Source organism: Hyaena hyaena, unplaced genomic scaffold (genome assembly GCF_003009895.1).
Source record: "Hyaena hyaena isolate Hyena2069 unplaced genomic scaffold, ASM300989v1 scaffold_709, whole genome shotgun sequence".
NCBI classification, from domain to species: Eukaryota; Metazoa; Chordata; class Mammalia; order Carnivora; family Hyaenidae; genus Hyaena; species Hyaena hyaena.
The window spans coordinates 98,879-170,967 of NW_024081343.1; positions in this window are offsets into that span (position 1 = coordinate 98,879).

The following is a 72,089-nucleotide window of genomic DNA, read 5'->3' on the forward strand; positions in this document are numbered from 1 at the left end:
ATAGGCAAAATATATCATATTCATAAGAACAAATGACCATGAAAAATGAAAAGCTGTTCTTAGGAAACTTCCACAAGGTAGCTCTTGGATAAAAGGGTCTGTACCTCTAAGAAAGGATAGTTCTATTAAAGATTCCTATGAATTACCTGAGCCACTGAGCCATTTTTGCAAAGGATGAACAAAAAGACATTGATGATGTGAACTTACTGCCATGTTACCATTCTGAAGCTGGGTGGGCCTTCCTCCCCATTCTAAAATTTGGTCCCAGTGTCAAAACTGCTGCCACTACACATATCACAAAGTATTAAAAGGATTATTACTTGGGGCACCTGGGAGGGCTCAGTTGGTTAAGTTAATTCAAGACTCTTGAATGCAGCTCAGGTCATGATCTTGCAGTTCTTGAGTTTGAGCCTCTCATCAGGCCCTGTGCTAGCAGTGTGGAGCCTGCTTGGGATTCTGTCTGTTTCTCTCCCTCTCTTCCCTCCTCACCCACTTGCATGTGCCCTCTCTTTGTCTCTCTCTCTCTATTAAAAAAAAAGTGTATTACTTAATGAGGCTTTCTGAAGAGGGTAGGGCAGGTTTCCCAAATAGGTCCAAAATAGGTTTGAGAGAGCAGGGAATGGAGACTGGCCTGGGGATTTTATGGCAGTTAGGCAGTGGGGATGAGGTGAGAACTTCCTGACGGTGCTAAAAGGAAAAAGGAAGGAGTGGGTTTGAAATCGGTCAATAGTCAAACATGAAAAATGGAGTAAGTGTCATGATTGCAGTTATCAGAACAAGTGGGATTAAGTCACTCTGCTGTACTCTTGGAGATGTTTGGATGGCTCTGCTGGCTTTTGGTTGCCAGCCTTTCAGGGTACCATTCCCACAGACTACAGCATGAGTGGACATCCTAGAGTTGCAGCATAGAACCCTAGTGTGCACTTCTCTCATTTCTTCTTCTACCTCTGGCATAGGGATGATCCTTATTTTTAATCAAAGCTAGTAGTGTCTTATTATGTTTGTTTTCTATTTTATGCATCACTGATATATATCAGAAGTGTACCTGCAAAATGGTTTTTAGTTGTAGTACAAAATATAGTACTAAATATAAAATTTAGTACAAAATAGAAAATGAGAGCGTCTGGTGGCTCAGTTGGTTAAGTGTCCAGCTCTTAACGTTTGCTCAGGTCATGATCTCATGGTCCGTTGTGAGATCAAGTCCTGTGTTGCATTGAGCTCTGTGCTGATAGTGTGGACCCTGCTTAAGATTCTCTTTCTCTATCTCTATCTGCCCTTCCTCTTCATGTTCTCTCTTTCTCTCTCTCTAAAAAACAAAATAAAATAAGGATACTTGGCATTTATCAAATGTGCATGGTATGCCAGGCACTGTTGGGAGCACTTCCCAAGTATTACCACAATTAATCTTCCCAGCTTCTGTGAAGTTTATACTGTAATCACTCCCATTTTATAGATGAAGCAAGTGAGATGCTTACAGGTTATGTAGATCCTTGAAGGTTACCAGATAGTAGTGGGATTTGAACACAGGTCATATGACTTCTGAATTTGTATTCTTAACCAGTGGGGAAGATGGGGATGGAAGCTGTTCATTTATATTTCAGTGCAACATACTATTTGGACAAGCATTATGCATAGGAAGGAATCTCCAGTTTAGAGCTGGAGATAGGTTTTTTAACTTACCATGTGATTGTGGACACTTTAAATCATTCTGAAGTTCAATGTCTTCACTTATTAAGATTGGCTCATATGATTGCTTCTTGGCGATGTTTTAACAATCTTTGTTGTGTTCTCTACTTGAGCCTTCAGGAGCTAGGAACAGAGTTAAGTGCTCATTAATGGAATTATGAATGAAGATATTCTTGGTGCCTGGCTCTACACTTGCTAATTATTTTTTGTCTGCCCATTTTTAAATTTGTCCTTTAAAATTTAAAATCCTTATATATCATCTGTTTCTCCTAAAGTATTTCAAGGAAACCTTTTGATTACTTTGGTATCAGAATCCAGCAATCTTTCCAATAGAGAAAACATCCTCGATGGCCCAGGGTCTAGTCCTTTGTCGACTTTAGCCAATGAGTTCTTTTGAATTATTTTCTTTCTGTAGTAGCTCAACAGACTCATTGGACTCTGTCTGTTTTCTGCTTTTAAAGATTTGAAAAGGTCTATCATTGAACCAGTGTGATCTAGCTTAATCTTATTTCTAAGATAGAAATGTTGAATCAAGACTAATCTTCATAATTCATACCCTTAAAACTCTTAAAACTTGCAATCCCTTGGGGGCATTTATTCATCTTCTTCTAAAGCTCTAGCAATATCCTTTCACTTTCTGTCCCCAGTCTTAGCATGAAGTGATTGGGTCTTAGGAGTATTAGGAAGAGGGTGTTAGCTATAAGTATGCTTTTTTGAACATTTATCTTGAATGTGAAATTGAAAAAAAATGGAGTTTGAACAGTAAAGATTCAGAGAGCTTAAAAAAAAAACACTTTTGGCTAGATAAGAGCACATCAAGCAGACTACAGAAAGACAAATTCACTTTAAGAGAAAAAGCTTTATTATTAAATAAGTTGTCAGTTTTTATGTGTCTTTCAATCCCAGAAAATAGGTACTATGAGATTTGATCTCCCTACTAACTTTGCAAAGTGAACTCTATTGAGTTTTATGGATTTCAAGGGATGTTGGATCCAGAAGAAACCTAGGATTTGGATTGTATTAGGTGCTTTAAAAAAAAATTTTTTTTCAGAAATAGAATGTAGTGATTTATCACTTGTGATGAGCACTGGGTGTTATACATAAGTATCTTCCTTAATGCCCATCATTCCTTTAGCCTTCCACCCCCCCGCCCCCGCCCCCCGGCACCCAGCACTCAGTCAGCAGCCCTCAGTGTGTTCTCTGTATTTAAGAGTTTCTTATGCTTTATTTTTATATTATTTTTTGCTCCCCTTTCCTTATGTTCATCTATTTTATATCTTAAATTCCACAAATGACTGAAATCATATATTTGTCTTTCTCTAACTCATTTCGCTTAGCATAATACACTCTAGTTTCATCCACATTGCTGTAAATGGCAAGATTTCATTCCTTTTGATTACAAAGTAATATTCCATTGTATATATGTACCAAATCTTAATCCATTCATCAATCAATGAACATTTGGACTCTTTCTGTAATTTGGCTATTGTTGGTAGTGCTGCTGTAAACACTGGGGTGCATGTGTCTTTTCAAAACAGCCCACCTGTATCCCATGCAAAAATACCTAGTAGTGCAATTTCTGGGTCGTAGGGTAGTTCTATTTTTCATTTTTTGAGGAACCTCCATCCTGTTTTCCAGAAAGGCTGTACCAGTTTGCATTCCTACCAGCAGTGCAAAAGGGCTACCCTTTCTTCATATCTGTGTGGATTGTATGAGATATTTTACAGCTATCTTCTACTGTGATAACATTATCCTAAAGTTTATATCAAGTTATTATAAATGTCATATAAGGCAAATTTCCAGATCCAGTATTTATTCTTGGATAGTTTGCAGTCCTTTAGAAGTAATTCTGGTGCAGAATGAGAAAAGGCATACAGGTAGAGAAGCAGGAAGATGGCTGCTGGGTGGATTATAGACCTCCAGTAGGTCAGAAGTTCTGCTGATGTGTGTGTATGTGTGTATAATGGAATTAACAATTAACACTTTAGGATGATCATTATGCTAAACATAAATATTTTATTGTTCATAATCTAGGAAGTAGGTTGTGTTATCTCCATTAAATACCTTGCCTAGATGCATGCACACCATTTTTGATAGAGCATGGATATAAATATATTTATTTGACTCCAGAACCTATGCTCTTAGCCGCTCTTCAAAGAAAAGTGTTTACTCTTTATTCTCTTTAAAGGAAAGTGTTTCTCAATAGGGTTGAGGGTTTTCTGGAGGCTGGGGGCAGGGGGGGGGCGCGTATCTAGGATTCTTTAATAGTCTAAAATAGCATTCTGCAAATCAAATGTTCCCTTTAGTTTCTTATAGCCTCAAAATCATGATATTTCATAGGCATTATTTTTGTGTACAACCAAGGATCATAATCTACAAAGTTTTATAATTGGATATTTATAAAATATGTATGTTTTTATAAATCTATGGCAATTGCATTAAAAAGAAAGACTGCTCAGATGTACATAGTTGGGGTAGGATTAAAATTTCAACCAAGGGGCTTGGCTTCTGAGCATCTCCTGTTAATCATCTTGCTACATGTCTGGAGTGTGCACTGCTAGTCCACTGGACCCTTTCAGTGTACTCTTACTTGACCTCATTTGGTGAGTCTTTGTTCCTTGGAACCGAGGCATTCTTGTTTAGAGCTGACATGCTGCCCTAACTGACTCAGGAAGACTTGGGTATGATGGAGGCTTTCCTAAACCAGATTTCAGAAGGAGGAGAGGCAAAGGAAAGTTTAGAATAAAAAACCTCATCTATTTGGACACTTCTTAGAAGTCTCAAATTTTTATAAGTGAATTAAAAAAATAATTTGCCACCTTGACATTTTATCATTCAAAAAACAGGGGAATTAATTTTGGGAATGGAGAGTCTGAAATTAATTCTGACCATAAAAGGCAAATAGTAATGCAAAAGTGAGGAGAGGCATGGGACAAAGTGAGCAAGTCATCTTAATTAGTTTCATGACAGTAAAGGAAAAATAAGTACCAAGTGTAGAGTATAGTTACCACATTTATTCTTATCAGTACCAAATGAGATTGCAAAATCATAATTAAAACAAATCAAAGTTTGTTTTGTATGCATTCACAGTAATTTCATAAATTGATTTTATTTAAGAGATATATAGTTATTGAAAAAATAATTTTGAGCATACAAATAAGCCCACAGAGGAAGGAAATAATAAATAAATCATTGAAATAAATAAGTATTGGATATTTTCTTTATAAAACAACGGTGAGGTCAGAATTGTTATGTATGTTACAAGGTTCTTTTATAGTTCAGAAGCTGGTAGGCTAAATAGATCCTTATTGTCAGCTTGGGAATATAACTTCCCTGTCATAGAATTAAACTCAGAATGTATCTCCTTTTAACCAAAAAAGGTAAATTGAAAAAATAAACTTCATTGGTAAAATGCAGTCTTAAACTGAATAGATTTAAAGGCAATTAAACCACAGTAGCTGTAGGTGTTCTGTTGGGCTTGCCCTTAGAGTATAAAAATAGAGATATTTCCAAATAAAGTTGAAAAAATATTTTACTACTTATATGTATAGTATACATACATAATGTACAGTATACATAGCCAATGTAATCGGCCAGAAGGTGCAGGTGAAACCTAGCTTAATTCATTTATTCATTCAGTTATCATGTATTGAATGCCTACTATATGCCAGGCACTGTTTCAGGCACTAGGAATTATTGTGGGAAATAATAAAATGAGGTCCCTAATCTCATGAGGTTTGCATAGTTTGATAAAACACAATTAACCCATAAACCCAAATATATCAGATAATTATAAGAGCCGTTAATAAAAAATGGATGATGTGCTAAGAGAGTGTCTTGGGCAGCTACTCTGAATTGCAGGCTAGTAGAAGACATATAGAAGAAATATTGGCAGAGCCAAGGCAGCCAAGTGAAGCTTTGGAAGCACAGAATTTCAGACTCAAAGGATGGTCAGTAAAGTGACCTAATTTGCAAATGAGCTGCATGTTCCAGGACCACTAAGGCTGAGGTATAATGGGCAAAAGGGAAGGAGGAAGTCAGTGATATTGGAGACCTATGTAGAATACTCTTTTTTTTTTTTTTTAATTTTTATTTATTTCTAGGAGAGAGAGAGATAGACAGCGTGAACAGGGGAGGGTCAGAGAGAGAGGGAGACACAGACTCTGAAACAGCTCCAGGCTCTGAGCTGGCAGTCAGCACAGAGCCCGATGCGGGGCTCGAACCCACGATCCACGAGATCATGACCTAAGCGAAAGTCGGACGCTTAACCGACTAAGCCACCCAGGCGCCCCTAGAATACTCTTCTTAATAGAAATTATATCTCCAAGGCCAGGAAAGGTAGTTTGAATGTAATTCTAAGTGCCTGTGCAAAACCACTGGAGTAATTCAATCTGGGAAAGGCCATGTTCTAATTTATGCTCTGAGAAGATCAGTCTGGCTGTTATATGGAGAACATATCAGGAAGGGTGGTGCGGAATGGAAGCAATGATTATAGGTATTTAGTCAGGGAGCAGTAAAAAGAAATCCGTGTCTAAAAAGGATAGACACGGGTTTCATTTCTTTATTCTAGATGATCAGGGAGAGCGCTGTATAAGAGATAGAAATTCAGATGTCTATTTGTTAATAAAGTTTTATGTGCTATCTGTGCACTGACAGTACTGGGGAACTCATTGTGCTTTTGCCCTCAAGAAATGCATAGGACAGCAGGAGACCAGTATCATTTGACAAGTCATTCTATTATGGAAAAATGTGAAGTAGAAGAGAATTTCTCCTCAGATACACAACCCAAGGAATGACTTTGCTGTTGCTTAAATGATGGAAGAAAAAGAGTTTGTGGGCGAGACAGTACTTGCCTCAGAGAAGAACATAGATCCTTAGTGGGCCTTGATGACACGATCTGGTGGCTGTAAGACATGGGGAAGGAGGCTGGAGGCACAGCCTCTTGATGTGGCATTTTCACCCAGAGGTGGGATCTGACATAGATTAGTACATGAAGAGCATGGTCAGGCATTGCCATTTTAAAAGTGCATTCTGCCCCAGGAACTGAACAGAGAAGGGATTATCTGTAGTGAGGGTCTGTCAAGGGGAAGTTCACCAAGTTTACCAGATCAGTCCACTCAGCTGCCAGTTACTGATTGCTTATTGGCTAATGGTCCTATGTTTTCTCAATTCTTAAGTTTTATTAAAATTTAGGGGCACCTGGGTGGCTTAGTTCATTGAGCATCCGACTTTGGCTCAGGTCATGACCTCATGGTTTGTGGGTTTGAGCCCCTCGTCGGGCTCAGAGCCTGGAGCCTGTCTTTGGATTCTGTGTCTCCCTCTTTCTCTGACCCTCCCCTGCTCACCCCCCCTCTCAAAAATAAATAAAACATTAAAATTTTTTTTATAAAGTTTGTGAAAATAAATTTCACAATTTAATCATCTATAATCTGTACTTTTTAGAGGGGGAAAAACCATGAATGAACTGTTAAAAACCATCACAATTTTTAGGTATTGGAAGGTGGCTTTGAGGTGGCTTAGAAATGTGTAATCCTTTTAAACATTTTCAGGGCACTCAGAGGAGTTGTCATCTCAAAATAATCCATGAGGAAGGTAGAAAATCACCCCTATTCTAGAACTGAGAATGAGCTCCAGAAAGTGTTTCTTCCAACAAATTGGTGGTTGACAGAATAGATGTTAGACTCTGGCTCTATTTCCAAAATATGTTACAGTTGCTTATAAATGCTATTACAAATTGTGGACAATATATCCCATGGTCTCCTGAAATGTGGTAAATCATATTTGTGCTTTTCACTATTATGACATCTGGGCAACCCACAAAGCTTTTAAGGGTATTTGAGAAATTTTTCTGCCTTAGCTATCTTATACTGAACTATAATTTATAAATTTTAGCATTTGCCAGTAATTTTTGCTTTACTCTATAGTTGAAATCAGTTCTGTTTCTTCCACCTTTTATCGCTTTTTATAAAAAGCAAGATTGAATCAAGCCCTTTGGAGAGGGCTGACATAAGATTGTGTTTTAAGTGTTAAAGCCTCTATGGTCGCATTATCTTCAGCTCTGGCCTCCCTAAGAAAATAGAAAGCATTAGGATCTAAACCTTTATGTACTTTTTAAGGCATAACTCTTGTTGGATATTTTATACTTTGGAAATGATAAATTGCTTTCAGTTAAGCCTACTGGGTAAGAGAAATCTGTAACAATTTCTAACCCAAATATCCTCTAATTTCTAAGCCTCATAATCTAAATTTCATTTTGTCTGATATCTTTAAGGCTTCCTGTGCTTGTGTATGTATCAGAACTTCAAAGACATACTCTTTCAGAATAGTTTTATTGTCCATATTTTTAGTCTGTTTTTCCCTGACTATAATAGAGCATGGTTCTAGATGACAATGGTAAAAACAGTTGTTGTTTCCTTTGAGTGTATATTTGAAATGTAGCTCATATCATCATGAATTCAGTATGTTTTGGAGAATGATTTACTTCAAGCTAACAAAGTTACCATTGCATTCCAGAAAAATAGAATTAGCAGTACAGTGGCACAGAGGAATAAAAGAGCCAGGAGTGTTCGATGAAATTCTATGTGACAACCACAACGTTCATTACTGTGGGTTCTTCTAGACGGGGTCCATGACCTATTTATCTTTAATGCTCCAAAATCTTAAACAAAAATTGGTAAATCATAGGTATTTTAAATTTCAAGTTAAAAAAGAAGGAATTAATGTGTCTTACCTATTAAAAGATAATAAAAGGGAAGGATTTACCTGATACTGTTTGCTGAAGGTCAAAGTTACTAACACAAGAAATTTGACCCATGTAGATGAGATCTATAATACATTTTCTTAGCTAAAATGATTTATTCATTCAACAAATATTTATGACATACTGTCTATGTAGTAGGGTCTGTGACAAATATGATTCTTGTTCTCATTGAGGTTCTATTTAAATAGGGCAGATGATACACAACTACTACACACATTTATGAAGAAAATAAAGGGGTTTTTAGAAGAGTGTAACTGAAGCCAGATGCTCTAACTTGGTGGCCTTAACATTTGAGTCCTAAAGGAAGTGAAGAAACTAATTAAACAAAGACACAGAAGGAGAACATTCCAGTCTGGGAATGTGTTGTTTTGGTTAGATTTTGTAGTTAATAAGAAACAGGAAAGAGCTTATTGATATTTTGCCTTCTCCTTCCTTATTTGATTTGCAACTTCTAATATTTTAAAATTCAAAATGCAGGACTAAATCCACTAAATCCCCTTTAAAATGTTCTTTAAGAACAAGTAAACAATGCACAGATGCTCTCTGGGATTAGTGGAACAGTGAGTGAAGATTATACTTCCAAGTCCAAGTTGCCTACCTACCTAGGGAACAGGTAGTCTTTGGACTAAGCTGGATTTGGTCTAACTTGGGGAATTGCATTTGCTTTGGGTTTTTTATGATACAGGGCAGAAATCTGTGTTTATTTGATGGTATAATAGATTGGCAGTGAGGCACAGTTCTGCCTCCTAAGCAGTAGTGTGAAAGGCTTGCCCCAGACTGATTTCCCATATGATCTGATCCAGTTTACATTTCCCAGTATGCTGCTTATTGAAGTTTTGCTCCTCTCTTTACAGTGTGGCTCCTCCTGAGACATGTAAATTCCCTCCTCTCTTCCTTTCTGGCCCTACTGCTATGAAGCCATCTTACCCTGCCCTCACTCACTTGGTTTTCAGGCCTTGTACCTCCAGAGAGCAGCTCTCCTGTGGGCTTTCACAGCGCGAGATGCTGTTGGAAGCAACAGGCTTCTGCATCCCACAGAAACCCGGTGGAACATGTGCTCACCCTAGGCATCTATGTGAGGGGATGAAGCCATGCTGCTGCTCTGTTCTGCTTTCATAATAAAGTGGCTTAAAACCATCACAGCCATAAAGAAGACAAACTCAAGAGGCTCACCTCGACTTTATAAATGTGGATATGCAGAAGTGAAAAGAGAAGGTGCTAGTGGGGTCTCTTTAAAACCATGCTGTCTCTGCTGAAATAGATAGCAGGAGTATGGGAACATATTAAAATCACTTAAGTTTTGTCCCCTATTTATTGCTGTTCTCTTCATAAACGGTTTTCTTGCTTAATTGTGTCCTGAGAAGATACTGCATGGGGCAGTAATTTTTTCCATTATCAACTATAGGGGAAAGACCATCGAGGTACAAGGACCACACCAGGAGAAATCTGCTGGACCTACTGTGTGTGGACTTTTTGAAGTAACAACAGGATTTCCTTCCTGCCCAAATGCGCTTCTGTGCCCTTCCTCCTAATCAGTTGTGTTGTCAAGCATTGGGAAAGACAAAGCTTTGCTGGCATTTTATAAAGGCATCCCCCTATATGCAGATTTTATGCTCCTTCTCTGGAGAGGATCCCAGCAGGAGTTGCGAGTAGTACACACAGCTGATGTGACCGGGTGATTGAAATAATAGCCAGTGGGTTCCATACAGAAGAATGGGTGCTTCTGGTATTTAATGTGCTACGGATCAGTGCCCAAATGCTAGGATTCGACTACTTTAGGGTATAGGACACCTGAATCACTCTCGGAGACTCTGAAATTTTCTTTGTTTTGGGAACAGCTGAGACTTGCTGCAGGCTCGATCCTGGATAACTCCCCACATGCATTTGCAAGACTGCCATGCCTTCGCAATGAGTCAGTTTCCATAGACTGTTTCATTTCTTACATATGGAGGACATTAGCTTGTCGTCTTTTTTGCATGGTACAGTTTTTGTTTGAAAAGTGGATATTTTAGATGATCTGCTAGCAATTAGGGATTTTGATTTCTTACTGGGGTGGTAGTTGTTGCTGCTGGTTTTTTGTTTGCTGATTTACGTAATGAATTGATCAGACAAATTCTCCAGAGGAGGCCTCCTATGAAGTGTACAGCCACTGATGTTTCTGTTCCTCCTTCTTATTCTAGCCTGGCTTCTTAGGTGTTGCTTCCTTCCTGGGTTATATGGGTAGGTCAGCCAATGATTGATTAGAGGTTGTGCTTAGACATTTTCAGCTAATGGACTTCCAACTGTTGCTCAGAGGATCTACGTTTGCTTTGGGACATACATTCCAAGTTCAGGCGGTTTACAGGTCCTCCTCAGCTTTTACTTTCTGCTTGTGTAGGGTCCCAGATTAAGCTAGGGATGAGCATGTAACAGGTTCCCTCCAATCTCTCCTGAAGCTACATGCAAGTTTTTCAAACCACTTCTCCCAGAGTATCTGGGAGCTTACCAGAACCCATTATGGCTACCTCATTTCCTAGTTCTTGCTATTAATTTTTTGGCTGAGTATTCTCAGGCAGTAGTAATATTGGCCTTTCTTGATTGTTTGCCTCTGAGATTGAGACTGCTATTATATTCAACAAAGCTCCCAGGCATGAGGCTTTTATGTAGAGCTCCAAATCAGTTCATTCCAATAAATAGCTGGGGAAGAACTTCTGACATAGAGTAAGAACCTCTAAAAAGTCTTCTCATCTGTAAAATAAGAACATTAATAAAAATTTATCAAAGTCAGAACTCTGAAAATTAACATAAGGCTGAAACCAGTCTGAGGAGTATTTATTCAAGAGAAAGGTTTGGGATGCCAGTTTCAGATAATGTGATTTTGAAAATATGGGAGATACTTAGAAAAAAAGTAGTTAAATTTGCCACTATTATCCAGTTAAGTCTAAGCCAAGAATCAATGAAGTTATAGGACAGTTGATTCATATTAGAAATCAATATAGGGTGACTGGCTGGCTCAGTTGGTACAGCATGTGATCTTGGGTTCATGAATTTGAGTCCCATGTTGCATGTGGAGCCTACTTTTTAAAAATGAATAAAAAATAGTAGAAGTCAGTAGAAGTTACATTATTTTATATTCAGATTGCTAGCTGTAAATCTGTGGTTATTAAAGTTATTTTAGTCATAGACAACTTTGAAATTGTTAAGAACTATTGAACTATTCCTTAGAAAAATATAAAATGTGTAACATTTTGATGTATAATTTTCCTATAAAGTCTATCAGTGGCCCCCCAAGTGCTTAAGAAACTGGTTGTAGATGGTAAAGCTCATAATGCTTTCTATTCTTTTAAAGTCCTGGAATTAAACAGATAGATGCTTAATAATTAAAGTATTTAAGTATTTTCTTTAATCATCTTCAATGTAGGCATCGGAATGTTTGCAGTTGAATATTTACTCAACTAGACGGGATAAAAATGATCTTAATTCTAGTTAATTTTCTGATACTTACTTGCTGTGTGACCAAGAAAATCTCTTAATCCTGTTTCCTTAGTTCCCTCATTTTTGTCTACCTCCCATAGTCATTGTCATGATCAGATGAAATGATTATCTGAAGGAATTCTGAAAACTATACATTTATATACATTGTAATCATTATTTCTTGCTTAATTAGGTTTCCTAGATTGTGAGAGATGTATTGAAGACTTTCTTTGCTTTAAACCTGAAATAATCCTATCAATCCTGGCTACACAAGTTAAGAAAATCATAGGATTTTTGAGCATCTACTTGCCTTTGAATTTTTCCATCCAACTCCTCAATTTTAAGTAGTTAGATAAGGTGGAAAAATGTTGGTATAATTAACTTGCACGGCTTGGAAAGTTTTCTACCATTAGCTAGACAGCAAATATTTGAATGCCTGTGATAATTTCAAGGAGATGTTAGAGAAGAGGAACGTGTAACAGGGGAAGCTGAACATTAAAGACAAAGAGGAGGAAAAGAAACAGGATGTGGAGGAGGTGAGGGATGGATACACGTGTTCAGAAAGCATGAGGACAGTGACAGCTCAGGCAGACCAGGACTAAATTCCTTTTGGAGATCTACGTTATACTTTATCTTTAAGGAAGGATATGTTGAACTAAGAGCTAGTGTGCGAAGCAAAATGAATACAAGTTTTTGAGCCAGTTAGATATCAGTTTGAATACATGTTCAGCAACATACCACTGCATGAACTTGGGTAGGTTATTTGACCCTCTGAATTGCAGTTTCCTTGTGTATAAACTTCCCATCATGCTGGACTTCTGTGGGAAAGAATAGTGCACTGGAATGGCTCTGGACCCAAGGTTAGTATTCCACAAGTATAAGCTATTTTGTGCCAAAGTTTGTTTAGGGATGCAATTAGTAGATAAAGAGATGTTTAACTATGGGAAACGGGCAAGCAAGGTCTTAGAGGGATATGTGTGGTATATGTAATTGAGAGTGCACTTGTCAATAAAGAATAAGAATAATTTCTGGTAAGAGTTGGATATATCAGAAGTTAATGACACGAATAACCATGATCAGTCTTTTTCCATCAACTTTGAAAATATGCATTCTTTGCATCACTGTAATTACTTTGAAGCTTGTAGTCAGTTGCCCAAGAATAAACTGGAGCAAAGGCATACAACTATCTATTTGATATCTCAGAGAATCTTGGTATGGTCTTTATACAAGAGATGGCACTGGGCTAAAACTGGTGTCGTGGTGAAAATTTTCATAGAGGGAGAAAGACCTATATTATGAATCAATTGGGTAGTTGAACAAAGGTAACTGCATAGCTACCCTTTAAATACTGCAGAAAAGGATTTATTGGAACACCAAGACTCCAAGATTAGGGTGAATGTTCAGGAAAATGACTATTGGAGAGGTTAGGGCTATATATTATGGGGATTGTAAGCTGATTTTTAAGTAGATGTTAGAAAACACACACACACACACACACACACACACACACACACGCACACTTTCCTAGGCTTTACAGACTTGACGTGTGCTCAGGAAAGCAACTTTGACTCTGGCTTGCTCAGGGATATTCTTACAGCTTTGCTTTCCTACTGGATGCAGACTAGCCTGGATCTCTGTCAAGTCCCTTCTCCTGTTGCTTTCCAACATTGATGGTCTTGTCCACATTTTGGTTTTATGTTCCTTAAACAAGCTTTTCCTTTCCTCACTTGTGCCCTTTTTGCTACAGAGACCACAAAGCAGTGCTGTTTTTGGACTTGTAGTGACTTAAGATCCAGCTCTTTATTTTTTCTGTTTCATTTCTTTGGCTTTTGGCACAAATTTCCAGCAAAAATATTGAGAGCAGAGAACATGCGCAGCACAATGTTATCACCCAAAACAACCCTACCCTTGGATATGGACTAATTCTTAGCCCTGACTTGGACTTTTCCTCTCACTGCTGTTTTGGTTCTCTCTTAAAGAAGAACTAAACAAAAAAAATCCTTGTTGAAGATTCTCCTCCATAAAACCTGGTAGACAGTTAAATTCTAAGATAATCAAATATTGGGCAATCTCCATTATGTGGTATTTCACAGTTTTATGTTAAAATAGATCTTTGCCTAATGACACATTTGAACAGTAATTTTTACATCAAATAAAGGTTTGATAAAGCTCTTTGCCAAAAATAAGCTATTCTTTGTTTTAGCAAATATTTTCAACATTGAGAAAGATACTTAAGTGATGTCTAATGGAACCTGGGGATAAGGCAAAGAGGAGGATGTTTCTGAAGGTGCAGAAAGTAAACTAAATCTGCAAATTACAAGCACAGTGGAAGAATGGCATGTTTATAAAAGTTCTACGTGTAATCAGCCAAATGTTAGCTGGGGGATGAAGTTTGCCTTTCAAATCGCTTACCTCCAAACAGCAATTTCTGCGTTGTGTTTTGGAAAGCTCTGGTTTCCTGTTAGCCACTTCATTAATAAATGCAATTCAATTTTCCTTTCAGTGAGAGAGCAAGGCATTAGACGTCTGTGGCATGCAGAGCAATGAACAACATGTCTCCAAATTTTAATGGGAACAATGCCATTTTTACTAGAATCATTAATTCCTTATCTTGCGGATGCATGCCTGCTAAGTAGCCCTTTGTATTTACTTCAAATTCATCAGTTTGAGATGCTGCTGTATTCCATTCTTACAGATGAAAAAGGGCTTTTTACTGAGAGAAAAACACAACTTTTTAGTTTCAGACCATGCCACATCCTTCTTAAGGTTTTACGTTTGGTGCTTTAACTTTCTTAAGGTGAATGAACGATAGGAAGCTTACTCAGAAATCATTGCGATGATTATGAACCCATAACCAGCAGTGGGTTTGTTTGTTTGTTTTCTAAACACGGACCTTTCACATTAAAGCTTGGCTATTGTGGGTGGCATACTTTTCACAGCATCCCCAATTTGTCTCCCTGATGGATTGGGCCAGAGGGCCCTCCTGTACCAGATTTCCTTACCTCTTTAGAAATATGCTAGTTAGTAAAAATTAATGAGAGGAGCATTCAATTTTGTTTGCCTTTCCTTGAGATAATTGTCTGAGAGTCAGTGGTGATTTCTTACGCTGGTTTCTTAAGTACATTTAGAGCAAAAAAAATGTATTTTTCCTCTCCCCTCTTTACTTGTCACCCACCCCTAACATCTTATTTACAAAGCAAGGAATGGAGGCTCAGACTTGGCCAGAATCACATGACTATACCATGTCCCAGCCAGGCCTACAACCAAATTTTCTGGCTCCCACTCAAGAGCAGTTTTATCAAGAGTTCTGAAAGAACTGGTTTAATATGGCCCCATGGTAGATTACATAATAGTTAAAACCACTTTACATAAAATTACACAAGAATACTTACCAGTAATGTGAACTAAGATAAATAATACAGTGGTAACAAAGGGCCTAACCTCTATATGGATAAGGATGTGGAATAAATTAACCAGTATTTCCAATTAGGAATATTTAGACCAATGCCATATATTTACATAAGCAGCAGTTCCCAAAAATATTCATGGACACAAAATAATACCGTTAGACAGCTGAAGTAATTGATTTTGATTGGTCCAAGTCTAGATTTACATATCAAAGTTGTAATACCTAGTGGGTATTATTGGGCATGGCTTTGCCCTAATGCAGCCAGGTAAGAGTTGAAGACTTCAAGTGGTAAATCATAGTCCATTTTCCTCCCTCCTTCCCTTCCCTCCCTCCCTTCTGTCCTTCCTTTTCTCCCTCCCTCCCTTCCTTCCTTTCTTTTCCTCCCTCTCATCCTATAATCCTGAAGTCCACCACTCAACTCAAAACTCCTTCTTACGTAGATATTTTGTGAGCTCCTATCATCTCTGACCCTGCCATCCCCATGTGTCTTTGGGAGAGTCAACATAAAAGAAAATCTTTGTAAATGAAGCATACTTCAGTATCCTTGGTCCACTATCCACTTTACAGACCTAATATGTCATTTGAGCTGCATCTCAAGTGATGCTGATGTCTTAGTTATTTCTTCATGGCCTGTCATAGCTGTAAGGTTTTTCCCCCTACTCAGCCACCTGTGATCTGCTCCTTCAGCACTTGGCAGGAAACAATGAAACCACCTAAAGAATGGCCACACTTTGGTTCTCTTGCTTCCTACCCAAGGGCAATGTGTCATTTGAAAAAAGGTGGGTTGATGAGTCAGCTTTAATAGTCAAAACCAAACTATTTCCTAGTAATTTATTTTATGCTTTGGTCAAATTTCCATTTTTTTGATCATATTTTCTATGTATTGATTTTTCATTCAATATTCATGCTTAAGTCCATTTGTATACATTTTATTGACATATAATTGACATACAACATGTTAGTTTCAGGTGAACAACATAGTGATTTGACAATTACATACAGTATGAAATGTTCATCTTAAATATAAATATTGTTTATATTTTGATTGAGATGGGAGGGGTCAAGTCTGCCTTAGCCAGTAGTATTCATTTCAGGGTATGCAATTCTTACTATCCATCAGGCTGAGGCTAAAATTACTAACCTTTTCTAGTTTTCTGACTTGCTTAATATGCAACTGATACAATGTTGGTAAAATAAGGTAAATAATACTATGTACTTACATGATATATGGTACATGGTATATATGAATATATATGGTATATATATGAATGATACCTACTTATATGAATGCATATAAAATGTTTACTGTAGTGCCTGGCACACAGAAAAAGCCTTCAATGCATATTAATTCTTATAATATTATGATATAGTAGATATATATATTACATTATATATTATATAATGTAATATATATATTTACAATATATAATTACTATATTATATATAGTGGTATAATAATGTGTTTTGCAGTTTGAAGAGGATTGAGGTAGTTAAGTTTATCACTAAGCAAATCTGTGTGTGACTGGGAAGTAAGAATTAATTTCTAGAGACTATCTTTAATGCTGCTCTTTTTTCTTTATTATTTTAAATGCTTTTTCTGATGTATATGTGCTAATACCACTCCTGTTGTGATAAAGGATTTAAGGAGAATTGGAATAAAAGCAAAATATTTTATATACAATAGGAAATCAAGACCAAGAAATAGAAAAGGACAGTATACCCAGCATGGAGTACTTTGTTTCAGATTGGTTCAGAACTTGATGTAGCTAAGAGAAAAGGGACGTTTAGCTCGGGGCCTATGTCCATGAAAGGCCTTGAGCTTAGGCTTTTCATGTTATCTACTAATAGGGTATTTCTGAGGTTTTATATGTACCTTACTAGGTTTACATCTTTAGCTCTGTGTCTTTTTGAACCCCACTTTCTTTCATGTTATAATTTATTGCAGGATTTATAAAAATTAAGTAGTTTGGAAGAGCATAATTAAAATTTATTGTTTTTGGGTATGTGTGCCAAAGACAAATCATTAATTTAAAAATACAAGCATTTAGGGGGCACCTGGGTGGCTCAATTGGTTAAGTGTCCAGCTTCGGCTCAGGTCATGATCTTGCAGTTTGTGGGTTTGAGCCCCGCGTTGGGCTCTGTGCTGACAGCTAGCTCAGAGCTTGGAGCCTGTCTTTGGATTCTGTGTCTCCCTTTATTTCTGTCCCTCCTGCTCATGCTGTCTTTCTCTCAAAAATTAATAAAACATTAAAAAATTTTTAAACAAAATATAAGCATTTAGATATAACAGCATTCTTATAATTCTGTTTTATTATTTCTTCTTTAAAAATATATGCATGGGGCCTTCAAAAATGGAAATGTATCAGGCTTCATCTGACCTTTGTGACTACCTAGCAAGGGATCCAAATGTTGTTGAGCTCAACAAGAGGGAAGAGAGGGAGAGAAACCAGGGAAATTTTTAGGCAGCTATAGAGGTCCATTAACCATTGATGCAGAAATTACAGTGGTTAGTTTTACTCTGGATGAAGATGTAGTTAGAAAGTTTCCTATAGAATGTAGCAGTAAATACCAAATCCCTTACCTAAAATTACTGAAGTCCCTTTCCCTGGAGTTGAGACATTAAGCAGACATTTAGCCTTGTCTCATTGGGCCTAGTAGAGATACATGGCTAAGGCACAAATACATAAGAGAAAAATATAAAAGTATCAGAGTGATAGATTTGCAGTTGAGATGTATGAATAACTTGAGTTATTTCTATTTGGAACATAGACAAACAGCCCATTACCTGCCTTGAATATGACCAGATAGGATGCATAAATAGCAGCAAAATTTATGTTAATTTTAGAATATGTAAATTCTCTTTATGAATACATTGCACTGAATGTGAAATGTGTGCTCAACCACTACAGACCTTTAATAAAATAAGAGCAACAGAAAACCCATCTTTTATATGATGGACATAAAAATACAAATTAAAAATCAAACAGTAAGGGAAACATAAAATTGTTAGATGTTGAAAATGAATATATTTATTCAAATATATTTGTCCTTTAGCACTGGTAAATTTTGTATATGCATCAAAGAACAGAAAATATTTTTATTATTTTGCTTTGGGTTAATACAGTCATATGCAGGGCTTGCACAAATAGATTTATTCCTAGAAATTACATTCAACTTTGAATCCAGTCTATTGATACAAAGTTACAAAATAGATATTACCTAAAACTTGGATTTAAGACTGCATTGTTGTCCTCATGTATGTGAGTTCATTGTAGTCATCTAGAAGAAAATCTCTAATTTATAAAGACTTAGTTCTAACAAGGGCTCATTGTAAGCACTTTTCGAGTTTAAAATGGAAGGCCATTAACGTATGGATCAGTTGGCATATTTTCACTTAAACACAGGTGATATGTCCAATCAGATGTCTTATAAGATGTGGAGGCAGAGACCTCCATTATTTTCTTATAATGAATGCTCAATAAATAGTCCTTGAATGCATGCATGAAGCAAATGCTTAGAAAAACGAAGAGGTAAAGTAGTGGTCTGCATATGTATTGATAAAGTACTTTATGTAAAAGGACTATTTGAGTAAGAAAAAAATCAAAGAAGTGGTTGTCCAGGTTATAAGGAACCTGTGGATTCTGCTTCACTACTAGTATAAAAGTAACATGAAGACAAAACACTGTAATAATGCTTGATTTCAACACTCTAAATGACGGCAAGAATTTTATTTTTTCTAAAATCATTACACTGGATAAAGTTGTGATGTGTTTCTAGAGTAGTTTCATTGCTGAAAAAGAAGGCAATCAAATCTAAGAAAACACATAGACTAGATTTAAATCTATTCCATTATTTAGAATCGTGTGAATTCTGGTTTCAGATCCCTCATTTTTAAAGGAATAAAAAGCACCTATTCTGGATGGATTTTTAAGCACCCATTCCGGATGGGTTTTACATCAATGAAACAAAACAATGCTCCATCACACCTGCCTTAAGCACATACATTGATGTGTAATATTGAAATAAATGTCAACTGTTATTCTTCTGAAATCAGAACAAGAAACCCAGTGATTAGGAATAATAGAAAACTTGGGAGAAATAAAGTTGTGTGACAAAATATCATTTGAGGTTCTGTTACGGATATGTTTACGTAGGTACCATAGATTTTAGGAGATCAATAACAATATGCAAAAGTCAGTATGGTTTATGCAAAAGTCAGTATGGTTTCATGGCAAGTGTCACTAAAATAATTGTTTGTCATCTTTGCTCTCTTGTATCTTGACAGATGGGCCTACTCATTGCACACCTGTTTGCCTAGCTTAGAGCCAGTTTTGTCTCTGTATCTGAGTCATTGGATTCCTTGGTGGCTTTGCATTTTTCTGCTTCCTCCTCAAAGTGACTATCCTTTGGCCTTTCTGAATCCTAGTGACTGAGTTTTCCAAAATCACTTTTCAGACTTGAGGTTACCGAACATCAGTTCACCTGGTCTCTACCAATTTTCAGATATTGAGGCAGTCTTTCCATCACCTCTGATAAGGATTTCTGGTGCTTGATCAGCTGAGTTGATTCCCTCACAGTTTTCTTTACTTTTGTCCGCAGAATAAAGGAGCCTTGAGCCCTTTGCCGAATCTTCTTGTCATGATTTGGATTTGCCTGGACTTTATGTCTCAGGCTTTGTAACCCGATGTTAACATTGTTTCCTGAATCCAGTTATTTCAGAAAGCTGAGACATAGAAGCTGTCAGACTTAAAACCAACGACCTGAGTGTAAAGGAACCAGTCTATCATATTTTTATTTTTATTTATTTTTTAAAAATGTTTTTTATTTATTTCTGAGAGAAAGAAAGACATTGTGAGCAGGGGAGGTTCAGAGAGAGAGGGAGACACAGAATCTGAAACAGGCTCCAGGCTCTGAGCTAGCTGTCAGCACAGAGCCCGATGTGGGGCTCAAACCCATGAACTGTGAGATCATGACCTGAGCCGAAGTCAGATGCTTAACCAACTGGAGCCACTCTGGTGCCGCCTATCATATTTTTAGAAAGAGATCTATGGTCAATTTTATATTGTGTACATCTTTACTTTCTTCAGCTGCTTTGCCAGAGGTAGGACCTTGGCTTTGGTGACTTTACTGTATTATTCTAAGAATTTCCTTCCTATTACTTTCAGTGTTTTGTTTACTATCAAGAAAGTTCTGGGGCACATGGATCCCTCAGTTAAGTATTGAACTTTGACTCGGGTCATGATCTCACAGTTTGTGGACATCAGGCTCTTTACTGTCAGTTCAGGGCCTGCTTCATATCCTCTGTCACCATCTCTCTTCCCCTCCCCTTCTCATGTCTCTCTTTCTCAAAAATAGATAAGCATTAAAAAAAAGTACTTCCTTCACTCTGGACTTTCATCTACGAATTTGAGAATAAAAAAACCTATTCTTTAAAATTAAAACGCTACTATGTCATGGATTACAGAAGAATTAAACAATATTACCTTGTAACACTTAGGACTCTGTCTTATAATGACAGAAAATGTAAGCCCCAATTCAAAGTAATAAAAGAGTAAAGAGAAATTATTGATTCTTTAGACACATCAAAGTTTGGATTATATGTTCTTTTCTAACGTTGTTTAACAAATTATTCCAAAATTTAGCAGACTGAGACAATAAACATTAATTTTTTTCAGTTTCTGAAGGCCAGTGATTAAGGAATGATTTTGCTGGGTGGTCCCAGTTAAAACTTTCTCATGAGGATGCAGGCAAGATATTAGCTAGTGTTGCAGTTAACTCGCGCCCGGGGTTGGAGAATCTGTTTCCAGGGTTGCTCACTCATATTATGGTTGTTAGCAGACCTCAGTTCCTTCCTTGCTTTGAGCAAGTGGCCTGGGTTCCATACTATGTGAAGCTTTCTACAGGCCAGCTTGAGTGTCTTCACAGCATGGAATATGTGTTCTCCAAGACTATAGGAGGAGAAGAATGAGGGGGGTGGAGAAAGAAAGCTAAGACATTACGTTTAGTCTTAATGGACCTAAATGGAGAATCTAAGGAGGATTGAGCCCTGGTAAAGATGAATCAAAAATTTTGTGGTTATATTTTAAATCCTCTATATTTGTCTTCAGGGTTGTTTGGATTAAGCATGTTGATGATGTTACTTTAGACCAATTTCTGCCTTTTGCAGCATAAGCATTATCCTAAGGCTGGTTCCTTACATAGTATTAAAATTACTACTACCCTTATAGCTTTAATACCTGCACATAACACTTTACACAAAGAGAATGTGCCGGTACTTTTTCTAATAGAGTAGGACACCATCTTTTGCAAAGGCTAGTTGCATGCCACACTGTTTCTCATTAGCTTCAACTTGGGTACATGTTCTGTGATTAATCAGCTCTATGAAAAGGAGGCATCTTGATGGTTGTCTTTGGCCTAGGTTATCTTCAATTAATATGACAGAGGAGATGGGATTATCCTGATTGTATTAGAGATTCTAAGGTGTGGGGTGGGAAGTGGGGGGAGGGGGGACTTGAGTGGAAAGGTGAAGTATGGTAATTCTTGTCTCCTCTTTCCATATTCCCAGCCAAATGGCATGGTTCTACTGTGGGGAAAGAATTGAATAGCTACTGATTGGGCAGAAAAACAGAAATCTGTCCCATGTCATAAAAAGATCAGATTGTGGGCTGGTAAGTATACACAATCCTTATAAAATATATTAATGTAATTAAAAAATAGAAAACAGAACAAAATAAGCAATTTAATGAGGTAAGCATAAGCATACAATAGAGATATAGCCAATGGCACTTAGACTTTTAACGAGGTCACATTAAGAAGACCATCCCCTGTGGAGAGATGGACCGAGAGAGCCCTATCCAAAAAGTTTTCAATATTCCAATGGGAAAACCTGTTCTAAGAGGGATTGGCATGAGGTCAAAAAAACTTACATCATAAAACTCCTGCTCTTAGGCCATACTTCCCAAGCTCCTACCAGATTATTATTTGGTTTAAAGAATGAAGACTAAGATTTACTAGTCTGTAATGCATTTATATTTTTCATCCTGTGCTAACAAATTGGAATTCTGGTTTGCATGTCAGGTTTATGAGCTGAATCAGTTAACATGAGTCTGTAGGATTTTACATTCTCTCTGTGTACTGTTAAAATCTGAGCCTGAAAGGCAAACTCTGACCTGAGATAAATTTGGCTGTACAATATCCTGTCTATTGATAATATTACTGTGATAGTTTAACATTAACCTTTTAAAGAAATCTTAATATCTGCATCTACCATACAACTTTAATTATACTAATAAGGGTCTGGACCCTCTAGCTAGTATGTATTCCCCTAACACTATATCTAAGTTCATACTTAGTAAAGGGAAAAAAAGCATTTCTGATGATGTCAATTTTTAAGTATTTAGTATTTGTTGAAGGTAAGTGTCTTTGCTCTATGTCAAGAGATCTGTTAACTTATTTTTTCTCTTTTTCAAAGTAACTTTATCCATGATTTCTCATGACTTGTGGGGATTAGATTTTTATTCTTTCCATTGGTTCCTTGACATTCATTCATGGAAATAAGCAGTCTGACACAGTGGGAAAAAATTAAAATGCTTCCATCACATCATATCATAGGTGAAATATTAAATGGTTTTTACTTTGTAATTAAGAATGAAAAGTCGAGGGGCGCCTGAGTGCCTCAGTCGGTTGGGCGGCCGACATCAGCTCAGGTCATGATCTCGAGATCCATGGGTTTGAGCCCCACGTCAGGCTCTGTGCTGTCAGTTTGGAGCCTGGAGCCTGCTTTGGATTCTGTGATTCCCTCTCTCTCTGCCCCTCCCCTGCTAAAGCTCTGTCTCTCTGTCTCAAAAATAAAATAAACATTAAAAATTAAAAAAAAAAAGAATGAAAAGTCGATCACACTAAATAGTGTTAGATGTAGAATTCACTCCTTTTTGGATTAGGGATTAATGCAAGAGAATAAGCAAATTACTATCTTGATAAAATAAATGAAACCCTCTTTTGGTTGTAATGACATATACCATATTGACTTCAAGAAGAGTATTTGGATTATAAATTTTGTTACATTAATGACTAACTTGTTCCTAATGTGAACTAAACCATGTGTTCAGATTTTCAATCTAATAAAAGGCTGTTTGTTACTAAGGAGATAACATTAATTACTATTATTGCTACATTACTCTTATAAAACTTTAGTGTCTAAAGTTCTGCCCAAATGAAGTTCAAATATATTTTAAAAGACTTCTCATAACTCTGTATAGTACCAGATACAGCAGATACCACAGATTAGCACATGTATGTATGTACGTGTGGATGTATATTTTTATTATACCTATTTAATGTTGGCTTTCTTAAGCTAAATACCATTAAATCCTGGATCTTTACAACCACCAAACATAAATTTCAAGATTCCTGGCTCGGTCTAAGTCATTTAATGTAAAATTTATCTTTTGATCACCCCATGCCTATGGAGACAACATAGAGAGTTGCAGATATTTATTGAATGAAGTAAAAATCATTCTTAAGAAATTAGTGTTCTTAGCTACATACACTGTCTAAATTCATCTTTTACCTACTTCACCCTTGGTCTATATAGAAAATAAAGACAATACAGAAGTCAGTGTAAAGATTATGTGTACAAAAATTGATTAATTTTGTAACTCACACAATAGTAATAAGTGGATTAGATGAAATATTAAACTCTATTCTCAGCAACAGGAAGGGACTAAAGAATTTGGAGAAGATAAAAATTAATCAAAACATCTAGAATATTTTCTTAAAAAAGCAATCATAAAATAATTGAACAAAGCTCTACAAATGAATGGGAAATACTTAGAGGAAGAATCAAGAGTGAAAAACTGTTGTGTGTTGAACATATGTATCAGAATTTTCTTTTATGCCCTGTCCCCTACTACCATACATATAAATCATATTGGAAAGAAAAAAACTTAAATTGAACCTATTATTTATTGCATACCTACTCTGTGCCAGACACTGGACTAAGTGTTCTATATGCCTCATAGTATTAAATTTTTATGACTGCTCACTTGATCCCCACTTTCCTAAATAGCAAGCTCAGGTATAGAGAGGGTAGTGAGTTTCTATAAAATTAAAACACTACTCATTGTTGGATCTGGGGTCTGGACTCAGGATGATATTATTTCAATGCTAGAGCTCTTAACTCTGACCCTGTATGCATTACATTTGGGTTGAATTTTTTATAAGACTTAATTTTTTTTTACAGCAGTTCTAGATTTACAGAAAAATTGAGAAGGTACAGAGACTTTGCATATACCTCCTGCCCTAGCTCACATGGAGCCTTCCCCATTATCCACCTTTCCCACCACAGTGGTACATTTGCTACAATTGATGAACCTATAATGGCACATCATAATCACCCAAAGTCCACCACTTACAATATGGTTCACTCTTGGTGTTATATATTCTATGAGTTTGAATAAATCTAATGACATGTCTCCAGCATTATGGTATACAGAGTATTTTCATTGGCTTAAAAATCCTCTGTGCTTTGCCTGTTTATCCCTCACTGCACCCTCAGATATGTCAACCACTGATCTAGTCTCACCTTTTCCACAATATCATATAGTTTGAAATGGCTACACACCATGTGATTCTGACTGACTGCTTACATTTTTAAGAAAGTATTAAATTAAAAATTTTTGGGCACTTGGGTGGCTCAGTCGGTAGCATCTGATTTCAGCTCAGGTCATGATCTCACAGCTCATGGGTTCAAGCCCTCTGTCAGACTCTGTGCTGACAGCTCAGAGCCTGAAATCTGCTTCAGATTCTCTGTCTCTGTCTCTCTCCCTCTCCTCCTTCCCCACTCATGCTCTGTCTCTCAAAAAATAAATAAACATTAACATTTTAAAAATATTTTTGGATATATTTTTAAAAGCATTAAACTTGATTCTAGAGTTCAAAGACCACACACACACACACACACACACACACACACACACACACACATGTTACAGTTGGTTACTGCATCCGGCCAACCCATTGAGAATGGGCTCTAAGTTCCACAACTACCAGACAATAACAAGATAATTCTGTTTCCTCTTTCATTTCTATTACAACAGATAATTATCTTTAACCAATGGAATGAAGTTTTGTATTAGAAATGCCTTTGAACCTGTATAATAGAGGGGGAATTGTTTGGTTCTTTTATCTTCTATTAAGTTCAAAAGAATAAAAATCAATGATGTTTATTTTTTAATTTTTTATCTTTCATAGTTTATTGTCAAGTTGGTTTCTATATAACACCCAATTCTCATCCCAGCAAGTGCCCTCCCCCATGCCCTTCACCCCCCCTTCCCCTCTCCCTTACATCCATCAGCCCTTAGTTCTCATAATTCAAGAGTCTCTCATGGTTTGCCTCCCTCCCTCTCCCCAACTACTTTTTCACCTTCTCCTCCACCATGGTCCTCTGTTAAGTTTCTCCTGTTCCACTTATAAACGAAAACATATATTTCTTTCTCTGCCTGACTTATTTTGCTCAGCATAACACCCTCAAGTTCCATCCACATTGCTATAAATGGCCAGATTTCATTCTTTCTCATTGCCATGAAGTATTCCATTATAGGATAAACCACATCTTCTTGATTCATGAGTTGCATTTTATACACCAATAATGAAGCAATAAAAAGAGAAATCAAGAAAATGATCCCATTCACAATTTCACGAAAAAAATATGAAATACCTAGGCATAAACCTAACCAAAGATATAAAAGATATGACGAAAACTAGTAAACTCATGAAGGAAATTGAAGACACAAAGAAATGGAAAATATTCCATGCTAATGGATCAGAAGAATAAATATTGTTAAAATGTCATTACTACCCAAAGCAATCTACACATTCAGTGCAGTCCCAATCAAAATTGCACCAGCATTCTTCTCAAAACTAGAACAAACTATCCTAAAATGTGTATGGAACCACAAAAGACCCCAAATAGCCAAAGGAATATTGAAGAAGAAAACCAAAACTGGAGGCATCACTATCCCAGACTTTAGCCTCTACTACAAAGCTGTCATCATCAAGACAGTATGGTATTGGCATAAAAACAGACACATAGAACAATGGAATAGAATAGAGAACTCAGAATTGGACCCACAAATGTATGGCCAACTAATCTTTGACAAAGAAGGGAAGAGTATCCAATGGAAAAAAGACCGCCTCTTTAACAGATGGTGCTGGGACAACTGAACCGCAATGTGCAAAAGAATGAAACTAGATCACTTTCTTACACCATACACAAAAATAAACTCAAAATGGATGAAGGACCTGATTGTGAGACAGGAAACTACAAAAACTCTAGAGGAGATGGCAGGAAATAACCTTTTTGATGCCAGCCACAGCAACTTCTTACTTGACACATCTCCAAAGGCAAGGGAATCAAAAGCAAAAATGAACTATTGGGACGTGCACTGCAAAGGAAACAACAAAACTGAAAGGCAACCGACGGAATGGGAAAAGATAGTTGCAAATGACATATCAGATAAAGGGCTAGTATCCAGAATATATAAGGAACTCCCCCAACTCCACACCTGAAAAACAAATAATCCAGTGAAGAAATGGGCAGAAGACATGAACAGACACTTCGCCAAAGAGGACATCCAGAGAGCCAAGTGGCACATGAAACGATGCTTAGCATCCCTCCTCATCAGGGAAATACAAATGAAAACCACACTGATACCACCTCACGCCAGTCAGAGTGACTAAAATGAGCAAATCCGGAGACTCTAGATTTGTGAAGAAGTGAACCCTTCTTCACTGTTGGTGGGAATGTAAACTGGTGCAGCCCCTCTGGAAAACAGTGTGGAGGTTCCTCAAAAAATTAACAATAGAACTCCCCTAGGACCCAGCAATAGCACTGCTAGGAATTACCCAAGGGATACAGGAGTGTGGATGCATAGAGGCACATGTACTCTAATGTTCATAGCAGCACTTTCAACAATAGCCAAATCATGGAAAGAGCTTAAATGTTCATCAACTGACAAATGGATCAATTGTTTGGTTCTTAATATTATCACCTAATTGGAACACAGGTGGCTTTCTTGTTTAGTTTTTTTTATCTTGTACTTTCTACCCCCCTCCCAAACAGTTAGATTTTTATAGTAGCCCCAAAGATTCTGTTTTAAAGGAGGCTAAACTGGGTAGGGGCAATATTGGGGACTGAGGGTCTGTTTTGTGGCATAGATCAGGTCAGAGGGATGAAGCTTTGTAGAGCTGCAGCAAGATCTCTTCTCAGAGGTAGTTCCAGGTTCCTCTGCAGTTTCCTGCTCCTGGTGGTGCTCTGCATCCTTTCCTGTTCCTTGAGCATGGCACAGGCATCCCAGGCCACCAGGAGGCTGTACCAGCCCTCCCCCCCGCCGCCCCACAGGGCTGCTGCTTTCCCCCCATCCACTCCTCATACCTGCATCAATTGCTGGCCAAGCATTTTCCTCACCCACTGGGCCTTGCTTTTGGTAGCTCCCATACTGAAGATGAGGAGTGAGCAGAGAGGGTTGGGGAAGGGCAAGAGTTCCCAGGGATTCTCCAGGGGTGACTTCATAAGTGGCCTTGTTTCAGTCTCTGCAGGTCCCAACTCCTTAATATCCTCTGTTCACTTAGAAGCCATCGATAACTGGAGTGTCGGTGATGCAATATAGCAGTGTGCTCTTGGAAAGGCCCAGGTGGTGGGCCTGGCCTAGCACCCAGGTCCACCTGGGGTCAGAAGCCAGGCACTTCGCAGCCGGAACTTCTGCTATAGGGCACATAGTTGCTGCTGCAGCTGCTGCACAGGTCATCTGACCACTTGTGCTCGGTGAAATGGTGCAGGGCTAGCTCCCCAGCTCTTGCTGCTGGGTCATTGGGCGTGGACTCCTGTTGCACTCTCATGAATACCCTGTATGCAGTCACTGCAGCTGGTGGAGCCTTCACACACAACAGTGCAGTGTGCTCCCCAGGCCCCAACTCCAGCTGCTGAGCTTCTTTTGGTACTAAATACAGATGGCTTTGGTCTTGCCTTATTTCATAACCTAGCTATATCACATAGAGATGAATGATCTTCTTTGAAAGGTGTTTGGTTGGTTTTTTAATCTAGGGTCATACATTCTGAACAAAATACCAACTAAAAGAGCAGATTTTTTAAGGGTTGTTGTCAATGATTGAACTGTAATTTGTTCTGTAGATCAAGGGTAATAATCTAGGAATTAATTAGTTCTTTTAACCAGAGCATAAGATTGCCACTCCCAGTTAATATTGAGGTAAACTTGATTTTCTTCTTAGAAAACATTAATTAAAAGGTGTGTTTCCCCCACCTCAAGTATGACTTTTATTTAAACTTATCAGTAACAAATATTGAATACATCTGGTTGTTTACTATGTGACTTATAACTGTTCGCTCAGGATAATCTATATATCCAGTTCTACTTAGTTTGAATAAATGCTTTTTGTAATGAGTATTCATGATCAGAAATGGATTCAATGAACTCTGGGAAAATTACCTCTAAGTCTTTTGTGCTTTCTGCATCATTTAGATGTTGCTGATCTATTCCCTATAGAGGGAAAAAATGGTAGCATTTTGGGATGATTTCTCATGAGTTAAGATTTTTAAAAGAATTTTTAGTATCCTCTAAATTTATTTCAAGTATAATTAAGTATAAGAAAATATGATTAGCCAAGAGAAAATTAAAGCAAAAATTATCCTTGATTTTTGGACCTGATGATCAAAAATAGGAGCAAGAAGGGTACAGGAGCCCTAGAGATTTTTTTCTGACAAAAGTATTCCTGTTCATTCCAGTAGAATAACAAAGGAGATCTCTTCAGTAGGTACTCATGCTCTCAATGATTAATCCTACACAGCAAAAATGTCTATATCTTGAAAAAATATTTTCCCTAGCTTGTAGTGACTTATTAAAACAATGAAAAGAAAAGTATCTCCAAAAAAGAATTTGGATATTCTCCATAAGTTTTTTATATTAAAGTACAATCTCTGTTATTAATTTATATTCATAGTACAGTAAGTATTTTATTTACATATACCTTACCTTAAACTATGCTAGATAGCAAGAATGAATGCATAAAGCAATAAAAAATAGTATGAATCAGCAACAGAAAATCAAGTTTCCTTTGTTCTTTTTGTTCTTGTACATTTAGAATGAAATTTCAGAAGGAGTGATATAGTTTGATCATAGTATAACTTGAACATGAGGAGTTTTTATTTAGACTTATAGGCTCTGTGATACTTATTTGCATATTTTTGTATTTATTTTTAGCAAAATCTAAAGAAATTTGAGGTCAGTATGACATAGTGGAATTATCTTTAATGTTGCATGGATTTTGCTTTAGAATTGAATTTAGACTCTACTGCTGGGTTAGCTGGGTTAGCTGAGGGTGATGTGGCTACTTCTCCAAGCATCAAATTTCCAGTTGTAAAATAGGAACAATAAACTATACTTTGCTGACTTATTGGAGGATCAGATGAAACTATGTAGGTAAACTACTTACCAAAGTACTTAGTAATGTATGAATGTTAGCTACTCTCCTCGCTGTCCTTATAATGTCAACTACAATAGCTTATGGTGTTAGCATATAATGAAGTAACTGTTCATGTAAAGCTACAAAGAAAACCTCACCTCAAACCAAATGCATTCTAATATTTATATATTTTAAATGGAAGCATTTTTACACAGATTTTACTCTAATAAGTTATTAAGAGGAATCTTGATTCCGGTAATAGCCAATACCTTTTCTTAAAATGGACTTCCCAGAACATGGGATAAGCACCAGATTTTTGCAAATTATCTTCCCAGGCTCTGTCAAGATAAGCTTTATTCCTTGTCATTTTGGAAAATGCTGAAGGGCTACAACTTGTTCATAAATATGTTAAAGGAAAGTGTTTTTTGTTACTTTCAAACTTCCACATTTTTTTCCTCAGATATATCTCATAGGTATTTCTATTTCTATCAGTTATTTCAGGTTCTTATGATTTTAGTTCCTATGTGGCAGAAGTCTAGTTCCTATTTTCTTTTGGATAAGTTTCTGTTTAACTATCTAAAGCAGTATTAGCTCACTAAATCTGAACCAGATGATTTTTTTACCCTTGCCAATGATCCTTAAGGATATATTTGAAGGTCTTTCCTTCTAAAGTAAAAAAAAAAAACAAAACAATGCTTGTGTAGATTGCTAAAGTGAGTTGACTCCTTATGAAAAAATAAGATGGTAGTTTGTTTTTCTATAGTTGGAAAGACTTTCACAGTTGTAAATGCAACATTTTCCTCAGTAATTAACTAGAATTTAAAAAATAATTTAGGGAGTCAGCTTAAGTTCAAAGTAAGTTTTAAAGGTATTTTCCCACCAGGATTGTTTTTCCTGATGTGATATATGCTTGAATATTTCGGGGGCCATACATCCCAGTCTCCAATTTGGTGAGAGTTCTGACATTATCTCCAAGGTATAACACTTTTTGCTAAATACTTTTTAATTAAGATGGTATTTCAAATCTGAGCAGCGAGACACTTGGAGAACATTATAATATTTTTCTGCCAGTGTTCTTATGTGGTAGAGGATGAAGAAATTGAAAGCGAGACAGTGGAAGTAAAATAGCAACCAGGTATAGTGAATACACAAAAGACCAACGAAAGAAAGAGAGAGCTGTAACCCTGACATTATATATGTATATACCACACCTTCTTTATCCATTCTTCAGTTACTGGATAGACATTTGGGCTCTTTCCATAATTTAGCTATTGTTGGTAATGCTCCTATAAACATTGGGGTGCTTGCGCCCCTTCAAATCAGCATTTTTGTATCTTTTAGGTAAATACCTAGAAGTGCAATTGCTGAGTTACAGGGTAGTTCTATTTTTTACTTTTTGAAGAAACTTCACACTGTTTTCCAGAGTGGCTAAGCCAGTTTACATTCCTACTGATACAGTGTAGGAGGGTTCCCCCTTCTTCCCATCCTCTCCAACATCTGTTTTTTCTTGTTTGTGAATTAAAGCTATTCTGACAGGTGTGAGGTGGTATCTCATCATGGTTTTGACTTATATTTCCCTGATGATGAGTGATTTAGAGCATCTTGTCTGTTAGCCATTTGGATGTCTTCTTTGTAAAAGTGTCTATTCATGTCTTCTGCCCATTTCTTAATTGGATTATTTGTTTTTTGGGTGTTGACTTTGGTAAGTTCTTTATAGATTTTGGATACTAACACTTTATCTGATATGTCACTTATAAATACGTCATTCTCCCATTCCATAGGTACATTTTAGTTTTGTTGATTGCTTCATTTGCTTTACATAAGCTTTTTATCTTGATGAAGTCCCAATAATTGATGTTTTCTTTTGTTGCCTTTGCTCTGGAGTCATGTCTCGTAAGAAGTTGATACCGCCAATGTCAAAGAGGTCTGCTGTGTTCTCCTGTAGGATTTTGATAGTTTCTGGTCTCACATTTATCTCTTTGATCCATTTTGAATTTATTTTTGTGTATGGTATAACAAAGTGGTCCGGTTCCATTCTTTTGCATGTTGCTATCCAGGTTTCCCAACATATTTGTTGAAGAGACTTTTTTCCATTGGATATTCTTTCCTGCTTTGTTGAAGATGAGTTGACCGTATAGCCGTGGGCCCATTTTTGGGTTTTCTATTCTGTTCCATTGATCTATGTGTCTGTTTTTGTGACAGTACCATACTGTCTCAATGATTACAGCTCTGTAATGAAGTTTGCAATCTGTAATCATGATGCCTCCCACTTTGCTTTTCCTTTTCAGGATTGCTTTTGGCTATTCAAGGTCTTTGGTTGTTCCATACAAATTTTAGGATTTTTTGTTCTAGCTTTGTGAAAAGTGCTGGTGGTATTTTGATAGGGATTGCATTAAATGTGTAGTATTAACTAGTACAGACATTTTAACAATGTTTGTTGTTCCAGTCCATGAGCAGAGAGATTTTTTCCAATTTCTTTGTGTCATCTTCAATTTCTTTTATAAGTGGTCTATAGTTTTCAGAATATAGATCTTTTACCTCTTTTGTTAGGTTTATTCCTAGGTATCTTAGAGTTTTTAGTGTAATTGTAAATGGGATCAATGCTCTGATTTCTTTTTCTGCTGCTTCATTATTGATGTATATAAATTCAACATTTTGTGCACATTGATTCTATATCCTGTGACTTTGCTGAATTTATGTATCAATTATAGCAATTTTTGTTGGAATCTTTTGGGTTTTCCACATAGAGTATCATGTTTTTTCTGAAAATAGTGAAGGTTTGACACCTTCCTTTCTTTTTGTTGCCTGATTGCTGGGGCTAAGACTTCTAGTAGTACTTTACATAGTAATGGTGAGAGTAGACATCCCTGTCTTATCCCTAACTGTAGAGGAAAAGCTCTCAGTTTTTCCCCACTGAGGATAAAATTAGCTGTGGGTCCTTTGTATATGGCCTTTATGATGTTAAGTTATGTTTCCTCTGTCCTTATTGTATTGAGGATTTTTATCAAGAATGGAAGCTGTACTTGGTCAATGCATTTGAAAAGTTCTGATAGATATGATACTATTCCTAATGAAGACTTAACTCCGGCAAAACAAAATATTAAGTCACTTTCATTATAGCCAGAGGGATGTCAATTTAATATTGAAATTAATTATAATGATTAGAAACCCAACCAGTAGAATACTATTAAAAAAGAGATGGAGCATCTTTTTTTTTCTTAAATAGTTTATTGTCAAGTTGGTTTCCATATAACACCCAGTGCTCATCCCAACAAGTGCCCTCCTCCATGCCCATCACACCCCTTCACCTCTCCCCCACCCCCATCAGCCCTCAGTTCTCAGCATTCAAGAGTCTCTCATGGTTTGTCTCCCTTCTTCTCCCTCATGGTCGTCCGTTAGCTTCCTCCTAATCCACCTATATGTGCAACCATGTGGTATCTGTCCTTCTCTGCCTGACTTATTTTGCTCAGCATAACACCCTCTAGTTCCAACCATGTTGCTACAAATGGCCAGATTTCATTCTTTCTCATTGCCATGTAGTATTCCATTGTATAAATATACCACATCTTCTTGATTCATTCTTCAGTTGATGGACACTTAGGCTCTTTCCATGTTTTGGCTATTGTTGAGAGTGCTGCTATGAACATTGGGGTACATGTGCCCCTGTGCATTCAGCCCTCCTGTATCCCTTGGGTACATTCCTAGCAGTGCTATTGTTGGGTCATAAGGGAGTTCTAGTGTTAATTTTTTGAGGAATTTCCACACTGTTTTCCAGAGGGGCTGCACCAGTTTACATTCCCACCAACAGTGAAGGAGGGTGCCTGTTTCTCCACATACTTGCCAGCATCTAGAATCTCCAATTTGTTCATTTTAGCCACTTTGAGTGGTGTAGTTGGTATCTCAGTGTGGTTTTGATTTGTATTTCCCTGATGAGGAGGGATGCTGAGCATCGTTTCATGTGCCAGTTGGCTCTCTGGATGTCCTCTTTGGTGAAGTGTCTGTTCATGTCTTCTGCCCATTTCTTCACGGGATTATTTGTTTTTTCAGGTGTGGAGTTGGGGGAGTTCCTTATATATTCTGAATACTAGCCCTTTATCTGATATGTCATTTGCAACTATCTTTTCCCATTCCATTGGTTGTCTGTTAGCTTTATTGATTGTTTCCTTTGCCATACAGAAGCTTTTTATCTTGATGAGGTCCCAGTAGTTCATTTCTGCTCTTGATTCCCTCGCCTTTGTGGATGTGTCAAGTAAGAAATTGCTGCGGTTAAGGTCAAGGAGTTTGTTTCCTGCTTTCTCCTCTAGGGTTTTGATGGTTTCCTGTCTCACATTCAGGTCCTTTATCCATTTTGAGTTTATTTTCGTGTGTGGTGTGAGAAAATGATCTAGTTTCATTCTTCTGCATGTTGTTGTCTAGTTCTCCCAGCACCATCTGTTAAAGAGGCGGTCTTTTTTCCATAGGAAATTCTTTCCTCCTTTGTCAAAGATTAGTTGGCCATACATTTGTGGGTCCAGTTCTGAGTTCTCTATTCTATTCCATTGGTTTATGTTTCTCTTTTTGTGCCAATACCATACTGTCTTGATGATGACAGCTTTGTAGTAGAGGCTAAAGTCTGGGATGGTGATGCCTCCAGTTTTGGTTTTCTTCTTCAATATTCCTTTGGCTATTCGGGGTCTTTTGTGGTTCCATACAAATTTTAGGATAGTTTGTTCTAGTTTTGAGAAGAATGCTGGTGCAGTTTTTATTGGGACTGCATTGAATGTGTAGATTGCTTTGGGTAGTAATGACATTTTAGCTATATTTATTCTTCCGACCCATGAGCATGGAATGTTTTTCCATTTCTTTGTGTCTTCTTCAATTTCCTTCATAAGTTTTCTATAGTTTTCATCATACAGATCTCTTATATCTTTGGTTAGGTTTATTCCTAGGTATTTTATTTTATATTTTATTTTATTTTAATTTAATTTAATTTTATTTTATATTTTATTTTTGTTCAGTGGTGAATGGGATCATTTCCAGAAAATTGATTTCTCTTTCTGTTGCTTCATTATTGGTGTGTAATGGTTATATACATTTGGTATATACAATTGGTGTATAAAAATGCAATTGATTTCTGTACATTGTTTTGTATCCTGCAACTTTGCTGAATTCTTGGATCGCTTCTGGTAGGCTTCTTGTGGAGTCTGTCAGGTTTTCTATGTAGAGTATCATGTCATCTGTGAAAAGTGAGAGTTTGACTTCTTCTTTGCCGATTTTGATGGCTTTTATTTCCTTTTGTTGTCTGATGGCTGTTGTCTGATGGACTTCCAGCACTATGTTAAACAGCAGTGGTGAGAGTGGACATCCTTGTCGTGTTCCTGATCTCAGGGGGAAAGCTCTCAGTTTTTCCCCGTTGAGGATGATGTTAGGTGAAGGCCTTTATGATGTTTAAATAAGTTCCTTCTGTCCTGACTTTCTCGAGGGTCTTTATTAAGAAGGGATGCTGTATTTTATCAAATGCTTTTTCTGCATCTATCGACAGGATCATATGGTTTTTATTTTTTCTTTTGTTAATGTGATGTATCACTTTGATTGACTTACGAATATTGAACCAGTCCTGTAACCAGGAATGAATCCCACTTGATCATAGTGGATAATTCTTTTTATGTGTTGTTGGATTCGATTTGCAAGTATCTTTTGAGGATTTTTGCGTCTGTATTCATCAAGGATATTGGCCTGTAGTTCTCTTTTTTTGCTGGGTCTCTGTCTGGCATGGGAATCAAAGTGATGCTGGCTTCATAAAATGAGTCTGGAAGTTTTCCTTCGATTTCTGTTTTATGGAATAGCTTGAGAAGAATGGGTATTAATTCTGTTTTAAAGGTCTGCTAGAATTCCCCAGGGAAGCCATCTGGCCCAGGCCTCTTCTTTGTTGAGAGGTTTTTGATAACTGATTCGATTTCTTCACTAATTATGAGTCTCTTCAAGTGTTCTATCTCTTCCCGTGTTGAGAAGGGCAGGGTTGGTTGTAATAAGTATATTTTCATTCATGATTTTGTCTATTTGCGTGCTCTCTTTCCTTTTTGAGAAGCCTGGCTAGAGTTTTGTCAGTTTTGTTTATTTTTTCAAAAAACCAACTCTTGGTTTCATTGACCTTTTCAACTGTTTTTTTGGTTTCTATATTGTTTATTTCTGCCCTGAGTTTTATTATTTCTCTTCTCCTACTGGGTTTGGGGTGTTCCTGTTGCTCTCCCTCTAGTTCCTTTAGGTGTGCTGTTAGATTTTGTATCTGTGCTTTTTCTAATTTTTTGAAATAGGCCTGGAGTGCAGTGTACTTTCCTCTTAGGACTGCGTTTGCCTCATTCCATAGAATTTAGATTGTTGTATTTTCATTTTCATTTGTTTCCATATATTTTTAAATTTCTTCTCTAATTGCCTGATTGGCCCATTTGTTCTTTACTAGGGTGTTCTTTAACCTCCATGTTTTTGGGAGGTTTCTAGACTTTTTCTTGTGATTGATTTCAAGTTTCATAGCGTTGTGATCTGAAAGTGTGCATCGTATGATTTCAATTCTTTTGTATTTTTTGAGGCTACTTTATGACCCAGTATGTGATATATCTTAGAAACCGTACCATGTGCACTTGGGAAGAAAGTGAATTCCATAGCTTCAGGATGTAGAGTTCTAAATATGTCTGTCAAATCCATCTGGTCCAATGTGTCATTCAAGTCCATTGTTTCTTTAGTGATTTTCTGTCTAGTTGATCTATCCCTTGCTGTAAGTGGAGTATTAAAGTCCCCCGCGTTTAGCACATTCTTATCCATAAGATTGTTCCTGTTTGTGATTAATTGTTTCATCTATTTAGGTGCTCCCATATTCAGTGTATAGACATTTATAGTTGTTAGCTCTTCCTGATGGATAGACCCTGTAATTAATATAAAATGTCCTTCTTTTCCCTTGTTACTGTGTTTACTTTAAAGTCCAGTTTTTCTGATATAAGTGTAGCTACTCCAGCTTTCTTTTGGCTGTCAGTAGCATGATATATATTTCTCCATCCCCTTACTTTGAATCTGAGGGTGTCCTCCAGTCTAAAATGAGTTTCTTATAGACAGTAAGTAGAATTATTTTGTTTTTTTAAAATCTATTCTGCTACCCTATGTCTTTTGATTGGGGCATTTAGCTTATTTATATTCAGTGTTATTTTTTGAAAAATACGCGTTTAGAATCATCGTGTCCTTTGTGGGATTCATGCTCGTGGTGTTGTCTCTGGTACCTTATTTTCCTTGCAACATTTTCCTCATAGACTCCCCCTCAGGATTTCATGTAGGGCTGGATTAGTGGTGACAAACTCTTTCAATTTTTGTTTATTTGGAAAAACTTTTATCTTTCCTTCTATTCTGTATGACAGACTTGCTGGATAGAGGATTCTTGGCTGCATATTTTTTCTGTTCATCACATTGAAGATTTCTTGCCATTCCTTTCTTGCCATTCCTTTCTGGCCTGCCAAGTTTCAGTAGATAGGTCTGTCACCACTCTGATCGGTTTCCCTTTGTTGTTAGGGCTCTTTTATCCCTAGATGCTTTCAAAATTGTCTCGTTTGTCCTTCTATTTTGCCAGTTTCACTATGACATGTCAAGCAGAAGTTCGATTCAAGTTATGTCTGAGGGGAGTTCTCTGTACCTCTTGGATTTCAATGTCTATTTCCTTCCCCAGATTGGGGAAGTTCTCTGCTATAATTTGTTCAATGACTCCTTCAGCACCTCTCCCTCTCTCTTCCTCTTCTAGAATTCCTATGATACGGATATTGTTCCATTTGATTGTATCGCTGAGCTCTCGAATTCTCCTTTCGTGTTCCTGGATCAGTTTATCTCTCTTTTTCTCATCTTTTTCTATAATTGTGTCTTCTAATTTACCTACTGTTGGTTGTGGGGAGAAAAATGGAAGTGCCCCAGTGCCTTCTGAACCAAGCATTGCAAATCACTCCTTTGGGTCCGATCTCTCTGTGCTGTGGGTGCAGCCAAGGTGGGCTGTGTTCTATGCCCCATGCCCCACCTCGTTTCCAGGTCCCAGTCTGGGCACTTTATTGATACCACCCAAAACACAGTCCTGCAGGTTGCTGCATCCCTGCTGCTGGGGGTCAAGAGGGGTAGGGGGCTGTGGGGGTTGGGGTGAGTGGCACAGCCTCAGATCTGTCGGGGCAAGCAGTGGCACAGCCTGGGATCTGCAGCCTCAGCACTGCAGGGGGTCAGGCCTGGGGAACACAGCCTCAGGCCTGCAGTGTCCGAGCCACAGGAGATGTTGTCTGGAGTGCAGCAGAACAGTTTTCCTGGAACCCTCTGGGACCTGGGGCACCTAGTTCAAAGTCAGCACCCCAGCTAGAACCAAAAACACTCTCCTTCCAAGCCAAGGTTTTTCTCTTCTCCAGGGGCAGTTCTAATGAGCAGTTTCAACTTGAGATGGAGCATCTTTAATAAGTAAAATTTAAGGATGAACTTATTTAATATGTGTAATAACTGAATGTTCATGAAAGATGGACCTGGACCTGGACCCGAACGTGGTGGATATAAAATCACTTTGTGGGACATGGTAGGGAATAATTAGGTTACTGAGGTACAGGAGATTCTAGAATCATGGAAATTTTGGATGAACTGAAGTGTTTCTTAAATCCTTGAGGTTCATAAGAGGGTTGATTCAGAACTCACACTGAGCAAGAATTTTAAGGGATGAAGCTATGGGCAAGTCAGCCATTTGATGGGAGAGGGGGAGTAGTGGTTGGGTCTGAGAGCTACTATGATAAATGCTGGAAGAATGAACAGGATGATACCCACCTGTGAAGAAATTTGGGAAGGATGATCCTGTATCATAACAGTATTCAACATTCATTCATATTACATCTTAAAGTAACAAAGCTGTTAGGTGCTTTGGGAGTCTGGGAAGAATCAACTTGAAGAAGGCTTGCTGCTGAGAAAAATTCAGTTCTTTTAATTGCATCATTGAGAACTCAATTGGCACTAGTGGTTAAAGGCTTGCATTTAATCTAGTGGTGTGGATTCAGGGATCCTATGGTAAGTAAGTGACCTGAGTTTTAAGGAAACATTGGTGAGGCGGGGAAGTAGAGTGTCCAAATTTTCATCACTTGTGATTCCATTGGGATCTCTAAGAGAGCAGACATATTGAAAATAAATAGTGTGAGCTTTATATATATTGAATGAGATGACCATTTTTTTAAAGAGGACTTTAGTAGACAATCTCAATTCTCAGTTGTTCACTGTCTTATCTCAAACCCTATACTGTAATCATATATAAATACTTATACATGTCTTCATTTTTCTTGTTCTCTCACCACACTAGTAACTGGAAGTTGCTGTATATGTTGCAAAACTCTTTTCCTCTCTTCTTTGTTTCTTAGACCACCAAGAAGACTCCTCTGAGGCAAGCCTTTTATGAATCCTCTTCGACAGTCCCCTTCTTTATGGTCTCTTGATTCTTTGTGCTCCCATCTATGACAGCATCAGACCATACTCTCTTGTTTGAGTAAACTGTGAGTGCTTTTAGATCAGAGGCTGTGCCTTACTTATTGTCTTATTCAAATGATGTTATGTGATTCTGAGCAGATGAGCCCGGTAAATACTTATTGAGTAAATGAATGAAAAAATAAATGAAAGTAAGCAGATCCAAGCACTTTCTGGCATTATGCTTACTCTAAATAGAATTCTATAGCTTTTAACCATGAAACTAAGAATTTTGCAGGTAGAATTCTTTGTGAGTTCAGTTGTGCAAGAATACTTAATGAGCATGGAAAAGATTTCTCCTGACCTCATATAAATTACAAAGTTAGAACAGGTGATTTGACATAAAAAACAGTGCATTACACGTCCAAATAGTTCTATTTGGAGTGTCCTTTTCCTAAGCTAGGTAACTAAGTCTCTGACTTAAAGACCAAGGTGTTAATGTTAGGTTTAGCACCAAAATCTTAGTGAATTTAGACACATCATTTTAATGTTTTATAGCCATGTACGTATTAAAGAGTTAAATTTCTTTTTTTGTAAGCCTCCTCTAAATCATTTGAGAAAGGATATAAATAAATGTAGTACAACTACAATGTCAACATTGTTCTCTAGAGATTGTTAGGGAAATTGCATTTAGCCTAACGATCTAAGTAATAAAATCCTGCCTTTGGTATCTGCTGGGAAAAAAAATCTGATCCACAAATGACCTGAGTTTCACCGAGAATATTTACCCTCCAGAGTGAACCTCAAATCACTATTGGGGTTGGGTTTCCATCTCTTAATGTTTTCTCTTCTCTGGTGCCTCTCTTTTTTTCTCCTGTCATTCACATGGTTATAAGAATGGCTTTTAGGCACCGCAATGTGCTCTTGCCTCATAGTTTCAAGTGACTCAAGAGGGAACTAATAATAAGAAATTGAGTCCAAGAGATTGTATTGTCCAAATACAGCCTAGTGTGTGACTGAATTTGGAATGAATGAGATGTATGCTAGAGAATTATTGACAGTAGTGATGTTCCCTATATAAACTAGGAAACGGAAGAGGCCAGTCTGCACTGAGGAAGAAAAATGAAACAAATGAATAGAGCAAAGAGGAACAGAGACAAAGGACTTGCTGGGTGGTCTGTAGCTCATGAAGAGTTGGTTCATGCTACTCTTGAGGATTTCCCTATATTCCTATAATAAGCCACATATTGTGTGTTCCACCTCAAAGACATTTCTGTTGCTTGCAGCCACAGAGTCTAAATCTCAGACCATCCTTGAACTACTAGTCTCAGAAAAACAATTTGTGCTTTCTGTCAGTGCGGCAGACACAATCAAACACAGTAATAGGCATGTTGAGATTTGAATGCTACAGTCGGGCGCAGTCATTCAGGTTCTCTCTCTCTCCTTCCTTTCCCCCTTCTGTCCTTCTCTTTCCCTCCCTCTCTCTTCCCGAAATTTGTTCTTAGGAAAGAATTGGAAATTCATTCATAGTAAATACACACAACTAATACTTTCTCAGAATCCAGTCTGCCCGTTACTAAGCATTTTTATTTTTAAGGTATTCAAAACCAGATCTAAAGAAATGACAATGGGGTTGCCTGGGAAGCTCGGTTGGTTAGGCCACTGACTCTGTTTCAGCTCAGGTCATAATCTCATGGTTCCTGAGTTTGAGCCCTGCACAGGGCTCTGTGCTTACAGGTCAGAGCCTGCTTGGAATTCTTTCTCTCCTTCTCTCTCTGCCCTCCCTGCTTGTGCTCTCTCTCTCTCTCTCTCTCAAAATAAATAAATAAAAACTTTTTTTAAAAAAGAAAGAACAGTGAAAAAAATTAGGAATTATGAATTGTTTCCTTTCCTCCCTTCTAACCTCCTGCCCTCTACTCTTTGAAAGAGTTGGTAGAGAGAAAACGTTGGGCACTAATTGGCCTTCCATTTTGTCTGAGGACAAAAAAAAAACAAAAAAACAAAACAAAAAAACCTCACAAAACCTTGCAAATTCCAAGTCCCTAACTGACAAAGCAGCATCGATCTCTGTTTCTCCACATCTACGGATGGTAGTCAGGCCATGTGGCATAGTAGTTAAGATGGAATATCGGGGCCAAGTCACGGATCCATTGTTGAAATTCTCCAAGTTACATTTCTGATTCTCTGTATCCTCAGAACAATGAAAATAATTGAATCTACACTTAATGGCTATTGTGATAGCAGATTGAATTGGAAAGACAAGATCACAGGTTGGAGTTGAAAGGGAGCTGAGAAGTCCAGCACGTTTCTCTGTTGAGGAATATGACAATAAGGATAAAACCTTGGTTTAAATGCCTAATAGCTCCTAATGCAGGGTCACTTTCAAGTGATCTTTTCCTAGTGGTGTACCTATGGAACACCAAATTTCTATAAGTTTGGAACTTTGGAGTTCTAAAGTTAATAGTGCCTGTCTTGTTGGGTTTCTTGAGAATCCTTGGGTCAGTGCCTCTTCAACTTTTGTTCCAAGACATGTCTGAAGGCAGAGGAGAGAGAGAAGGCATATGTTAAGAGGATGGAGGATAAAATTTTATCAAAAACAATTTCTTTGAAGTTGTGCCTTGTCTTTAAGAAATCATTCCAATTTTATACTTTTGTCCAAACATATAGCCATATCTGTTTTAGTATGAAAGAGATGTTTTAAATGCTGCATCATTGAATAAAACTGTTCCATGTAGTGTTAAAAATTTCTGTTACTTCTATTTTCTCAGGGCACTACTATGTACTTAAATTTCTCCAAATTGAAAAAAAAAAAGGCATTTGAATGTCATGTTCTCATATGGTGGTTATTGCTGCCACTGTCCTCCACTATAAAGAATGACTCTAATAGTAGTTTTTCTTTACAGAAATAACAGCAGTAAAAGAACAGTTATAAATAGATTTCAAAATACAGGAACCATGTGAACAGCAATGCTAGTGCTATAATCTCCCATCTCTTGAGTCTGGTACTTTGGAAATATCACTGGACTAAATAAGCTATATCCTGGTCCTAATTTAATTCCCATCTATTTTAATATCTTTAATATTCATCTATATTATAAAATCAATACAGGTTTAAAACTGGAAACTAAATTCATTATTTTTGAATCCTAGAGTGAATATGTTGGGTGTTGAAAAGAATGGGTGATACTGGTCCTTGAACTGAACAGAAAAGGAATAAATTTACTTACAAACTCAGCAAATTGCAGTGGGTATGGACACTTAGTTGTTATGAGCTTCTATGCAAGGATTCTTCATTACAGAGAGAGCTGGTGTAGATAGAATATCTTCTTTTAAAGTGCACATCAACCCAAGGGATAAATGGAGCCATGAAATAAGCTTCTAAAGTTCCGGAACGCATAAATTCCCAGTGCTATAACTTAATCTTCTGGATATTCTCCAAATAGCAACCGTGAGCTCCCCTGAGTGAAGTGCTCTTATTTTCTCCCCATGTACATTTAACTCTATTCTTTACTGAATAAAAAAAGAATTTTAAAAAAAGGACTTGGTTTATTGCCTCTAATAAAAGAAATGTAATCTGAATACTAAAGGATATAATCAGATCATCGCATTTCAATTGTGTTATTAACATGGCCATAAAATAAATAAGTTGTGCACTAAAAAAGCCCACCATGCAAGCTCATCTTGTCACTCTGTCCCATCCATCTTTTCTTGCCATTTCCAGTCTGTCAGCATTTTTTTTCTCTGCTCTTTGGGTTGCACCTAGTGATTTTTCACACATCCTTCACTGCTGTCTTGTTACCTTCTAGTTTAATATATAGAGATAGGAAGAATCTGTTGTACCCCATTTATGCTTCTTTAGTTTTTGGACTCTCAATTTGTCACCTGACTACTCTGCCTGCTCCTTTCTAGCTTTGCTCATTAAATCAGGTGCTAATGCATGAAAGTGGATGTTTCTCATATTGATGTTTCTGAACAATTGGTCTTTAAACTCTTTGAACCTTTCAAGGTGAAGTTCATCCCTGATGATAATCTCTAAGAGAAAAATGAAGCAATAACAAATTTTTTTAGCTTCTTAAGTCAAGTTTGAAATCATAAAAAATAAAAATTTCCTTACAAAGTTTTTAAAATAAGTGAGTCAAGAACTTATATGATTGGTAGTTTAATTTTCTCGAGGGAGAGAGTGTGAGTAATCCTTTTTTCTTAGCTTTGGAAGGTTTGTATTTGTCTGGAAGAGTTTAACAAAATCATATTTTACATCATTAAATTTTTGACAAATATTAAACCCAATCCTCAGACATACCAGAACACAATTAATTTGGATTTATAAATCTTTGTTTAATATGTGAAAATGTTACATAAATTTTATTAAAAGAAACATCTATTCAAAAGTTGTCACAGCATTCACTGATGGAAATGACAATCACTCAAGTAAGAACTCTTACTTAATACTCTAAGTTTATGGTATTCAATAAAGATGTCAATATTTTAGAAAAACATATATTTTATATTACTTTTTTTTTTTTAGTGTTTATTTGTTACTGAGAGACAGAACATGAGCATGGGAAGAGCAGAGAGAGCGGGAGACACAGAATCTGAAGCAGGCTTCAGCCTCTGAGCTGTCAACACAGAGCTGGATGCAAGGCTCGAACTCACAAACCATGAGATCATGACTTGAGCCGAAGTCAGATGTGTAACCAATGGAGCCACCCAGGGGCCCCATATTTTTATACTAATTTCTACAATGATTTCCTCTTCTACTTTTTCTTGCCTTGTGGGCCCTAGAAAAGAGCTATTTGATGACACAGTTGAGTTATAGCTCTAGTTACTGACCCCTGGTAGCAAATGAGGTGCACCCTGGAATTTACTGAATCTTCATGAGTGTTTTCCCAGCCAGAAAGATTTAGGACAAATATCTCTTTTCCTCTATTGGAATTTAAAAATCACCAATTTACAATAATGTTTCTAGCATATGACATCCTTGAGATCTTGTCCTTTGAAGCATTCTCTTTTTAATGTTCTTTCATTCAGAAACCGTGTTTATTTTGGAATTGAGTGTACTCTTAGTAAAAACAACCCAGGTTGGCTAAGTATTGTAGATGTGACTCTTGTTACCAAAGTATTCAATTCAGTCCAAAAAAACCACTTAACATATCTCCCCTCCCCTATCTTAGGACAGATTTGTAGTTTGCCTGACTTAAAGGATAGTTGTTAAAGTTTTAGGTGGGCAAAGCCACGGCTACCCTAGGAAGTCCCCCCAGGCATATGGCTACAGAGCTGAAAGACAAATGAGTATCACATATGCACATTCCTGCCTTAAATCTCACACTGTTAACTCATTTGAACAATTTGTGAATAGTTACTACTTAAAGTGGTGGAAGGTCTGAGGTGGCTCACCAAAGCCACCTGATCTGTTGTTCCAAACAGCTTGCACCGGTGTTTGTTTCTGGTTCAAACTGCATACACATAAAATATGCCTATTTGGAGAATGAAAAGTAACTGTCCCACAGATGGTTACTCTTGTGGATTCCTGCTCCTTTGGGTTTCCAAGCTCCTCACTCTTCCAGCTCCTCTGATGAACAGCCATAATCCTCTTGGCTCAGGACCAAGGACCTTTAGTGAAACAATTATTAGGGTGGTTATGTTGTTTAGACCAGAGAATCTCTATAAAAGATAGGTGCTTTAAATGTGGGTGCATCTGATCTTTGGCAAAGCAAAAAACAAAATCAAAACCAAATGAAACAATAAGCAAAAGGAGATTTCCTAGGTAGGAGGAAAAAAGGATTCTGTCAAATAGTATTGAAAAATCAAAGTAAATGAATAATGACATTGTAGCATAGTTTGAAAAGGTGGACATAGGCATGAAAAGAGAAGAGCTAGAGAGGCTGTTCATATTCTGGCATCTTAATCTGGTGCTTTAGCTTGGGCATGGCCTTGTTCCACATGATGTGGCAAATTCATTGGGAGAGAACCAACAGGAATAAGAATAAATGCTAGTGAGCTTGATGCTGAATTTTGAAATCCTTTTTCATGTTATAGAGACAATAGCCCAGTTGGGAACACATTTTAGTTTTAATAACAGCTCCATTTGTCACGTCCTGGCTTACTTTCCATGTATGTTATAGGCAAAAGCTATGCAGGCACTGATATTCTTGATTTTAGTGCTATCAGTAGGACCCTTTTAAATAAACTTGAAGTACAAGTTTTTGTTGTAGTTTTCATATTGATAAGTACATAACCAAATTGTTTCAAATGTTTGGTTTCTGAATGTTGTACATTTTATTTGAAAAAAGGTCATATTCCCCACATATCGATTTATAAACAAATATAAATTATAATATTTAATCACTCTGAAAGGCAGAGAATCTCAAATTTTGAAAGGACAATCTTTTAGATATTCAAATCATTATTCTGTAATAAGTACTTCATGCCTAGTTACCTGCCCTTTATAGTAGCTTTATGTCTTTGTTTGTTTTTGGCATTTTAAAATTTATTTGTTGAGGGGTACCTGGGTGGCTCAGTCAGTTAAGCATCCAACTTTGGCTCAGGTCATGATCTTGCAGTTTGTGAGTTCGAGCCCTGCATCGGGCTCTGTGCTGACAGCTCGGAGCCTGGATCCTGCTTCAGATTCTGTGTCTCCCTTGCTCTCTCTGCCCCTCCCCTGATCACACTCTCTCTCTCTGTCTCTCAAAAATAAATAAATGTTGGGGCGCCTGGGTGGCTTAGTCGGTTAAGCGTCCGACTTTCGCTTAGGTCATGATCTCGCAGTTCGTGGGCTCGAGCCCCGCGTCGGGCTCTGTGCTGACTGCCAGCTCAGAGCCTGGAGCCTATTTCAGAGTCTGTGTCTCCCTCTCTCTCTGACCCTCCCCTGCTCACGCTGTCTCTCTCTTCTAGAAATAAATAAAAATATTTAAAAAAAAATAAATAAATGTTAAAAAATATTTTTAAGTAAATAAAATGTATTTGTTGAGTAGTATGTGCCAGGCACTGTATTAATTTCTTTATACATATGATCTTACTTTATGTTCAGAGCAATCTTGGAAGTTAAGCTATTTTTCCTATTTGACCAGTGATGAAATGAGCAGAAAGAGATCAAATAGCATGACCAAAGTTACATTTTAAATAAGTGGCAGAGCCAAAATTTGAAACCAAGTTTGTCAAACTCTTTTTTTTTTTTAATTTTTAAGTGTTTTTATTTATTTATGAGAGAGAGAGACAGTGTGATCAGGGGAGGGTCAGAGAGAGAGGGAGACACAGAATCTGAAGCAGGCTCCAGGCTCTGAGCTAGCTGTCAGCACAGAGCCTGATGCGGGGCTCGAACCCACAAACGGTGAGATCAGGACCTGAGCTGAAGTCGGACGCTTAACCGACTGAGCCACTCAGGTGCCCCAAGTTTGTCAAACTCTAAAAATCTCAAACTTTTGGGACACCTGGATGGCTCAGTCAATTGAGCATCTGACTTCAGCTCAGGTCATGATCTCATGATTCATAGTTTCGAGCCTGGCATCAGGCTCTGTGCCGACAGCTCAGAGCCTGGAGCCTGCTTTGGGTTCTTTGTTTCCCTCTCTTTCTGCCCTTCTCCACTCATGCTCTCTCTTTCTTTCAAAAATAAATTTAAATTTTTAAAAAAATTAAAAAGCTTACACTTTTGACCTCTATGTTTTTGGCACTCCACTCTGAATAATTTGAGCAATAATCTTAGTTGTATATTAAGAATAGTTATGAAAAAATATTTAAACAACTGTAATAACAAATGCATAGGAGAGACTTGATTAGCATCTATTCTAATATCCTGGAATCTATTATCAGAAACTTTGAACATGGATACATGTGAAGAACATTCATTCATCTTTCAACAAATGGAACACTTAATAGGTAGTCAGTGTTCACCATGGTGTGGCCATTGCAACTTTTTAAAAGTTTCTTTGGTACAGAGGAAACAAATATGCAAAAGTAACACATTTTTAGGGACAAAATATTGCATTTAATGTTTTTAGCCTAAACATTGATTGATCATTCCACAGCTGCTTGAGGTAGCTTTACATGTTGTCCAAAACATCAATCACTCACAGCCCTGTCTTTTTAACAAATCCATATTCTCTTGGATAGTTCAAGTTAAACTAATGGTTGATTTTTACATGTGCCAGTTTTGAGTATCTCACGAAATTCAATATGGCATAAATAAATGGCTAATTTATTCAGTAATCATTAATGAGTTGTTACTGACAGAATAATTAAGATAAAAAGACTGTCCCTGTCTTAAATGTGGATTCAGCTCAAGTAACAAGCACTGCAGAACAAGCAATAAATAGTAGCATGCCTTAAGTTTTTGTACCAAGCAGTTGGAAGGCTTGGGAAAGACTTCAAATTATTTAGAGATATAAACAGTACGTTTTCAAATGAAATTTGTTTTAATTTCCTCTTATAAAATGTCAAGGAAGCTTCAACTAGAAGTATTGAAATATCAGGTGAATAATAGAATTTTTGAACTAAAAAAATTTAGTGCATATTTTTTGAGCACTTACTACATGATGGTCCTTATTTTAATCTATTTAACATAGCCTACAAGGTTATAAAGACCTTAAAGGTTTACATACAGTTTGAGTAAGCAACAGTATAAAATTCTTATTTGAGTTCAAATCCTTGGCCATTATTAATATTTTCTGATTCATCTGTCTTTCAAAAGTACTGAAATAAATAGTCCAGTTAGCTGGGGTTTTTTTATTTGAGAAGATAGAGTAGAAAAGATTTAATTAACACTAGCTTTCAGGAAGTGATTGTATAAATAAAGGATTTGGAGGTGGAAAACCAAGAAACACTTTATTGAAATTGCCTTTTTAAAAGACAGTTTAATAGGGTAATTAATTTCATACCTGTCAGCCACAGGATCTATATTATAGGATGGTACTGATTCCTATTAAGGAAGGCAGACATTTATAGCATGCATACCATTACTGTAGGATTTAATTCAGACAAAAGGGTTGCTGTTAGATTCTCTCAAAATTGACCCTCGGTCCCAGGGTTGCTCTGAACAAAGTGTGTCTGACTTTTAATACTGAGTGGTTTCCAGTATTAAATAGAAATTGTGATGGAGTATAACCAAATCTTCTGGCCAAATTAGCCTAATTCTGAATGCCCTAATTCTTGAATATTTCTATAGGGATGTAGGGAGAGCAATCTTGAGGCCAGTGGTTTTACACAAGATGTTCACAAATCAGAATACAGCATGCCAAGACATTTGCTCAGAGTTTCACCTCTAAGTGCGCATGTGCCAAAGCAGAGTTGGAATTAAAAAGATAGGGGCAGCCACTCTTGAAATGTTTTGAGACAAAAAGTAATGGTACCTTGGCATTCAACTCAGGTAACATCTGTTCTCCAAAACAGGTGCTGTTCCAAATCACAAACTTCGGTGGAGAACAGTACTCTTCTGGTTTCCGGAGATATGACTCTTAGTTTTCTAAACCACAGTCCTTCTGTGAAACGAAAACTTTTCAGCATCACTATTATAGATACCTAATTGAACTGCATTAGTGAGCTTTTTATACTGTTCTTATAGGGAGTAATTTTCTAATATTAATACAGTATTCATGGGCTTAGTTGCTTTATTTTTTGCCTAAACCTTATTCAATTCTATTTTCCATAAGTTAGGGGTGATAAGTCTTGGGGTTCAGTTGCCCACAAGAAGTTAGGAGAATCCTGTGTATCAGAGACCATTTGATTTCCTCACAGATCATTAATGGTCTTATGCTTTTTCATCTAAAGGTCAGAAATTTAGCTATGGCTAGCTGTTGAGGACTTGTCAATTTTTCTGCACGTTTTCAATCCTATAATAGCTCAGCAATTACACAGCACATAGGTTGGTATTTTTCTTTGAGATGGCAGTCTCCTTCAAAGGAAAGGTGTCCTTTTCAGAAGAGTTAAATACAGGAGCTTCGGGATGTAAGACCTTAAGTAGACAAATATTTTGTTCATGTGCTTTTGTTTTTACTCCCTTGAATGGAGAATGGCCTGAAGAGAAATGGCAAGACAGGTGATTCAGAAAAAAAGCACTGTCCTCCAACCCCGTCCCCCACAAGAGGAACATTGGTAACATTTCAGTTGTTTTTAAATCAAAATGAACAATGTGAAAGAGAAGCTTTTTGTTCGTAGCTTGTGAGGAAATACTAGAGAAAGCAAATGAAAGAACACAAATAAGGGAATGGGAGCAAAGACTGTTACATGTAAAGAGGAAAAAGAATATAAAAGCATGACCCTTAAGCCTGTTTCTCTAACATATTTGCTATCCTGGAAACTAGAATAATTTAAGAAGTTTTTGAAGAAATAGTAAGGCTGGAAATGGTTTTAGATATCATTTGGTACAACAACCTCATCTTAGAGAACAGACCATGAAGAGAGAGTAAAACACAAAATGGAGGAAGTGGTAAAAAAAAAAAATCAGAACATTGATGAAGAAAAAGAGTCTGATTAACTGTTTTCCAGTGAGTTTTTCTGAAACTTTTTGCTTTTTAATTCTACAAGTCAGTATATAAAATTACAAGAGGTGGTAGAGGAAGGAAGTTTATATTCATTTTGTATAATTGTTAATCTAGTTTTTTCCCTGCCAGCATATAATATTTTGGTTTCCAGCTGTTTATTATCCAAATCATTTCCTGCACTAGATAAAGCACTACCAGCAGGACTCTAAGATGTTTTATGCTAATGAGGGGGAAAAATCTTGGACAAGTTGCAAAGCATAGATTTTTGAGTGACATGACAAAATAATCAGAATCTAAATGAAAAGAAAACTTGGGTAACAGCCATTATACTTAATATGCCAAAATAAATGATTGGCGTTTTAATTAGATGAGAAAATATAATTATATTTTTAACTCTGAAAGCCCCTCTTACAAGAAAGATGGACATTAAATTTAAAAAAAACTTGCAAGAACACAAAGGAGTATGAAGAATAAAAAGATGCACTCAATTTTCAGTGTTCATGACATGAGTTATTAATTCCATGGATCATGAAGCAAAACTTTTAAAAAAGTTAACTTGCATTTACCCTTTTGACAACAGTTTGCATTATAGTGATTGAATTTTATTAAGAGAATTGTTTGCTAGAGCTATTTGTCTTGGTTTTGGCAGCTCTGACATAAATATTTAATTTAATTTATGTTCCAAATTAAAAAAGTCTCATAAAAACTGAGTGGCTGAGCTGTACCTGCTCACTATAAAATAAAATGAGGCTTATGTATTGCTGAACATAATATAAAATACCTCTACTTGAAAAGAGACTTTGTGTACGACTTGAAGACATTAACCATTTCCAAGGTCTGTAGAGAAAAAGAGCTAGTAAAAAAAAAAAAAACAAACCAAAAACCAAATATATGAAAGATAGCAATTGGAGCTACCAGTCATGACTTCTCCAGGCTAATTTTGCTTTAAATTTTTTTCCTTTTATGAAGCGCTTCTGATTAATAAACACAGATGCTATCCTGAAAATAGTGAAGTAGAAAATTGAACTGCAGGAAAACAATGATTTTACTTCTTTTTGAAACCATAACTTGTTTGCATTTTTAAACTTAACTTTCAACTAGTTACCTATTGTCTTTTTTGCTTTTTCCCTTAGTATACATACCACTTATAATTTGTATTCTCAAAGTGGGAATATGTAGAAAATACTTATGGTTGTAAGATTTTAGATGATTGTGCTATATATTCAATTCTAGAGTATAGGTTGTGGTTTCTACTACATGAGGGAGATACTGCAACCACACAAGAATTTTGTTCTTTATGGAACATCATAAGGGAGGATCCAATGAGTATAGAAATGCATAAGGGATCTGGTTGTAAGATGGTGTCAGAGCTTTCATTTCAAGTACTTACATGTGTATATCTCTATATGCATATACACTTAGTAAATTATAAAAGGGTTCTGGCAACTTGTATTTTCTAAAAATGGCAACAGTGATGTTTCCCATACTCTTGAGAAAAGTTATCTTTGTTGCCATCCCACCAAGAGGTGGAACCTAATTCTCCCTCCTTTGAATTCCGTAGGTTGATCTTCGTGACTCACTCTTATGATTAAAATAGGGATAGAGAAACGTGGCGTAACTTCTGGAGCTAGATGAGGTGTCTCCTTGTTCTTTTGGATGCTTGCTCTTGGAACACTTTCTCTTGGGACACTCTCCGAACTCAGCTTTAAGGTTGTGAAAAGGCCGACCCACATGGAGAGGATGTGTGTAGGTGCTCTGGTCAACCTTCTCAGTGGAACATGGCCTTTAAATCATCCCAGTCTATAGACTAGACATTATAGTGAAAACGTTTCTAGATTAGGACTTGGGAAACTACAGCCTGTGGACCAAATCTAGTATGGGGCCTATTTTTTGGGAGTTAGGAGCTAAAAGCAATATTTAACTTTTAAAGGATTATAAACAAACAAAAAAGACAAATAGGCAGCAGACACTCTCTGTGACCCACAAAGCCTAAAATATTCATTATCTGGCCTTTTACAGAAATAGTTTACTGATCTTGTTCTAGATGATTCTAGCCCTAAACATCACAGAGCCAGGAGCAAGTCATTTCTGGTGTACCCTCGTCCAAATGCCTAAATCACAGCTTCTCTGAGAATAATAAAATAGTGTTGTTTTACTGCAGAAAGTTTGAAGTGATTTGTTATGCCTCAGTTGGTAATCAGAGAAGGAAGTTTTTTTACTAAAAAGTGAAGAACTACAAACTGGCTTCTGTAATAATAAATTGTTCTTGATAGATGATTTCCAGGTTGCTTACATAACATGATCTTGCTATCATGGTCTGGTTTATCCTTAAGTAGTTGAACTTGTATTTTTAGAAGATCTGTTCAGCATTAACTATTTAGTGAAAAATATTTTTTTATTGTGCTGAAAGTCTTACATGTTTAACAGTAATAAAGAAGCTCTCCTAACAAGTTACTTAATTACAGTAATTGGAACTTACACGAAACACCAAAATCCACTTTGTCAGATATATTATTTGTGATGCTACACAAACCTAGATACTGTGCATGTACCATGATGCTATGCTGTTCTTCTCTGAGCTTTCTTCATGCCCATTAGTAAACCTTTAGTATATGAGCTTTCCAGTAAATATTAGAGTATTAGCATAAAGCCACAACTTCTTTTCAATAACACATTGGACTTACCCAGATCTTTCCTTATTAACTAGCCCTTTGGGAGGTTAGATGGATGTCTCTCAGAGGCTCCTATATTTTCCTAAGGAAATATCAACTCTATTCATAAATCTCAAATCTAAACTATATGATATTGCTTCACACCTCTGGCTGGCTACATTTCAGACACTTAACCAATAAGTCCTTAACTGACAGTCAACTGTCCATTGGTGAAGAAGTGGTATTTCAATCCTTTTTGATTTTTTAGCAAAATGTTAAGCATATACAAATTTATATCTGCATGTTAATATGTAATATTTTATCTTACACAGTTGGGAAATACTATGCATCCATTTCTCAAGTTTACAACCTTTCTAGAATCTTTTTATTTCCACACATATAGATATATTTCATTATTTTTGATAGTTATGTAATTTTATGTTGTATAATTGTACCAAAATATATTTTACTGCCCCTATTGAACCTGTTAGGTAGTTTCCATGAACAATTTTGAAAGTCAACTTGCCCAGGCCCTAATTATATGTTTGATTAAGTGCCAAAGACTTTTAGTTTGAGGTCCGAATGGCCTATTTATTCATTCACATGAATTAAACAGATACGGAAATCTCCACATGGAATAGACAAAGTCGATTGAGTTTAACGCGGTATTCATAACAGGTGAAATGGAATGGTTTGACAGTTGTAGCAAAGGTCATGGAAAGGACCCTCAGGTTGACTGGCAATTTGATTTGACATTAATGATAGCCTAAATACTGCATCTTTGTTTTACCAAAACGGGGCAGGTATTAGGAGAATGTCTTATGCAGGTGTAGATAAGAGCAGCAGAAAGGTCAATTTGTTTTTGGTCATAGCAAATGAATCTGGACACATGATTCAGTGTTTCTCACACACGTGTCCACAGGCTGTGCCAGTCTATTCTGAAACTTTCACCACTGTGCAGCACAATGAGAAAAACAAGGGTTGTATACTGAGTTTTCCATGAGGCTTAACATAATTGTTGAAGTTACTTGTTCAATATAAGGACTGTTCTATATTCGGCAAGTAAGTCTTTTCTAATTTTGGTGGTTAAGATGTCTTTTTATCATGAATTTATATTAAATAGTAAATTGTAGTTTTTTATTTTTTCAAGTGTGCTTTGAAATCTAAATGCTGGGACCCAGTATTCTGATCATCTCCTGTTCACCTTGTTAGTGAAGGAGGATTCTTTTACCACAGTATAAGGTGGCTGAGCACATGGCACCTGGTACTTGACAGATGACATTGGCAGTGGTTTAGTCATACAGTGTGGGAGTGGAGGACTTCGCACACCATGCAAAGACCTACAAGGCAATCAGAAAGGGTTGTTGGAGAATAACATAGTAGAAACAGGAGGGTAGGGTGCCCTCTGATTGTTACAGGGGGATGTGATTTGATCAGGTAATTCCATGGCTTGACTGAAACATGAAACTCATTAGTTGACAACTGGGTGCAATGAAGCTGGTATGCCTGAAAGATTAATCAGCCAGTGGGAAGCTTTTCTCACTGAATGATGACTAGGAGCGAGTAGATCTACTGAGTGTAGAGGAACTCACTGTTTGGTCTTTGGGACTCTGTGAGGCTCAAAGATGTCAAGGGAGAACTTAAAAATTTAGGTCTTAAAATAAAACCACTGACTTTCATTATGACTTAATTCATTTATGGTGGTGAGAGAATTTGGACTTTTTAACCAGATGTACACATTTTGAGTTGTGGAATTCACATTATTGCCTCAGGCATTGCCTCCAGGGTTTGAGGTAAAGGACTTAACAAGAAACAAGTGTTGAGGATCAGAGCATCTCTTCAACAGGAACAGACAACCTCAAGTGGATTGGTGAGAATAAGCTGCTGGGTGGTAATGAGCAAAAGGCTAGGACAACATCTCCAAAGCTGTGGGCTGTTTTTTTTTTTTTTTTTCTGTGTTAATAACCAATGGAACTGTAGAAGATGCTTTCTTGCTGCATCCAAATAGTATTAAGACAGACCATCCACTGTCATGACTAGAGGAGGTGAGGGGCAGGAAGAGAAATTGGTAAAATGTATGGATACACAGGCACATGTGCACACAGGCACATACACAAATTATTGACAGAGTACAAAGAAGGGAAAATTTTCCATTTTCAGCAGAGGTAGACCATAACAAATCTATTCTGCACATACCCATGGTTGAACAAATCTCATTTGGGCAAGAAAGACTTTAGAGTTCTTTAAACTCTAAGACTTTAGAGTTAGGAGCAGTGACTGAATCTCTTGAAGGTTTAGCTTTCTCATATGAATGTTGTGATCGCTGCTGCTATCTACCTCATAGGGTTGTCATGAGGAGTGAACAAAGTAGCATATGCAAAGTGCTGTGCAAGATTGGTTCACAGTAGGCATTCAGTAAAAGGGAGACTTAGACAATGAGACCCGATGGCAAAGTGACACTGATTTTTGGATTTTAAATTTGCAGCCAAGTTTTCAGGAACATTTCTGTTCTAAACATAGAGGCCATCTGCTGGAGTCCAGGGGTCCCTGAAGAATGGATGGCATCAGTGAGAGAGAGCCCTGAGATCCTTTCTGATCACCAGGCAGGCATCTCTATCCTGTCGGTTTTGGTGTCTTTATTTATAGGTAAAATGATAACATGGCATCAGAAAATGGAATTTTTATAGTGGATAGTTCTTTGTGATAAGATGCTTTGGAAAGTGTACAGAAACAAGTTTTACAGCAGTATTCTTGCAGAACTACCCCAATTATAGTGAGGTTCAGTAACTAAGAAAATAACAGGGTGTTCTTAGTGAAAAACAGGATAACACACACATTTTAATAACGCTAAGATTAAGTCATAGGTTAAGTTGTAGATACTCTTATCCATCCTCATCATAGCTGCCAGTGTAAGGGAAGATGTTTGTGGAATATAGGCCTTAGGGAAGGGACTGCTATACATCACCAATTAACAAAGGTATATGAAGTAACTTTTATTCTGCCCTTATCTGTTCCTTCTCTCTAAGTTAGGCTCTTTTTCTCTGGGCAAGACTTAACTGTCCAGTTATATTCCTTATGGCACCAGAGAGCCAACCTTACCTTTACAGAGTTTAGCTCATTTCCAATACATAGAATAGCCCCTTCAAGTGCATTTATCTTTGTGTCTAGTTTTTTCTCTATGATTTCTTGAATAGCTAGGGCATGAGAAACATTTTTGGTTAGTTGATTTACATGTTGAGCTGTATGAACCTCTTGGACTAATGCAACAGTAGAAACAGAATTGTACACATAAAGGTGAATCTTCTATGAGTAAGAGTCATTAGCCTGTTTATAGTTAAAGGGAAGTATCAAGGAAAACAGGACCTGCTAGAGACACAATGTCTGTTCCCAATTTCCTTCACAAGGTGCAATCATCGTACCAGGGCTAGAATAAGGGGACAAGTCACTCCTGATACCAATCAACAAGGTGCCTTGGGGGTTGCTGCTCAAGCAGAAATAATTGAGTGAAGGTGGATATTGGTCGTCATCTGATGGCAAGAGCCTTGCAAACTTGCTATACCTCACAAGGAGTTTTCTCAACTAGTGAGTTCAGAAATGGCTCCCAACAGTCACCTCTGTAAAGCTTTTGCAAATTACACTTTAAAAAAGAGCTGAATTAATGTCAAGAAGCCAACAAATATATATGTATATGTAAAACCCCTTAGATGCTCATTTCAAAGTGTGAAATGCACACAGGGTAATTCAAAACAAATTTGAGGGTGTTTCAGACCATAAATTCCCTCAGCCTAGATCAATGGCTCCACTCCACCACTGCTCATTTTCAGCTTAAATTGGATTTGGCTAAAGAGGAATTTTTAAAAAACAGACCAACACATCCTGACTTACTTTGGAATTACTTCACACATATTTTAATATGAATTAAACTGTCAACAGGTATTTTGATACCCTACTCATTTTTTCCAGGGACAGGTGGACAGTGGCTATCTGACTGTCACCTGTGCACTTTGTTGGGCTTATACAAAATTTCTGTGAGTCATGCTCTGTTCTAATGCATTTAGAAAGAATTTCAAGTTAGAGCTTACATTTTATCACATACATTCAAATGACATTAGAATCACATTAGTTCCCCAAACTGTATTTCAAATGGTTTATCTGTATATGTCAAAAAGAGTTGGATGGAAAGAAATGGTGATTTCAAGAATAAAAAATATCCTCTAAGAAACAGCTGCACATTGTCAGTGTAAAGTCAGTTATTATCCCTAGAAGGTATTTATTCTTTTACACATTGCAAAAGGGTGAAGAATTTAAAGGCTGAAGAATGTAAAGACTGGACATGTTTGGATCCTCCTGCTGACCAGAGAGGAGGGAGAACAAACCTGATAAGTGCCAGACACTATATTAAACTGCATTAAGGTTTTCATAGTCATTAACCTATTTCATACCCCAGTAGTTCTTTAGAGTAGGTATTTATATTAGTCAGGGTAGGTTAACTACCATAAATAATCACAATATATTACTGGTTCAACACAGTAAAAATTTGTCTCCTACCACAATTCAGTGGGAGTTGGGGGGGAAAAAGGCCTGAACAAGCAAGTTCTATTCATTAGAATCGTTGAGAATCTAGACTTCTTAATTTTATGTTTCTATCATCTTCTACGCTTGAAGTCATCCACTGGAAGACTGAAGAGCAAGAAAAGGAAATATGAGAAAGGAAATATTACATAGGATGTTTTAAGGAACAGAAGTAGCTAATAAATGGCTTATTTACCTTCTATCAATATTTAATTGGCCAATGAAGTCACATCCCTAAACAAAGTACAAAGGAGCCTGAGAAATGTAGTTAACCAGTCTTCTCAAGTTAAACATGTTTCTGGCTTTTGTGACTACATTGCCTTGTTTCTGGTATAGTATAATTAAGCCAATTTTGGGGTGCCTGGGTGGCTTAGTCGGTTAAACGTCTGACTTTCGCTTAGGTCATGATCTCAAAGTTCGTGGGTTCGAGCCCCGCATCGGGCTCTGTGCTGACTGCCAGCTCAGAGCCTGGAGCCTATTTCGGAGTCTGTGTCTCCCTCTCTCTCTGACCCTCCCCTGCTCACGCAGTCTCTCTCTCTCTCCTAGAAATAAATAAAAAAAAATATTAAAAAAAAATAAGCCAATTTTATGTATGAAGAAAACTGAACATTGGAGAAATCAAATAATTCAATCAAGGTAACTAACATAGCTAGTATGTCATAGTTTGCTTATCTTGAAAACCAATGTAATCTCATTACATCAGAAATTCTCTTCACAAAAATTTGAGGGAAGTAAAATTTCAAACTTAATAACTCTATAAAACAGTATAATGATGTCTTGACAGAAACACAAGCACATCAGAACATTTTGGATTTTAGAAGATAATTCTAGACAAATCTAACCTACCACTTGAGTTTAAAGAGTAAAATATGTATGATGCATATATATTTTATATATATCTTTATCTGGCATTCATTATTTCCCCTAAATCATTGTATAGCTTTTAGTGACATTATGAATTAGGTTATCAAGGTGTTCAGCCAACTTTCTTACAGTGTTTCTGTTTATGTAGCAATTGGATGGATATATTAACCCCATGCTTTGTTCCTAATGTCTCATGATAACTCAGGCTATGTTGTGGTTTTTATGCTGACATGAAGTTGAGCTCTTATAAATCTGAGCTATTCACTCAGGAACTTTAATGCGTAGGCAAAGATGCTGACTGATCGCTTGTGTAATGATCTACTGCATTCATTCTCCATGATCCATTTGCTTCAGCCCTAAAACCAAAATTTTGAAAAAAAAATACAGAAATCATTTAACACTAGCTGATATAGCTATGCACTGTTCTGTGGTCTAGGATTATATAAAATATGGAATGAGGACACATTAAGAATATGTCAGACTTCTTAATCTGGTAAAACATTTTTTTTTTTTACATCTCAATATGAACACTATCAAACATCTATAGCATGTTTTGATCTTTAATTTTTCAGAGTAGAAAATACTACACAGTTGGTTTGAGAAGTCCTGAGTTTGAATTTTGGCTATGTAAGCATTGGCTGTAGATTTTGGTTGATTAATTCATGCATTAATTCATTTGGCAAGTGTCTATTGAGTACCTTTATATGTCAGAACTGTGATGTTATGCATTTGTACAAAGAATTTTGAAATAATATTCTGTTACAGCAAACACCTTAAGACCTACAAATACACAAAAGATCAGAGTAGAGCTAAATATAGATACAAATGAATCCCAAAGTACATTGACTGATAGTAAGAATGAAATATATAAATAAGAAAATGACACAGAACTTTATATTAGTTATCTGTATCTTTAGAATGTTGTATCTGCGCTTAATGAAAGAATTACAGGAGCATCCAAAGCTGTCACACTAAAAGCAAAGGCTATAAAAGTATATCCTTAGGATGGAGAGAATTAGAGGAGGGGAGAGCAGCGTGGAGAGATCACCTATATCCACTCCTATTATCTTGATGTCGAGATGTATTTGGACTGTCCAAAGTCATAATGTGAGAAGGCCTAAAAGGGCATTGAAAGTGTACGGGAATGATAAACACCGACTTCTGAAGAGTGTCTCCTGGTAAATTAGGCTAGTTTAGAAGGATAATGGGTTGTACCTTAGCTGTGTTTGTATACCTTTTACTTAAAAAAGGTTCCTCAATGAAATGCAGCAAATTTTTATCCTCTGTTTAATGTCAATGGAAAAGACATATGCAGGTTATTATTTTTTGGAGTTAGATGCATATTGGAAATTTTTCATAAAGTAGAAAAAAATTTAGTACATATTTATCTTAAAAGGGACTAAAGTGTTAACGACTTTTTAATATCTGTGTTAGATTTTTTAATTGGTCAAAAACATGTCTTTATCCAGCCAGAAACTTACTGATAATGAGAGACAACTTTAAGTATGTGGCACATAAATGAATGATGTATCTTGAAGCAAAGATTGACATTAATTAACTTATGAAATGTTTATTTATTTTGAGAGACAGAATGCAAGTGGGGAAAGAGCAGAGAGAGAAGGAGAGAGAGAATTCCAAGCAGGCTCCACACTGTCAGTATAGAGCCTGATTCAGGGCTCAGTCCCACAAACCATGAGATCATGACATGAGCCAAAATCAAGAGATTGACACTTACATGACCGAGCTACTCAGGCACCCCAGGATTGACATTTAATCAAGACTCCTGTTACTAGGTTATTCTAAGTTACCAAGTATGTATGTATGTGTATGGATGTATATATAATTTTAAACGTTTATTTTTGATAGAGAATGAGTGGGGGAGGAGCAAAGAGAGAGGGGGATAGAGGATCCAAGGTGGGTTCTATGCTGACAGCCATGAGCCCAATGTCGAGCTCAAAGTCAGAAACTGAACTGTGAGGTCATGATCTGAGCTGAAGTAGGACTGTCAACCCACTGAGGCACCCAGGTGCCCTGCCAAGTATATTTTTGTTAATATCTAGTGTTACTTTCCTTTGTCTTATCTTATTTGTCTACTTCCTTTTCTTTCTTTAACTTGTCTTTCTATTCCAGTTTGTTTTCTGCCTTCCTTCCCTTATTACCTTTTTCATCCTCTCACAGTACCTGTTCTTGTCCTTTGAGCATCCGACCCTCATCCTCACTCACCAAGGTCCTGAAATCTCTCTTGTCCATATTTCATTAATACTGGACTTTAATCTTTACCTAATATTCAATAGTAACTGCAAAATACTATAGAGTGTGGTATGGGGGTGGGAGAGGTCAAGATTTTCACCAAGAGAGGTAAAAATATGATACAACTCTGCCTCTTTTACCCATTAAACATTTAGACACTTTTCCTGCCAGCTCATTTTTCTTAAGTTCTCAGTCAGAAAAACTGTTATTCATCTTCCCTACTCTCAGCCTCTCTAGGAGAATAAACTGGAGGTGGCAAAAAATTTTATCTAAATAACTTCCCAATCAATCCCAATATATGTTGGATATATTGAATGCAAAGCTCTATTAAAACTTACAATGGGAAAAGAGTTTCTTAAGATAGCTGTGTTACAAATGTACTACCATGTAGTATGCAGAGATTGGTTTAGGTTTGTAATGATTTTGTTTTTAATATTGAAGGATTATGTTCACTGTGACCTTCTAAAGAAATACTGTAAAGACCTTTTAGAATTTTAAATCTTTCCTCCTCACCACCCCCTACTTACAATCAAGTTAATGGATTATTCACTTGTTTAATAGGATGTCTTTTGCAATTTTGTCTTTTTTCCCTCACCTCGGGAAGGTATGGAAAAAGAGGAGTGTCAAAAAGAAAGATCAATGGAAATGTTAGATGACCTTTCCACGTAGAAAGCTATTTGATATAGTGAAAGAAGCAGAGAGAATAGAATCAGAAAACTTGGATTCAAATCTCTTTTCCAGCCATATGAGGTTGTACAAGTTGCTTGTTTTTCTTGATCCTAGTGTCCTTCATCCTTATAGAGAGGTATTTAATAATCTCCATCTCCTGGGTTGCAGTGGGAGTTGAATAAGGAAAAATATATAAGGCATCTACCATAGGTATTTGCTCATTTTAGTGGTTAAACTATCTTGTATTTTTCCTCCCCGCCTCACCCCTCCCACCAAGTTCTCAATTTAGCTCACGTATTGTTGCCAATGGAGATTTGCAAACTTCCGTATTCTAGAGACTCATGTCTGGACAGTGTGTTGCATTGTCTTCAGTGGCATTTAAAAACTACAACTGATGATTGTTTTGGTGGTTATACATACATTTGGCTACTTATTGTGACAACAAAATGTTAAGAATTATATGGATTTTTGATGTACAAATCCCCAAGTAGTAAACTATACATTATATTATATTAAAGTTGTAGGAAATATTAAACATCACTAATTCAACCATCATCTTGATATTGAAGTTGAGGCTTAATACTTCAAGACCTACTTAAGGTAACATAGCTAGTTAGGAAAGAGTTGAGGTATAAACCCATATCTCCTGATTTTGATTATGTTGGCTTTATACTATGTCATGCTCTATACTTGAAAACAGGGGTTTGAGCATCAAATAATTTTCATGCTTCTCCATGAGGGTATGGATCACTGTTATATTACCAGTGCCTAACATGGTAAATGATACACTGTAGACATTCAGTGAATTTAGGATACATGAATAATTTAATATTACAAAGTTATTCTCTTATATATATATGAGAATTCTTATATATATATAATATATATAATTCTTATATTCTTATATATATAATTCTTATATTCTTATATATATAATTCTTATATTCTTATATATATATATATATGTGTATATATATGAACAATTTATATACCTTGACTGGATAGAATGTTTCAAGTCCTATTTACTATGCTAAATAAAACATATGGGTATAGATTCCAACAGATAATATCTCCAGTTCCATACCCATGATCAATCCTCTTTTTGGCTCTGATTTCTGTAAATGATCTCAGTTTTCACTTCTGCCCCAAGATCTAAATTAAGTCATTTAAATAACTCCCATCAGTTTCATGGTTTAGAAAGACACAAAGCCCTCTCCAATACCTTGAGATACCTTAGTCTCTTGGTTCTTGTTTCTGTTCATGCATACTTTATTCTTCATTTGATCCATTCTGATGGAAAATTCCATGTTTCCTTCACATGATTTATACACAAAACACAATGTTACACACACATGCAGACACACGGAGAAACATTTGTAAGTAGCCTTATTTAAGATTTGGGATGGAAGAAACACCTAAATAATGCAAATAATTTTCAAAAAAGTTGACATCATTGTTCTCAAAAGTCTTATAGTCATTTTACACTATGGAATTTCACTGCCCCTCCTCCTCAATCTGCTTAGCCACTGCCCATGTTCGTGAGCTTGTTTGTAACTTAGGGCTTTCTTTTAATGATCTACTTTATTTCTAAAGTCAAAAATACAATATTCTTTTTGCCTCATGCAAAGCAGACTTATCCTTTCAGTTGACCTCATTCTCAATGCTGCGAGTTCAGAAAGGACTGAAAAGGTGGGTGAGTGTAGATGGTACATCTTGTGTTCCATTCCAGGTCTTATGCTTTTCTCTTCTCATGTTTGTATATGGAAAGACTTTCCTGGAGTAACATCTCTGGCCTATCACCCCTGTTTATTCCACTTTTTGGAGGAGGACACCCTTTTTTTAATGTTTTATTTATTTCTGAGAGAGAGGGGGAGAGAGAGAGAGAGAGAGAGAGAGAGAGTGTGTGTGTGTGAGGGAGTGTGAGCAGGAGAGGGTCAGAGAGAGTGGGAGACACAGAATCCGAAGCAGGCCCCAGGCTCTGAGCTAGCTGTCAGCACAGAGCCGGACGTGGGGCTCGAAACCACGAACCGTGAGATCATGACCTGAGCCGAAGCCGGAAGCTCAACCGACTGAGCCACCCAGATACCCCAAGGAGGAGGACACCCTTAACTGATTGGTGTCTGAAAAGGTAAACTGAATGTGATTGGCTTCACTTTTTTTTTTTCACTTGCATTTATTAGACATGTCTGCAGACAGAGATACATATCAAATCATAGTCGTAAGTATATGCTTAGTATCCTACTTTAGGATACATACTGCTTAGTATCCTATTTTGTCATTTAGCATTAAACTGACATTTTAAAAAGAGTTCTCTTTAACTTTGGCCTTTTAAGAACAACAAAGTCTTAATTTGTGAGGAGCCAATAGTATATCAAACATCATCCTACCTGCAGAACCTGATAAAGATGATCTATTAGCTTCTCTACAGGATTTAGCATATTTTCTTTCCTATATAAACTAGTCATATATAAATTATGATGTACTCATTTCCTTCCTTTGAAAAGAAAGTGAATATATATAACTTTTTTTTTTCAATTTTATTTCTCTTATTCTTTTATTTTTATTTTTGCTGTCTCCCTCTAACATGCTGTTTCTATGAAGTCAGTCAAAGAATGCATAAAGATACACGGTTGTTTGCCTTGGGTTGAGGGAAGGGTATTGAGCCTTGAAATGATCAACATACCAAGGAATCAAGCAACCATTAGAACATCAAATAATCTAGTGTATCTTGACCTGGACAGGATATACCCAAAGGTGTATTTGGAAGTAAGGAATAATCATTAGGACTGAGTGACAAGCGTATGTGAAAAATCTGTCCTATACAAGACCAAGGCCAGAGAACTCACTGGTTCTCTGATAGAGCTGGCCATTGGGGAATGGCACCATGGGAAGAAAGTGGTGAGCCCAGACATGATCTAAAGCTCTTCCTTATCCAGAGGAGAACAATAGGATGAGTCACAGAGTTGGAATCTCCAGGTGGTAACAACTGAAGACAGAAGGCATCAGGGATCCTCATGATCTGTCAAGTTGGAGATCACTTGCTGGCTAGTGGTAAGGGATTTGAGAACAAAGTTTAGTTTCTAAGAATTCGAGGTTGGAATGGGCCAAGAGCCTTCTGAGCAGACTAAGTTCCATTTAACCAGAATACAAATCAGGAACTGAGATTGGAGTCCAGGTGCCTACAGTGAGCACCTATTTCACATCAGGAGGTAAGGGTAAGGCTAAGGCCTGGTGACCTTGACATACACCTAGAATTCACCATAGGCATATGACCTTCTGTGATCAAAGAAACAGTATTCTTATACTTGGGAATTTAATTTCTTTACTTTTCTCCAAATCTATGATTTCTTTCTGTTTTCTTCTTCTCTACTTGATCTACCTGGGCATTGTTGTTATTTTTCTTCTGCCTTCTCATTTTTTTTTCTACCTCAAAAAATTGCATATGGAGGTGTAAACAAGTACGTTAAATGTACGTTTAAGTATGTTAAATGTAAAACAAACAAACATACCCAATAACAGTAAGCCACCTTCAAAGGAAAGCACCCAGTGTCCAAAGAACCAGGTTATATGGAAATGAAATAGAATCTAATTTGTCACATTAGTAGAAAGGGGCCTGTAGTTAGTCTTTTGTAGTTAATCTTATCCATTAATGACATGCTCAAAGTCATGTAGATTGAACAGTATTTGAAAAATACATCAGTTTATGTTTTAATACCTGATGCCTTCAGAATAAATATTCGTGAATTTGCCTATACTTTTGAGGAGTACAGTATTTGACCATTACATCCATCCATAGATCTTTTGGTCATCACCACTCATTTCTTTAGGATTTTAGAAACTGGCTCACTGTCTCTCATCAACATTTCTCCTGTCATAAGTTTTGAACGTTGCAATATCCACAGAGAAGATGCTTCCAATAAACTGTCCTTTGAGCTTTTTGAGCTCATTTCCAATTATTTTATCTTGTTCTTTAACTACCCACAGTAGCTTCCAATTATTTTATCTTGTACTTTACCCAAATTACCCACAGTGATGGTCATTTCAGTCTCATTTTATTACTAGTAACTCTACTTCTTTGATTATCCAAATTTCAAACACACACTTTCCAATCACAACCCCCATTTTTCTATCTAACTTTTTAAAAGTTTATTTTGAGAGAGAGAAAGAGCATGAGCCTGAGCAAGTGGGGAGGGGGTAGGAAGAGAGGGAGAGAGAGAATCCCAAGCAGGCTCTGTGCTGCCATTGTAGTCCCACACTGTGAAATCCTGACATTAGCTGATATCAAGAGTCAGATGCTTAACCAGCCGAGCCACCCAGGTGTCCCTCTAACTTTAAAAAAAATCTTAATATCAAAAGTTCTTCAAACGTAGTGCTTTTACCAGCTTTTTGACTTTCATCTTTTCCTCTCTTTGACCACTCCTTAACCTCACTTCCTACCTTGTTTGGCCTTCATTTCAAGGTTTGCCATTACAAGCACTTTATTGCATGCACTCCTAATTCCTCAGTCCCTAACTGTCTTCCTCTGTCATCTTCACTTGGTTACATTGAAATTCCAGTCTATTCTCAGGCATACTGACATAGAAGTATAAATACAAGAAAAAAAATCACACAATTGCACTCTTGTCTCACTTTAAATTCATGGTAGTTATGTGTTACCCAGTTATCCCATTAGATTTTCCTAATTTCACACTGTCAGGCAAATATTTTATACCTTCAAGCCACCAATATCTCCATCCTTTTCCTTGTTCTTTTTTTTCTTGATTACTTAATGTTTTATAAAGAAATATAAATATAAGAAAACTTAGACATGTTTCTACTATCAAAGCACCATTTTATCTGAATTGAACCCTGTATTTTGCCTTTCTTTTAATAACATTATTTGTATTCCTTTTTATGGCCAGTGCTTCCATTTGCACTGGAATTCATTCTCTCTTCTACAGTTATGTTTATCTTTCCTCTCTTAGCCATATTGTCAAATTTTCTTTTTCCTAGATCCTTTAATATGTATGTGCATTAATACCTTTTACTAATATATTCTGTTGGTCTCTGTCCCTAGTTTCTCAGCTCTCTTGTTATCTTGTTCAGCAAAACATTATTTCTTCACTCTCCATCACTCAGAAATGCATTCACAATTACAGCACACAGAAAATTATCTTAATAAGGCATTAATGGTATTACCTTTGCCATGTTTGGTCAAGCCTCTGTCTTCATCTTACTCTTCCTATCAGCCGCACTGGGTAGAGCTGAAGACTCTTTTCTTGAAACACTTCTTCACTTGATCTCTTAATACTTGTCTCTAGTAGTTCTCTTACTTCACTACTGATCTTTTAAAGTTATCTTTTGTGATTCATCTTTATCTTTGGGACTTCTAACCATGGGAGTGCCCCAGAATCCAATTGTTGGCTTCTGTATTCTCACTCTCTAGTTGATCTTATCCAACCTCATGACCCAACATACTTTAGACACTTTACCATTATTTCTCCTGACACAACCTTCCTTCTGACTTCTCAGGGTATGTATGTATGGAATTTTTTTCTCTCTCTTGAGCCAGACGTTTTATGACTAGGTCACAAACAAAAGAGCTCTGGACTGGGAATCAGACTTATTTGTAGCAGTATCATCATTAACAAGTTGTGCAACCCAGGTGCATTTGTTCTACAACTTTGCTTCCTTGTTCTCAGCCACCAAATGGGGATTGAAATATATTCATCTTTCTCCTTTAGAAAATTTGACTCCTTCTAATAACAAGAAAATATTTTGAGAAACGAAAAAGAAGAAATCAAGATACAGGTTAAAATATTATACATACACCAGGGATCTTGAAGGGAAGCATTTCTATTTCTCACCTTTACCCCAGCCCTGCTTCCCTTGATTGTACAATTTAACACCACAATTGGATGCCCAAAAAGTAAACTTGTATAGTATTTATTTATCCTGCCACTAAAAAGCAAAGTAAAATGCAATCCCACCCAGTGAATGAAGAAAAAAAAAAAGTCCTGAGTATGAGAATTGGGGAGGAAGAGAACTGTTTGAAGATTATTAATATCAAAGACTTAATTTTGTCATTTTACAAAGTTGAGTTAATGGATTAAACTTGTGGCTGTTTTATGTAGTTTTGTCAGAAAGTGATGTGTCAGAATTTTTACATCTGAGATACTTGCTCTTTTAAGTTGACTGGAAGCATCAATCATAGGTAAAATTTCCCTGCTGATAGCTCTCTTTTCTTTCGTTATCAAAAAAGGAATTTATGTGATTTTTCAATGGAAATAGGAGTAGAAGAAAGCCAGTTCATTTCAAAGACACTTTGAAGGTGCTTGAATTTCTATTTAACTTTGAAAACAAACTTAAACTGATATTCTGAATTCTATTAGCAATCACAACTGCACAAGTTCCCATTATCATTCCTTACACCTTGGCTTAGGTGTTCTCACATGATACCTTCCAAAGTATGAGGCTATGCTTATTTTGGGGTTTGATTTTGCAGACTGGAAGAAAGGAAGTTAACTTTTTTTATGGACTTACTTGATTCTCCGCCCTATTCTAATTTGGCTTTTTGCATTCAGAGTTAATCTCATATATAATCATCCTGGTAATTATCTGAGATAGGTGTTACATTTCCCATTTAACAAATGAGGTTATGGAGGCTCAGAGAGATTAAAATGACTTGCCCAAGGTTATTCAGCTAATAAATAGCAGATTCAGGAATCAAACTCAAATCTTTCTCTTTCAAAGTCTTATCCATTTGGCAAAATCTGTTGATAGGATTCTTTTCTGAAAATTAGGAAGTGAGTTTGAACTAAAATTTAGATCTACATTTGCCGTCATTAACTTTAAATTGAAATATGCAAACATACAAAAGAGATAGAAAAGAAATCTTCCCAAATTAGTGTGATGTAACACAAAATGGCTTAAAGTAAGATTCTGAAGACATCCTTTTTAGGTCTCAACTGTCTCACTAACTAGCTCTGTGACCTGGGGCAACACTTGGGACCTTAGATTTCTCATCTGTAAAATGAGGATGTTGAATTCAATGATTTTTACATCCTTTCCAGCATGAAAATATTCTAGATTTCTGAGTAGGAACTAGTTGAAGTGCATTTTCTTCTTTTCAACATCATATTAGTAAAGCAACTGAGTGGGGAAAAATTGGGGAAGGGGAACAAAGTCACATGCTATGCTGTTTTTTTTTTGGTTTTTGTTTTTGCCATGCATGTGTTTATGTACACAATCTCATTCAATTCCTACAACCCACATATGCCAGGTGTTAACCCCATTTTACCGAAGGGCAAAGACTCAGAAGTGAAACAGTTCACTAAGTTAGTGACATTTTGGTCCAACATGTTTTCCAATGTGTACAAAGGCCCAAATCCCTAGTTCTCAAGCTTATAAACCAAATTTATTAATTACATTTTTCTTTCAAAATAGGTACCTTCATTAACTCATTTCAAGGTAATTGGAAGATAGAAGATAATGTAGCTTCCAATTTAAGCACATGTTCTTATTGAAATTAGCACCAAAAGCTAGGAGAAGAATAACACGAGAGTTTGGAGAGGTAGGGAGATAGGCCCTACAAGATGTGCCCCTACCTATAGGCCAAACTGAGGATTTTTATCTTTTCCTTAAAAAAATAGGGCATGCTTAAGGACCATGTGATCCAGACTGCAATAAAAAAATAATGATTTGAGTGGCATTAAAGAGAATGGACTGCTGCAGAGCCATAGATGAACTAGTTTTTGATGGTGTTGTGGTAAACCAGGTAAGAGAAAAAGTGTCTTAGGTTATGATGTCTAGGGACATGGAGTGAGATGGATTGACTTGACAAATGTCTCAGAGATGAAGCTGACAGAGCTTGGCTACTGATGGTGAGGCAAGAAAGATGTGAGGAATAACTCCTAGGTTTCTCTCTCATACAGCTGATGGTAGATCTGGAAATGGACCAGGTTGGGGAGTATCAGTGGGAAATGGATATTGCAATAAATACATTATAGAGTGTGGTGCTTGGCAGCTGAAATTTCTTCTAAAAAATGCTTTCTCGTATATCCTCTTGTTAATGCCACTATTTTCCTTAGAAGACAACATTCTCAAAAGGAGAACGAGTATAATAAACATAATCATGTATATTTGAGAGAATAAGTCTTTTGATAACTTATTATTATTCGCTGTTTCAGACTAGCATTTGTACTTTCCTCTTAATAGGCTTGTCACAAAATGTGAAATCCCATTTATTGTGGATAACTAACAGCTGGCATTTCTGAGAAATGAGAGAAATACAGGTGCCTTTGGCTTGATTAGAAACATTAAACATACATGATTATCAACTAGGTTTTTTGATCAAAAGTAGTTACTCAAAAGGAGAAAGTTAGTTATTTGGTTGGATGTATTTTAAATTCAGGGTTTCTTACTCTTTGTCTTCAATATGACCAAGAACATGTGTCCTTTTCAGCATGTCCATCTTATTTACCCAGTGATGTCTGGATGGAATACTCAAAAAAAAAAATTTTTTTTTTGTAGTAAAAGATCTGAACACTTGAGTGATTCCAAAATAAGAAAAACCTTGTACATATAACACTGTTTGTTACTAAAAACAGTGACAAATTAGTGACAACAGGATATTAATTTAATTCTTGCATGGTACGGCGTTAACTCTCAGCAATTTCCACTTGAAATTGAGACTCCAAGGGATTGATGAAAACTTCTTATAGGAAGCTTTTTTTTGGAAACACATCCAAACTCCTCTTATGTGCTCTAGGTGCATTATTAGTACAGCAAATATTTACTAAGCTTTACCGTGTACCAGATCTTAGACTCTGTGCCTTTCAAGTATTATCCCATTTACTTTGTACAAGAATGATCTAAGGCATGATCTAGGCAAGAATGATCTAGTATTTACTAGTTTTCTAGCCATTTGACACAAGAGGAAAAATGCAACAGATTATGAATGACTCTGGATCATTATTTTTGTACCTTGTAATAGCCAAAACATCTCATGTAAGAAAGATGGAGGAAAGGGACGCAGGGAAAGAAGGGAGTTTGCTCATGGAGTTTAGAACATGGAAGTGCCTTTTCTTAACAACACCTGCAAAGAATCCTAGCTCTTCTTATTTTGTTCGCCATCATTCTCATCATGACAACTTACTTGGGATGTTCCTTGTACTATTCTGTAGATATTGGAAGAGCATATTCCATAAGTGACCAGAGAAAGGTAGGGAACAGAGAATGCAGATATGTATCTATGTTAAAAGGTGACCCCGTTGAGTGAATCTACAGACAAATCCATGTAACTAGAAAATCTACCCCATATAATCAGAAAAGTAAATCATTCTTCTGGGGACACAAAGAATGTGTTTGAAGTATCCCCTACTGTAACACTTCTTCGTATTCTGAAGTTCTCCCCAAAGCCCTCAGCAGCTTTGATCCTGTTTCAGTTAGTTTTCAAAGTTCCACTCCTCTGGCCTCTTCACCGTAGTCAGACACTGATTAACACTTGTGGACTGCCTACTTCATTCTCAATCCGGTGCTGCATACAGGGACCGAATGGAAGACATTTTCAAGCTGAAATGAAATGTAAGCCTTGGATAAATAGATAAGGGGCAACAGAAACATTAGGTAGAAAGGGGCAGGTGTAGGGTAGTAGAGAGAGGGAGAAGACTTAGACCAAGCTTAGGTTTGTCAAACTCTGCCAATCTGTAGTGTTTTAAATCATGAAATGAAAGTATTTTATGTTTCTTGTTCACCCCTGTTGCCTTTTGGGGATTAGACTTTTTGTGTTTCTCAAAATATTACAGACATTCTGATATATGGAAACATGGGACAGTGCCCATGAATCTGCATTTTAGACAAAATCACCCAAGTAATTCAGAGACGGACTGTATTTTGAGAACCAGATGTCTAAAGAAGTCACTTTATATCTGCTACGAATCTTTCTTAAGAAGCAACAGTCAGCCAAGCCTCAAAAGTAGAAGAGGCTTAAGTAGAAGAAACTATACTTGTTTTGACTGAGTAGTCACTGGGGGTACGAATTCCCAGTGAGTTGCACTTGAGAGCTGACTTCCTTCGCATTTTTAGTTAGGATGAAACACTTGATGCAAAAAATAAATAAATAAATAAATAAAAGAAGAAGAAAAAGAAAATAAAAGAATAAGACTGAGTCTTTTTGCTGTTCTGGCTGTTAACAATCTGAAGCATATTCTGCCTCCTGGAAGTTAAAATTTACAACTAGATCAGAAAGTGGGGTGGGGAGTAAGGTGGGAAATGAAAGCACTCATAAAGCAGCTCAGGATTTCAAATGTTAGAAGGTCATTCACTCAGACACAGCATTTTATTTTTATCTCCTCCTTGGAATATTTAGATCTGACCAGTGTGCCTGACAGCTTCTCTGCCAGTGCCTCTCTGGGCTGCCTTAAAAGGAAAATGCTTATGTAAAGAAGACAAGTGTGGGAAGGCAGGCATCAGCTTAACAGACGAAGGAGCTCAGCAATTCCACCCACCACTTCTTTCCCAGAGCAAACTCCCTGGAGATGCTCTTCTAGCGAGATGTCTGGTGCTTTACAATGCTTCCCCAGCCCTTTCTGATGTGATGATTTCCTCCTGATAGCTTAATTTTATTAGATCATAGGAGCACAGTCTGTAAATGTGAAAACACTTAAAGGGAAGGAGAAACTTTCAAAGCAGCTGTTTAATGTAGGGCTTAAAAAATCTGGGAAGGGAAAAAGGAAAACTGAATCTAAAACCTTACAAAATAAAAACTATTTAAGCAGGCTAGTTTTTCCTTTCTCTGTGTAAGTAAAATATTCATGAATTCTGCCGCTATGGTATTGTACGCCAGATGCAATCAAAAACTCTTTTACAGAGTAAAAATCATTGAAAAGCGTACTGTTACCTTACAATGCTTCATGGAAGAACCATGAAATCTGCATTGCAAGGCACTGTCTCTCACTATAGCTACATTGCTTCACAAATTTCCGGGAGAAGGAGGAATGATCTTCACTTTCTGTAATGCTATTCATAACAAGATGCCTGGAGGAAGGTAGATGGCTGCTGTGAGGGTGAGGGAATCTTTATAGCCCTGATGGGAGGAGAAAACATTGAAAGAGGGCAAATAATCACATTCAGGGCCTCCTCAATATCCGTGTCCTATAATTCAAAACAGGGAAACATTTGGTAAGCTGGAGAGCAGATAGGGCAAGAAGACCAGTCCGGAGACATGCTGCTTCAAAACACAGCTCACCCCTCTCTGGGTGATCGATCACACAATCTCTTGGGACCCCCAGAAAGTGCTCTCTTTCATATGTCCATCCATCTACCTGCGCTTCCATTGATTTTTGCTGTTCATGCATTTACCTATTAATTTAGTGAATATTTTAGAGTGCCTACCTCGTTCTGTGCACCATACACTAGAA